General features: G+C 39.5%; 2 protein-coding genes across 3 annotated transcripts in view; one reads left to right on the forward strand and one right to left on the reverse strand.

Moving 5' to 3' along the window:
• Farsb (phenylalanyl-tRNA synthetase subunit beta) overlaps positions 1 to 1,844 on the reverse strand; it is a 71,871-nt gene extending 70,027 nt beyond the window's left edge. The window contains exon 1 of the mRNA XM_015481453.2: positions 1,758 to 1,844. Coding sequence (XP_015336939.1) covers positions 1,758 to 1,815 — 58 coding nt within the window. The 5' untranslated portion in view covers positions 1,816 to 1,844. The remainder of the gene's footprint in view (positions 1 to 1,757) is intronic.
• Positions 1,845 to 17,553: 15,709 nt separating this feature from the next.
• Positions 17,554 to 56,965, forward strand: Mogat1 (monoacylglycerol O-acyltransferase 1). Of its 2 annotated transcripts, none has more exons than XM_015481454.2 (6): positions 17,554 to 18,451; positions 35,539 to 35,717; positions 36,406 to 36,610; positions 40,417 to 40,591; positions 41,067 to 41,266; positions 56,739 to 56,965. In XM_015481454.2, exons 1-6 carry the CDS (start codon positions 18,358 to 18,360, stop codon positions 56,891 to 56,893), a joined length of 1,008 nt encoding a protein of 335 aa, XP_015336940.1. In that variant the 5' UTR covers positions 17,554 to 18,357; the 3' UTR covers positions 56,894 to 56,965. The 2 variants fall into 2 exon arrangements, with proteins under 2 accessions (XP_015336940.1, XP_048664562.1); XM_048808605.1 differs by having other exon boundaries at positions 17,557 to 18,451; positions 35,641 to 35,717.
• The last annotated feature ends 8,349 nt before the right edge of the window (positions 56,966 to 65,314 follow it).

The raw sequence follows: 65,314 nt of genomic DNA on the forward strand, positions 1-65,314 counted from the left end.
AAAAAAAAAAAAAAAAAAAAAAATCAAGCTTACCTGATCATTCACAATATGAGAAAAGAGTGGGGAGGGGTAGAGAATATGGCAAAAAAACTGGATGGTAGTAAATAGGTTATAAAAAAAAAACTTACTTTCCCAAGATGGAGATCTGGCTGGGAACTGATTATAGATGTTTAAAACAAATATTTGCCACCTACCATCTTGTGCCATTCATTCAGATATATCACACACTACTAGTGAAACTGTGGATTAGAAATATACAATATATAAAAAAGAATTTTATATTATAAAAAGTGGTTAAAGAATTAAGAGTCGAGTTCAAAGTGTGAGGGTATTACCTCTACTTTCCAGGACTTGGAACAGAACCTATGGAAAATAACACTTCCAGAGTAGGTAATATCTAAAGGTACTCCTTCAGCCTAGCAAGATGGCACAGGGCTGTAATTTCAGCAATTCAGGAGGCTGAGGCAGGATCACAAGGCTAGCCTTGGCACTTTAAAGAGACCCAGTCTCAAAATTAAATAAATAAATAAGGCTGGAGATGTAGTTCAGTGGTGGAGCAGCCCTGAGTTCAATTCCCGGTATCACACACACACACACACACACACACAAAACAACACCAACAATAATAAAAGTACCCCTTCAGAAAGTTTTTGTTTGTTTTGTTAAAGATAGGGTGTTGCTACATTGCTTAGGGCCTCACTAAATTGCAATGTTTATCAAACTTGCAATCCTCCTGTGTCAGCCTCCAGACTCACTGAGATTGCAGGCATGTACCACACCTGGCTTATTCAGAAGTTTTTTTTAAAAGCTAACTCTATTTTCACAGTAATGGTAATCTCTTATTCTAAGAAACTGCACCTGACTGGAGCTTTGTTATCATCTTGACATTTAATACCAAACAAACAAAAAACAGGTCTCACAAATTGCTTGCTGTGGCCTCTACACACACTGATAACTACGGGGTGAGGAAAATATCATTTTGACTCATACAGCTGTGTGGCAACTGATAACTTACTTAACATTTCCCCTCTGTGTGTTTAATGGTGGTGTTTTGGGAACTGAGGAAAGGATGAAGTACAGCGTGAAGAATAAATCCATCCCACATATTCATCATCCAGGCCCCAACTCAGTGCCACCAATCTTTTCAAATGCTGTTCCCAGCACATCACCTACTTTTCTTTCCCTGATAGCACTTAACATTATCCAGAACCATTTTATTAGAGTGCTGGTTAGTTGCTGTCCGCCCTGTTCATCAGAGCAAGAACGTGGACCTTCAGTGCCATGGGCACAACTGTACTCCCCAAATGTTAGAACACTGCCTGACACTAAGAGCCATTCTGGAAGCATCTAACAAAACGGAGCCCGATGGCCATGCCGTCCCCTCTCTTCTGCTCAAACTCCTCCCGCCCCTTCACAAGCCGAGTCAAACAGCGCACTGCCGTGCCCACGCTCGGGGCGAATCCAGGGGATCCTCTTATTCTGTACCGGGGCACCAAAGTCGGGGCTAGGCACGCAGAAGGCACTTGATGCCGATAGTGACCGAATGACACTGAGAGCTGGGCACGTGCGGGTGACACACGCGCGGTGAAGCCGCTCGCGACAAGCTCCCTCCGAGCAGCCGACCCGCTTGCTATGCAGCCTTCCCTGTGGACCCTGACCGTCCTCAAGGCCAAAAGGTGAAGGGCACCTTCAGTGCTGCCACAACGCCCTTTTGGAGGGCGTCCCAGCCCCCGAGGAAAGGCGCGGAGCCCACTCACTGTAGGTCCGTCCCAAAGCTTTGAAGAGCAGATCGCGCTTCACGCTGACAGTCGGCATGGCGAGTCGGGCCCACTGCGCCTGCGCGCGGAGCGGACCAGGCCTGGGAGTCCCAGGAGCGTAGGACCCGGGACTTCTCATGCAGGCTGTCATAAATATAGCCAGTCTACAGACGACAATTTTTTCTCCGTTTTTTTGTACATGAGTAAATAAGATTGCCACCATTAGGATGATTAACTCTGTCTATTTTTTTTCAATGACTTAAACGCTTGGTAAGGAGACATAATTGAATAGAATTGGCTAGGATTTGATAGGCAATAGAATGGACAGACCTCAAGGTCCCGGATCTAACGTGCTAGAAAGAGGGTCGCCAAATTCAGTGGGCGGGGCGAGAGAGGGGCGGTTGCCTAGAAAGGCTGGGCTAGAAGGGGCGGATGTCGAGACGAGCAGGCTCTGCGGTTGCAGAAACTTCTCCTGAGGGTTGGAAAAGAAGGAGCGCAGGGTCTGACTTCCTGGATGGAAGGATGTGTAAATACAAGGTTTTGTTTTATTATTTACTTTTTTTTTTTTTGCGGAAGGGGGGTTGTAAACACGCCTTAATTTTATTTTTCAAGCCCTTATAAATGCAGTACCTTATAAGGGCTTAATATTTGGCAGCGGCCACTTCTGGTGGAAAAGTATTGTCAGAGACCTCTTTTTAGAAGAGGAAATATGCTATTTATTAATGCTGTCTGCTGTCGGGTGCTGTGCTCATCCCTCGGCCAGCAATAGAAGATTTCCTCTTTAAAACAACCCCGAGTGTAATTGAAAGATTACAAAAATATCGGGCCCTAATCCCTGGAGCCTGTAAATGTTACTTTATATGGAATCGGGCCTTGGTAGATTAAGAATTTTGAGATGGAGAGATTATCCTAGATTATCAAGATGGGCTATCAGTGTAATCACATGTGTTCTTATAAGTGGGAGGCAGAGGTCGGAGTGTGGCAGCCCCAAACCGAGGATGCCAGCAGCCGCCAGAAATAGGAAGAGGCAAGAAGAGAGTCTCCCTAGCCCTTGGAGCAGCCCTATGCACACTTGGATTGTGAGCCAGTGAAACTGCTTTTGGGTTTGGAGCCTCCAGGACAATGAATGAATAAATTTTTGTCTTAGATCCACAAGTTAGTGGTAATTTGTTTCAGAAGCCCTGAGAAACTAACACACTCAGGCAGATTCCATTATTGTCCCCATTTTATAGATGCTGACAATAAGACAAACTGTCCCACTCACCCAACTTGCAAGGCTCCCAGTTCCTCAGGGGAGCCCTGCCCTTATCCTCTGGGTGAAGTACAATGAAGGCACTTCACTTGAGATAGAAGCTGGGCAGGACTCAGGCCACCCTGTTAATCAAGCAGTCATTGACTATGTTAGTTTTTCTTCATGGCCACAGGAAGTCCCCAGGGAACAACATAATAGACATGCAAGCATCACGTGAATGGCAAAACCCTAATGCCATATACAACTTTCTATCCCAAATTGGTGCTTAGAACTCAATTAAGGAATAAAAGACTTCCAGAATTAGTGTGTCCTCTGGGTACTCCAGAGTGTTCTGTGGCATCTGAACTTCAGTTTCCTCATCTATAAAATAGAGATAATCACACTTTTATAAGGTTTAGAAATAATTCTCATAAATAACTTGTCTGGGGTCTGGGGTGTAGCCCAGTGGTAGAATGTCTGGCTGGCATGCTTGAGGCCCTGGGTTCCATCCCCAGTATCACAAATAACAAAAAGCAGACTAGTATAGTTCTTATCAAGTCATTGGTCCTGGAAATAGGCCTGCTGTCCTGTCCTTGTAGTCAGTTTCCTACTAGTCTCAGACCATCTGGGGACACTATGTTCCCATCTCCCGCATCCCCCAATGCATCTATTCTGGTTTTTATCATTGCATACATTGCAGGTACTCTGCACCTTCTCTATGTCTAGCTGAACTGTTAGAAGATTCTAATAGAAAAGATAAAAGTAGGCCATGAGTGCTCATCACACGTGACATTAGCTGACTAATAGACAAATCATTGTAGCATTATAATATATTTTTATCTGGAATAGTTTATTTATCTTTGATACTTTCTCTTTCAAAAGTTTTGTGACTACTGGCTCGTGTTATTTTTTTAAGATGGAATTCTGAATTTTTTCAAGTTCTAAAAAACATTCTTTTCATTTATTAGGAATCAAACATAATTCATGGATTATGGAATCTTTAATCCATAAGTCATGGATTATGGATTAGGAATCTTTCTATCCAAGAACCATAACTCCATGCAAGTTCTTTCATTGTTATTTCTTTTTCTCATGCAAGGTGTTGAACATCTTAGGTCTTTGAACCAGCAGTTTCCTCCACTTAAAATCTACTGCATCCAGACTCCATAGAGCTACATTCCTCAGCTCCTTCAAGTATTCTCAAGAGTCTTATCCTTGCCCCTGCAATTTGTTATGGTTATTATGTATAAACATCTCTCCCTACTAAAACATACATTCTGTAAGAACAAAGGTTCTTACTTGGCACACAGCAATCCCTTCCTTCAATATTTGAAGTTTTCTTTTAATGATAGGAATACTAGTAGAGGAGACTGCTATCCAGGCTGCTCTGGGACATGAAACCAAGAAAGCAGGTAGGCAGCTTCTCAGTAAGGTGGCTGGAAAAAAAATAGGAGTTTGGGGAATTAATACTGAACATTCAACATCCTTCTGAGTCCCTGAGCTGCTTTGAATGTTCAATATTAATATACTTGTAAATATATATTTCAATAGAAAAAAATAGGTAAAGGAAGTGAAAAGCAATTTGTTAACTACAAACAAAATGGGAGCGGGGAATGCAACTTAAAACCACAATGAAAGCAGAGATATTTTCTCCAAAGGAGATTATCAAAAATTAAATAAACCATCACACCCCATGCTGGCAAATATTTAGTAAGTCAGCACTCTTAGACACTCCGGTGAGGAATACAAAAGCAGTTTGATAATGTGAATTAACACTTAAGCTTATTCTCCTTGATCCTGAAATACCACTCTTGGAATTATTCTAAGTAAATAGGCAGGTAAATATCCTTTTCAATACAGAAAATTTTGAAATAATCTAAACATTGAACAATTTGTTTTGAATAAAGTATGATACCTCTATGCAATGGAATGTTATGCAAACATTAAACATAATGTAGGATTAGAGGTGTAGTATGTGCAAGGTTCTGGGCTCCATCCCCATGCAGCAGAAATAACAATGACAACAACAATAATAATAATATTGATTGTTTTGTGTACATATACATTTCTTCTTTTATGTACTTTATTTTTTGTTTATTTATTTACTTTTGTGGTTCTGGGGATCAAACTAGAAACTTTTTCTATTTCTAATGAGGAATGTCATTGGGATTTTAATTGGAATTGCCTTAAATCTGTATAACACTTGGTAGTGTGGCCATTTTGACAATATTAATTCTGCCTATCCAAGAACATTGGGAGATCTCTCCATCTTATGGTCATCTTTAATTTCTTTCTTTAGTCTTCTATAGTTTTCATTATAGAGGTCTTTCACCTCTTTTGTTAGATTGATTCCCAAGTATTTTTTTTTTCGAGGCTATTGTAAATGGAGTAGTTTTCCTAATTTCTCTTTCAGAGGATTCATCACTGATGTACAGAAATGCATTTGATTTATGTGTGTTTATTTATTTTATATCCTGCTACTGTGCTGAATTAACTTATTAGTTCTAGAAGTTAGAAAATCTTTACCATGTGCACATCAGATAGAGCACTAATCTCCAGGATATATAAAGAACTAAAAAAGCTACCAAAAAAACAAATGACCCAATCAATAAAAGGGCTAAGGAACTAAGCAGACACTTCACAGAGAAAGATATACACTCAATCAACAAATATATGAAAAAATGTTCAACATTTCTAGCACTTAGAGAAACGCAAATCAAAACTGCTCTAAGATTTCATCTCACTCCAGTCAGAATGGCAATTATTAAGAATATAAGCAGGCACATTGGCCTACATCTATAATTCCAGCAGCTCAGGAGGCTGAGGCAGGAAGATCTGGAGTTTAAACACAGCCTCAGCAATGGCAAGACATTAAGCAACTCAGTGAGACTCTGGTCTCTAAATGAAATACAAAATAGAGCTGGGAATACAGCTTAGTGGTCTTTTAATGCCCCTGAGTTCAATACCCGCCGCCAAAAAAAATACAAGAAACCATAAGTGTTGGTGAGGATGTGGGGGGAAAAGTACACTCATACATTGCTGGTAGGACTGCAAGTTGGTGCAATCACTCTGGAAAGCAGTATGGAGATTCCTTAGAAAACTTGCAATGGAACCAGCATTTGACCCAGCTATCCCACTCCTCAGTCTATACCCAAAGGACTTAAAATCAGAATACTACAGTGCCGCAACCACATCAATATTTACAGCAGCTCAATTCACAATAACTAAACTGTGGAACCAACCTAGATGCCCTTCAATATCTGAATGGATAAAGAAACTGTGATATATATATACACAATGGAATATTACTCAGTCTTAAAGAAGAATGAAATTATGGCATTTGCAGGTAAATGGATGGAGTTGGAGAATATCATGCTAAGCAAAGAAAACCAATACCCAGAACCCAAAGGCCAAATGTTTTCTCTGATAAGTGGATGCTGATCCATAATGGAAATGAAGGGTAGGGGGAGGGCACAAGCAAGAGAAGAACAGAGGAACTTAGGACTGGGCAAAGGGGAGAAAGGGGAGGGGAAGGGGTATGTGGGTGGGAAGCATGGAAGAATGAGACAAACATTATTACCCTGTGTACATGTGTGATTGCACAAATGGTGTGACTGCGCGTGAAGTACAACCAGAGAAATGAGGAGTTGTGCTCTATTTGTGTACAATTAGTTGAAATGCATTCTGCTGTCATGTATAACTAATTAAACATAAGACAACTGCCGCAGTCCAGCTGCAGTAAAATAACCGGGGGGGGGGGGCATGAGCAACTTGTATACATTGATACAGCAGGAGTGGGAGCCTTTTATTGTAGGACAACAGAGGTGTTTATACATTCCACACAGCTTATCTAATTAACATAAACTAGATACAGCAGTCAACCAATAAGGAATCTCCACACTTAATGGCTCACTGGCATTACTTCACAAACCACTCCCTCTGGCAAAATGCCAGGAGCCATCCAGACTTGTTTATAGACTCTAACATTTGCCAGGCGCCATCCTGACTTGTTTACAGACTCTAACAGACAACTTAGACTGTGACTCAAAAAATAAAAAGAGTTGGGGATGTGGCTCAATGGTAAAACTTCAGTGGATTAAATCCACAGTACCATAACAAATAAATAAATAGGCTTAAATGAGTGTAACTGTAAACAAAAATAAAACAGCTGGGGCTGAGGATGTAGCTCAGTGGTAGACCATTTGCCCAGCATGTGCAAAGCTCTTGGTTCAATCTCTACTACTATAAAAAGAAAAAAGAAAAACTAGCTGGCATGATATATATCAAAATATTATTAATGGCTATCTTTGGGTCCTGAAACTATTTTTGTCTTTGTGTCTTTTATAGTCTACAGCATTGCAATTAATAGTTATTGCTTTTATTATAAGGAAAAAGTAAGGTTATAAAACACAATCACATTCACATCTTTCCCATACCTGATCAGGCATCAATAGTTGATCTAGTTCTCTCATTACCACATAGGAACCACATAGGATCAGAGCCTGGATAAGCTGATTAGTTTTTGCCTATAAAATATATTGATGTTTACAAAGAAAGTTGTTGGGATGGTTGTGTCACTTTACTGCTTGTGGTTTGGGCAGTAATTGGGAAAGAGATGCTGTCAGGTATAAAATTCTTTCTACATAGGACTTAAAATGCAGCACAGTTTTAAGTGATATTTTATTTATTTTTGATACTGGGGATTAAACTCAGGGGCACTGTACAACTGAACTACATCCCTAGTCCTTTTTATTTGTATTTTGAGACAGCATTTCTCTAAATTGCTGGGGGTCTCCCTAAATTGCTGAGGTTAGCCTCTAATTTGGGATTCTTCTATCTCAGCCTCCAGTGTGGCTTGGATGTGCCTGTGGATGACATTTTAAGGTAAAGAAGCAGGTTCTTTAAAGTGACCCACTGCTACTGTTCAGTGCTTTCCTTTCCAAAAACATTGTCTACTCCCAGCCTCAGACTCCTCATCTATAAAATGGAGATAGTACTTCCTTAGATAGTTATGAGGATAAAGTATGTAGAAACAATCTAAAACACACAAAAGTGTATTTGAGTATTAAATATTTACACTGAAGTTAATAACCCAAGTGATCCAAGACTACAAACTCTCCAGTATTAATCTTAGTAAAACTGGTTATCTCCCAGAGGCAGGTCGATCAATTCAAGTGAGAGATCATAAAATTTACTTTAATGGACGTTGTTTTTACTTACTGTGTATCCCAAACTGGTTCTGTTCTAACCAAAGCCTTACGTGCTTTTCCTATAAATTTTCAGGGACACTCTAATCTCTGTAGATTATCATGAGACTTTTAGAACAGGACCAACATCTGTCTTCTTGAGTTTCCATTGATAGACCCATCTGAAGCGAAGACGTTCTGCCAGAGCTACCAGGAATCAGGTGGATCAGTACTACTTCCTAGTTGTCAAAACAATGGTGGATTTCAAATTGTATTTTAAAAGTAAGCTCATTCAGCCTTATCTATTGTTGGTCATTCTCTCATTCTTGAGATTCTCCTTAGTTTTCCTGACTCCAGACTCCTTGGATTATCCTACTATCGTTACCTGAAAGGCAAGTCAATATAGTGTTGAGTTCAATAAGTTTGTCAGCAATTAGAATCCTGGTTCTACTATATCTAACTGAGACTTTGGATCCATTCCTAACTACTGACCAGCCTTAGATCCTTGTGTGTAAGATGATGATAAAAATACCTTCCTCATAGATATACTATAGGATGATTGTATGAAGTTTAAGAGAAATGAATTGTGCTAGGGTTTGGCACATCATGAACACTTGATAAACACTAACTTTCTCACTGCCTCTTCTCCCTCCTCCACTATACTTTCCACTATCCTTTCCTCAGTGCGAGGTGCTCTCCAGAGCTATATGCTTAGTGATATTCTCCTTGAATGTTATTCTCAGCTTCTATTACCACTTAAACATGGACATGTCCCATTATAATTTTCAGCCTATTCTTCTCTTTTGTCACTATTCCTTACCAGCTTCTGACCATCTACACTTGAATGTCAAAAACAGAACTTTCCCCCCCCATCCCTGAGACTTGTTCCTCCCCATGTATTCTTAGCCTGTTCAATGTCACTTTCATTCACTGAGTTACGTAAGTTAGAAGTACTGAAGCTATTAACCTAACTCCTCTTCCCTCATTTTTCTCTTCTAATTTTTTTTTAAAATTTCTGGTTATAAATGGACATAATGCCTTTATTTTATTGATTTATTTTTATGTGCTGAGGATTGAACCCAGTGCATCACCTGTGCTAGGCGAGTGCTCTACCACTGAGCCACAACCCCAGTCCCTCTAGTTAGTTTTTTATCACAGAAACTTGACAAAATCTACTTAGCATTTTTCTCTCAGCCACAGGGTAAACTTAGAGCAGTGGAATCTTCTATCTCACTCCAGTGATGTGGGGCAGGAGTGAAAAACTAATCCAAACTGGATTTTGGACTTGGAAACTAAGTCCATTGTATTTAACATAATGGTAGAAGCTGTGAGATGCAGGTGAAGAGTCATTGGCAGCCATGGGGGCCAAGCCACGAAGCAAACTAACTTTTGAGCTGGGGAGTAGCTCAATACTCGATCTCATGTTTAGCCTATGCAAGGCCCTGGGTCCTGTTATAAAGCTTTGTCCCAGGGTTTCATAAACTGACTTCCAGACCACTCACTTATAATCGAATCAAGCCTTTATTGAAGCACACCGGTGGCAGCTGACCAGAACATAAAGCTGTTCCCCTGATCATCCCTGAACAATTGCAAGGGCACTCCTTATAAGCCTGAAAACCACAAAAGGGATGTTCGGGAGGTCTAGCCAATGCAAACAAGCCAGGTTACATAAGCAGGACAGTGCAATCAAGCGGAGGGAAGCCTAACCAATCACAGTTAGCCCAGTCACCCCAGTTACAGAAACAATACCCCTTTAGGTAGTTCCATGTTCTTAAAGTTTTCTATAGCAAAAGGAAAAGAACATCTTGCCCCAGTCATGACTCTTCTACTTGGCATGGTTGTTTTACAGGATGAAATCATAAAACAAAATGGAGTCACATTTGTTCCTACTATCACAGTCCAAACTTTATTGCAGCCAAAAATAAAACACACCCAAAGCAACAACAGCAACAAAAACAACAACTAATTTGCAGCTGGAGGAAATGACTCGTAGAGCAAGGGCGAAAATCATGGAAAAACCTGAAAGTATTTAAATTCCTGGTTGTTTTTGAGAACAAGATATCTTTCTCCTCTTCCTGAAACTTGTTTTTTCAACAGAAAAAAAAAAAAAGCTCTATATATGACTATAATGTGGGGTCCAAACCATATTTAAAAGTTCATATTTATCTTGAGAGCAATGGGAAGAAATTCAAGGATTTCAATAAATGACATAATTAATTTGGTATTTTGAAAAGAATGGTGTTGAGTGTTGTATTAGCTTTCTGACACTCTAAAGAAATACTTGACATCGGTTACTTATGAAATAAAGACTGCTTTATGTTGGCTAATGGTTCTGGAGGTTCAAGTCCAGGTTTGAGCAGTCCCATTTATTTGGTTCTCTGGTGAGGGTGGGAAAAGTGTATGTCAAGGTGACAGGTCACATATTGAGCCAGGAAGCAGAGGAAAAAAAGGGGGGGATGGGCAGAGTCCCCTAATCCCCTTGGAGGACATGCCCCCAGTACTTAAGGAACTCCCACTAGATAGCACCTTTTAAATGTCTATGGACACCTTTCAATAACATAACCCTGGCCACCAAGCCTTTAATACAGGGGTCTTTGCTCATCCAAACCACAGCAGGTATATTGTGGAAAAGGAATTAAAGGTGTTTAGAGGGCAAAATTCATGGCAGGAAGATCAGTTAGAAAGTTGCAATAATATAGGGGAGAAATAACAGGAAAATGGCATGTGTCAAAACTATGACAACAACAACTAATAATAATAATGGGCCAAGGGACTCCACAAGTCATATACCAAGTAGATAAACAACCAGAAATATACACACATGATTTCAAGTTCATCCACCATATTGGACTGTCTTAGTCCATTTGAATAGCTATAACAATATGCCATAGGCTGAGTAGCTTATAAACAGCAAAAGTTTCTCACAATTTTAGAAGGGGAGAAGCAGAAGATCAGTGTACCGGCATTGTTGGGTTCTTGTGAGGGCCCTCTTCTCTACTGCATATGGTCAACATGGCAGAAGGGGCAAATGAGCTCCCTTGGGTCTCTCTCTCTCTCTCTCTCTTAATTTTGAAACAGGTTCTCTCTAGGTTGCTTAGGTCCTCACTAAGTAACCGACGCTGGCCTCAAACTTGTCATCTTCCTAACCTCAATCTCCTAAGTCACCTTGAGTCTCTTTATAAGGGCACTAATCCCATTCATAAGGACTCTGCCCCTGTGATCTAGTCACCTCCCAAGCATCTCACCCTTTAACACTGTGACATGGTGGCTTGAATTTCTATATGTGAATTTTGAGGGGTCACAAATGTTCAGGCAATAGTGTAGATCTTCTTAGACGCTAGAATATATGCTGGAAGCTGCTTTGCTACCTGGCCAGGGACACTGCTGATTGAGTTGCTGACTGCCTCTTAAAAGCCTGCCCTGGACTAAGGTGAGTTGCACCAAACCACATCTCTCTTCTTGTTTCTGCTTTGATTGAGGTGCTGGTGCCCCAAGTAGGTTCCCAGGCCAAATGAAAATGAAGGTGGGTGGGGTCATGAGAAAAGAATGATTACCATTATAACTTTTAAGAGTAATCATCATAGTGTCATAATATACAATTTAAAAGAGCAGTTTGAGAAGCGCATATTTGTACAGCAAACATCATATGTTAACATTAATATATTAATGGAAACATAACTGTAAGCAAAAATAACCAAAATGGTTTTCGGCACCATAAAGAAAACACAAATAACGAGGATGGGAGCAGAGTTCGTGGATCAGCTATGCCTTTATTCAGCAGCAGGGTCAGATGTTGGACGGGCTCACTTTCTGGGTGGAAGATGACCCCTGGTTACAGAAGGGGTCTAGGTTTTTATATGTTACACTGAGATATGACTTAATCTCTTTAACAGAATGTGTCAGTTTGATAATTCAGGACACAGGTTGTGAGAATTTGAAACTTGTTTTTACTGGGCAAGGATGGAGGGTCCAGCGTTCAGTGTTCCTCTCTCTCCCTCCAGGGCCTATTATACTGTCACTGGGAAAGGATTTTTTTGGGAAAGGATCAATGCTTGTCCTCTTCCCAGGGACTGCCATTTTAGAATTGATGGATATCTCATTCCCAGGGATTGTCTTGTCACTGGGAAAGGATTTATTGGGAAAGGATCAATGTTTCGCCTTCTTCCTGGAGATTGTCGTTTCCCTTTCTTGGGATTTCATTTCCCATATCCTTCAATAACAACTGAAGCTAGATTTATGGAGTGTGCAAAGGAGAATGAGAGGAAGGAGGGTCAGATAGTGCATAGGATGTGAGACCTTGTGAGTATCCAAAGACAAGAAGAAAGTATGGAGGGGAGGGCAGCTTGAACCATGATCATGGAGACTACAAAGCCTATCTCAAGACTCCTGCAAATCTACCCAGAACAAACATGCCTGAGCCCTGTCAGGTTGATGAATACTTTTAAAGAAAAACAATAAGAAAACAGAGGGGTCAGAACAAATTTCTTGAGCCTTGTCTAAATTTCCTGAAAACAGAACTTCTTGTAGGACATTCTGCTGAAACTGCCGAGGTAAGGTCTTTCTAGCTGACTTGAACAAGAGCTGGTCATTCTCAATAAGTTATGGTTGGTGTCTCTCTCTCTCTGAGAAAAAGAATATTACTTTCATGATTAATGCATTTTGTGAAACTCAGAACAGTGACTTATGTCTTAAACTATTCCTCCTAAAACCTCTCAGTCTAGAAAGATACAGTTTCCTTTTTTACATAACAGTAGGAACATCTTAACTTACAGTGGAATGTCATGGTTTAGAAAAACACATCAACACCTTCTTGGTACAATGCACAGGAAAAAAAAATAAACAAGGAGTAACCTTCATGTATTTGCAAGAGAAGGCTTTCATAATCTGTGACACAATTTGAACTGTCCCCTTCTTATTTCTTAAGTCAAGAGTGGGCAAGTAGAAAGAGGAAACCATATTTAGTCAGTGAAATATCAGAATCTTTTTCTTTCTTCCTTTTTTCAGTACTGGCAATTGACCTCAGGGACACTCTACCATTTAGCTACATCTCCAGCCCATAGCAACAAGTTCTGGCTAAATTGCTGAGAGCCTCACTAAGTTGCTGAGGCTGGCGAGGAACTTGCAATCCTTCTGTCTCAGTCTCCTAGGTCACTGGAAAAAATATTACTTTCACAATTAATGCATTTCATGAAACTCAGAACAGTGACTTATGTCTTAAACTATCCCTCCTAAAACCTTTCAGTCTAGAAAGAATACTGTTTCCTTTTTAACATAGCAGTAGGAACATCTTAACTCACAGTGGAATATCATGTTTTAGAAACATGTTCTGGGTACATTTGCAGGATTCTTGAGATAGGCTTTGTACCTCCATGATCATGGTCCAAGCTGCCCTCCCCTCCATACTTTCTTATTGCTTTTGGTTACTCACAAGGTCTCAGGCATGCATGTAATCAGGCATGCACCACTGTACCCTGCAATCTCGGAATCTTTAAACAGGATGGTGTTGGTTTTCAGTACCCTCTTTCCCTCTCCAGGATTCATCAGAGCATTGTGGCTTGATACTTTGTTTTTTTTGTTTGTTTGTTTGTTTTTGTACTAGAAATTGGACCAAGAAGGCACTTTCCACTGAGCTATATCCACAGCCCTTTGTGTTTTTAGTTTTGGAACAGGGCCTTGCTAAATTGTTCAGGGCCTCACAAGTGGCTGAGGCTGGCGTTAAATGTGTGATCCTCTTGCTTCTGCCTCCTCAGTGCCTGGGATTCCAGGTGTGCACCACCACATCAAGTTTGATACTCTTTTATTGAATTATTGTAAATGTATGTACATATTCTTCATGCATACCTAGTCAGTGCCAAGCACATGGGAACAAAGCTAACCTTTGTGCCATGTGTAATTTTCTTTGATCATTTGCTAAAATGATCTGATTGAATGAATCACTAGTCCCAAGCCAAACTCACAAGTTTAGTCTTTGGCATTCTTCTACCCAGAGTCATTAAACAATGATTCTGTTTAACAACACCCACTTTCTTCCTTGTATTATTTGAGAAAAACCTTAGTATTACAGCTACCTGCTTTGGTTTTAGGAACAGACAAACTGATTAAAAGAAAAGAAAGAAACTCAATTCTACTACTACTTACTATGTGAATAATTTGACTCAATTTCTTCAATGATGAAAGGAATAATAGTACCTACCCTGCAGAGTTCTTGTGGGGTTTGAATCACCATAGCACACAAGGCATATAACAGAACCTGGGAGTGGTAAATTCTCAATAATATTGGTATATGTAACTTCTACCTGAAACCCTGCTTTGGACTTTGTATTTCTCCAAATATTAGACTGCCCCCCCAAAAAACAAGACCAAAAGCAAAATAAACAGTGTTTTTCTAAGCTGGGTTTTGCTGCGCCTCAGAGGTGCTAGATATGTCTTTGACTATTTGATGTCAATTTCATTTTGTTAAAGAAACAGTCAACTTGGGAAGGAGGAAGATGTGGAGTTAGGCTGGAGAAGTCAGGGTCCCTGTCACTTTTCAAGTAGAGCTGCTTTGGTTTGGTTTGCTGTTTCATACACTGGAGGTTTTTGAAGATTAAAAAAAGAATTCCTCTGAAAAAAAATTAAAACCATATCTTAAACCACATTGCTTTTTCTTATCTGTTTTGTTTCTTAATGTGAAAAGTTGGTTGTTTGTCTACAAAGAGATCAATATTTACTCCTTAACAATAATTGGCTTGGTTGTTTTGGGAAAAATCACCCAACTCTGTGCTCTCAGTTTCCTAGTCCATGAAATGTGTAGTTTGGAGAGATAGTGTCTAAGATTCCTGCTTTCCTATTATTTTTACTTCTACAGGTAAGTGACATTCGTATAGAAGAGTTGTTTTGAATAGCTTAAAGTGTTGAAGGCTTCTCATTATGTCAATCCAATAACATGGTACATGATGTGTGCACAAATAAATACATGTTGAATGACAAAAGAATGTGTAAATGATTTAATTGTTCATGTAAATAATGATGGGTTTTTTGCACAGACTGGACCCTTGTGGGTCCATGTTTTGCTTTCATGGGTTGTGGAGATATGATGGTTCTTTTCTACCAGCTGAGTGTTCTGGGAAAGTGACAAAAGCATTATTAAGTACACCCTAGGAGATTAAGATAAAGAGTTCTGGGTGTTTTGCTCTTCTTATTTGCCAATATATTATGCATCTAGTTGATCAATCAGTTCTACCATTTATCTCTCTAATGCACATCCTGGATCCATGTCTGTTCTCCTAGCTTTCACAGGAGGTCAGGCCACTATCCTCTACACTCATCCTACAGTACATCCCTAGGACTCATTCTGCTTCATTCTAGTTACCTCCAGTCTGTTCTAACTAGCTGCCCATGTTCTCTACAATGGAGCCCACACGTTTCTTTTAAAACAATATTTTACACACACACACACACACACACACACACACATACACACACACACTTACTTTCTTTTCCTCCCACTATACCCTGAGCCCAGGAGGATAGAGACGTCTCTTATTTTCCATTCCCACTCCCTACTCAGAGCCTAATACATATGAGTAGTCAATAAGTGCATGTAAATTCTCAAAAACACAGAGACCACATCTTGGTTTACCTTTATGTCATCAGCACTAGGGACCATGCCCAATGCAAGCAGGTACCCAAACCCATGTTTGCTCCATGTTTGATTCCATTGATGAAGAGATGACTCATCTTTCCAGGTTTTAGAGAAAACTGCATTTGAAACTTCTCTACTCTGCCTCTTGTCAGCTGTGTGACTTTTGAATCTAGCTTTCTTTCGATGAAAAATTGAAGCTAATTCTCATTTTGTAGAGTTGCTACAGAATGAGGACATGCTTAGGAAGGAGGGATCCACACAGTGTCTGACGTAGTACCCCAACCTAACACTGGTGGAAGATTCAGAGAGGAAATCTGAGCAGAAAGTGACTCTTAAAAGAAAAAAAAATCCCCAAACAAACTTAAAATTTGTATACAAAAAGTTATAAACAACACCCCCATCCCGGCTTTTAGAGGACCTTTACACAAGTGCTTCCCTTTGCCTTTGACCGCCTCAGTGTGTTAGGTAGTAGTCAGTAACGAGCAGTGAAATGTGAACCAATAACATAGCGGGGTCACGGAGTTGCTTTGAATTGCTTTTAATGAACAATGAAGTAACTTGTAGGACAACAGCAAGTGCACCAACCTGAGAATAAACAGGTGGAAACAAAGGGCATCAATCAAGAAAGAGAAACCGATGGGGCCAACTCCTGGCAGGGTTTACTGAAGTGATTGTGAAGTTAGGACTCATGGCCAAAGATTTCTCAATGTATTCCGGAAGGGAAATTTCATCAACAGTGTAGGTACACTCAGCTGAAATCCCCATGGTCATTGATCTCAGCACCCACATCCATATAGAATGGATTTGTAGATGAAGCCCCCTCTCCCCAATAGGAGGATGCCATGACAGTTCTGGAGAGGAACAATTTTTGGAGTTAAAAATTCCCCTCACCAGATGTGAAGGAGGAGATAGACATCTGATTGGTGGAGATGGCAGAAGGTGGACCCCAGTTTTCTTGGTGAACATCAAACAACATTAACTTTGGAAGCAGCATTGTTTCCTTTTTCGTTCTCTGCTTGAGAGTGCTTTTGCTTGAAACTTACCTTACTTTCACTTACAGTAGAGTTCTCTTGCTTGGTTTTTCATGTCTAACTTTAAATTTTCTTTCATTGGAACACAAGAACTGAGATTTGGAGCTTCAGTTCTCCACTTTCCCATGACAAATTAACACAATCTGTTGTTAAACCTCAGGTTAAGGGAGCTTCCTCAGATACATCTCTAACCCTCTAATCTAGGCTCCTACAATCTTCTAGTTATCCACAGTAGGGTCATGCTTACAATTATACATCCAGTTGTACAGTTACTTTACTTATATCTGTCTTTGCTCCATGAGACATACTCTGAGAAAAAGACAATGAATGACATGTGAGAACTGAAGTTCTTTGTTAAAAACAGTACTGTTTGACCTGGCTGACCCTGTACATGGGAATTGTAGAGAGATGGAAGGTTTTAGGTCCAAAGCCAAAATTATCTTGGGCTATTTTAGACCCTTTAGTGCCCATTTACCTTAACCTCTGTATCTGACCTAATATTCCTGTAACTAATTGATCAGCTTCCAGATAAACTTCTCAGAACATATCAGGAAGTTTAGCAGACCTCTAGCCCACCAACCCTAAAGCCAAGAATTTTAGAAGGTGACATTTGGAACCTACAGGAAAGCCTTCTCTGCTTTGCCGAAGCCTGCTGTCTCTTTGATTATGGTCAATGTATTGACTTAAGACTTTCTTTGGTTCTATGACTCTAGAAGTTCATGTAACCCCTTCCACTATGGGACAGGTCACTCGGGTAACTTGAATCCTTGTGTTCCAAGGCCATGATCATTCATATTTGGCCCAGGAAAAAAAAAAAACTATTTTATTTCCCTAAAGCAGAGTTGTTATTTTACACCGACACTTGGTTATCCAGTGTATCCCCAACACCCGGAGTGGCTCCTGGCAAGTGGTAGGTTCACACTAAATGCGTATTGAGTGAATGAACAAATGAAAGGAGTCCAGGATTTTTGCAGGGATCTGAGGACACAAAACTGAGAAAGCAGCTCCTATTCTTCCCCACAGAGTTTGGGAATACTGTGGGGGCACAAATCAACAGACTTAAGACCCACGACTTTCCCCAGCTGAACTGAGATTCCTTGAACTATACCATTCATTCATTCCAGAGAAAGGAGAGGGGTGAGTTTAAGGGCGGCTGATGAAGCAATTGCTGGTGGTCCATCAGCTTAACAACGGTCAGATCCGGGTGGAGCCGCTAGGTCCTAGACAAGTCAGCGAGAGCCCGCGCTGCTGAGTTCGGGCCGCCAGCATCTGTCCCTTGTGCGCGCCAGCCCGTGCGCGGGGTGGGCGGCTGCTGCTCTGGGCCAGCGCCAGAGCCGGGCGCCAGTGATTGGCAGCCCCCAGCCTCAGCCCTGGTGCGTCCCCCAACCCTAGGCGAAATTCTGTCCCCGCCTGCTCCTCCCCGCCCAGTGGGTGCCTGGCTTGAGACGGGATCCCGTCCCACACTTCCCGCCGGCGCCGAGGAAGGTACAAGTGGCTGCGACAGGCGCGGTTCTCGCTGAGAGCGATCATGAAGATCGAGTTTGCGCCGCTCAACATCCCGCTGGCGCGGCGGCTGCAGACGGCGGCAGTGCTGCAGTGGGTGGTGACCTTCTTACTGCTGGGTAAGAACGACCCGGCGCTCTGCACCGCGGAAGACCAGGCAAACGCCGCGGTGCCCGGGCGCGCCACCTCGCCCCGACAGTCCCTATCCGACCGCTGGCTTTGAACCTTCCAACTCTGCAGGCCTGTCCTCTCAGAGCAAGCGGGTCAAAGGAGGGCGTTGGGAGCTATTGTGGGACTCTCCTTTGGCTTCTTTCTCCCAGGAGAACCTCATAGCAAATAACTTATTTACCAACTGTATTTTCTTTTATGCTTTTTTTTTTTTTGAGGTAAGGCATATCTTACCCACAATAAAGTCATAGACTATAAATATAAATATATAGTCATAGGCTATAAATATACATATTGGTGAATTTTTGCTAAATGTAACCATGACCAATCAAGCAATAGAACTTTGCACTTCAGTCCCTCAAAAGTTGGTAAACTCGTTTCTGGAGCTGTTGATTCAAATGCCTAGACTTTTGAAACTGTTCTCCACACTTTTAGGGCAGATAGCCTCCTTAACTTTTCCGTGTTTATTATTTTCTGGGGGTAGAAAGGCACCTACAAAGAACTCAACAGACATTGGGTTGAGTTGAGTGTTATATCTGAAAATCATCTGGCCCAGGAGTGTGTTCCAGGTGTGTCCAAGTTAAGCCCACAAATGCTGTTAAAGTGCACAAGCCAAATCCCCAGGTGGCCCAGGAAGGCTTACCTGAGGCTCCTTAATGTTTATTGTGCTCTTGGAATAAAAGGAGGTGGGGGAAGGCAAAAGGAATTATTATTTTTTTTAAACTAGTACATACTGTTCACATTTATATTTCAAGTTTGGAAGTGCATATTTGCAAGCAGCAATACAAAAGCCAAAGGAATTAGTGGGAAGCCCTTCTATGGGAACTTAAACTCTTCTGAAAGCAGAAAATCATCTGTGTGGTCTAAGATCATGACTTGTACACTGTTGGGACTGAATAATAAGCTCATTTCATTATAAAGAGTTTTACACTTTTGAAATGGTATTTACATGTTGAATGTCTGGATCAGTTTTTTCAACCCTGGCTGCATGTGAGAATCACCAAAGGAGCTTCTGAAAAATAGGGACACTCAAGCTCCATTCCTAGCATTTCTAATTCGTTCACTTCAGAACAGAGCTTTTGCATCAGGGCTTTATAAAGGAATTCTCTAAGTGGTTGTAGTGTGGGCCTAAGAAAAAGGTAGTTTAAAATATTAACTCATTAGGCCCTTAAAGGCCAAACTATGAGGCCGGGCTGGTAGCATTATACTCCATTTAGCTCTGTATCAAAGGACCAATAATAAGATAATAAGAGATAATAAGACAACCTCATTTAAGACAACCTTATTTGGTGCATGGTGTATGCTAGTTGCTGTTCTAAGCACCTTCCACTATTATCCCTGTCATCCTCATCAACAACCCTATGAGGTAAGGACTATTCTTGCACTATTGTACTGATGAGGGAATTAAGAGGTCAAGTAAATTGTTCGAGGTTACATAGCTGGAAGAGCTGGATGTAAGTCCAAGTATTCTTCCCAAAGTCTCTATTTCAACCACTGTGTGCCTGCTTCAATGCATTGACACTGGAGCCTGACTTCCTAACTGATCATGCAGCAAATCTCTCACAACTCACTGTCCTTTTCTTTCATAGTGCTTATCATTGATTGTGTTTTTATGTTATTGATTGTATTTGTATGCCATTGATTGTATTTGTCTATGCTTGTGGCTATTTGAGAAAGGCCTTTCTGGCTATTTGACAAGCTCAGTGAAGGAGTACCCAGCAGCAGAAGATATGCAAGATGTTCTTGTTATGACTGTTTCCACTCTATGGCCCAGAATATCAGCTAACTACCCATAATCCTCGTCGTGACCTTGTGAGGTAGGGACTATCTTTTCCTCATATTACAAGGAAGAATCTGGAAGGTGAAGTAGATTGCACAAAGTCACATGGCTCAGTAGTAGGTGGTTCAGCCACATGTGCCGCATGTTACTGGCTTAGTGACTGGAATGTGACAGGAGCTCAGGAAGCCAGGCCAAATTTGAATCAAACAACAGTGACTCTGCAGACAATTAGTTTAAACGTTTTTCTATCATACATTTGACATTTGTGGTACTAGAAACATGTTATTTTTGGCAATTGTATTATGGAATTCATCAGAAATGGAGAGACAGCGCATGAGTTCTCATAGACCCATTACCTTGTTTATAGTGATTTAATAATTTGCTGTATTGTTTTATCTGTTGTTTCACAAAAATATTTAAGAATGTATTAAATTATGATGTTCTTAAAGTCATAAATACTTTAGTATGTATTTTTTAAAAGTGTTTTATATATAGCCATTGGTACTGTTGTCACATATAGTGTAGTTAACAAATCCTGCTTAAAATCATCTAAGACAAGTTCATATTCAGATATCATATGTTGTGTAAGAAATTCATCTTTACTGGCAATTTGAACCTGGATCCAAACAAGACCCATGTGTTGCATTTGGTTTTATATCTTTCATGTAGAACCGCGCTAACAAATTTGCTTTCTTGTCAGCAATGCATTGAAGGATCACTTTGTGGACTTATCTGATTGCTTCTATGTAGTGTTAACTTGTTCCCTTATGCCCTGTATTTCTTTTAAAATGGAAGATAGAGCTAAAGGTTTGATTAGATTTAGATGAAACCTTTTTGGCAGGACTTCTTCCAAGATGCTGCTGTGTGTTTCACATTCCATCTCATCAGGATGCACGTGGCGTCTGGGTGACCCATGTTAGTGTCTGAGATTGATCAATGGGCCCAAGAAGGAATTAATTTGAGGGGTGACAGTGTTGTGAAGGAACACTCCCCCTGGCTGTTGGTTGGCCTTTCCCTTAGTGGTTTAAGCCATGATCCTTGCCTGAATTGTTTTGATACTACAAAATGGCAATTTGCTTATTCTATTATTCTTTCTTCATATATTAGCTAGAATTTCTGCAAGGATAATTTTTTTTCCTCATCTTATGGGGCTGTTTAACTACTCTACATTTCAGTACTTACAGGAAAGATAAATGTAACTCCTTTCCATTTAATTGTGAATTTCCAAGTAAGGAGTTGACATGTAGTTACTTCCAGTCACAAGAAGAAGTTTTTTATTAACTATATATTTTAAGATGTCTAATTCAAATGCTGGAATGTGCTTTTCTTGCCACCACCAGAAAAAAAAATAGTTTAAACTTGGGATATATTTTAAAAGAGCAAAATGTTTCATTTAATTATGAAATCAGATACTGTTGCATTGAGTTAAATGTTAAATACCTGTTATCCAATCTTAATATCCAAGAAATTGAAACATGCTTATTAGCTGGTATACCACTAAACTGTAAATTACAAAGTGGAAAACTGAAATATTTATTGACCATCTTCTACCCACAACCCCATGGCAAGTATTATTATATTTTTTATTTTAATTTTTTTTTTTTTAGGAAAAACTAAAGCTCAAGAAGTTTAAGCCCACGTATAAGTAAGTGGTGAAACCAAGATCTTTTACTGAATGGGTTTGCTTGCTTATTTAAGCAGCTTTCTTGAGATATCATTAAAATACACATTGCACATATTTAAAGCATACAATTTGGTAGGTAATCATTACCACAATTAAGATGTCAATATCACCATCATTCCCCCAAAGATTTTTCATACCCTTCCTTCCTGGGCCCCCATCCCAGGCAACCACTGATCTGCTTTCTTTCACTATGGGTTAGTTTGCATTTATGGAGTTTTATGTAAATGGAATCTCATGTGTTCCTTTTTTATTGGACTTCTTTCAACTCAGCATGATGATTTTGACACTCATTTTCATTGTTGTGTATTTCAATAGCTTATTGCTTTTTGTTTCTAAATAGTATTATGTTGAAGGGATATATTGGGAATTGTCTCTTCATCTATTGAATATTTAAATTGTAGCTTTCACAAATGATACTGCTGTGAATTGAACTACCATTGCCCAGCCCCTGGATCTTTAGTCTGCACCAAAGATTTGTTTATCTGGATGCCAGTAGCATGCTATTGTGTTTATTATAGCTTTGTAATTTCTGAAGTCAGGTAGTGTTAGTCCTCAAACTTCTATGCTTTTTTCCAGAGTTGATTTGATTAGTCTAGATCCTTACAATTTTCATATGCATTTTAATATCATCTCAATTTTCACATACATACACACAGACACAAAGCCTGCTGGGACTTTGATTGAAATTACATTTTTGTTTGAGATCAGTCTATAGATTAATTTGGAAAGAACTGACATCTAACAATGTGACTTTTCTACTGTATGGGTTTATCATGTTTTCAAATTTCAGAGCCCATTTCAGTATCACCTAGGGATTTTTGTCAAAGTGCACATTCCCAGAGGTTTTGATTCCGTGGATCTCCAGGAGAGCCATTAATTTTTTTCAACCCTTTAGTTTGAAATAATTTTGGAAACAATAACTACAGAAAATAAAAATTATATAAGTTACAAAAATTCCCATATTCCTTAATCCAGATTCCCTAAACGTTCACAGGTTGCCATGTTCCCCCTCCTCTGCTCTTGCCCTCTGTTCCTGTCTCTTACTTCTTCTTTCTTCCACTCCCCACATTCTTATTTTCTGAATGCTTTTGGAATAAGTTGCAGACCTGGTTTCCCTTTGTCCCTAAATACTTCAGAATGTATTTCCTAAAACCAAGGACTTCCCTTACATGGCCACAATACAAATAGCCAGATCAGGAAGATGACCCAGGTGCAGCATTGGGGGGGGGGGGCATGTTAACATTCCCTTGATTTATTCGAGAGTCCTAGACTTTGATGCACACTCATGCGCCCCCTGTATTATGGACTGTCTCCATGGCTTTCAGGTGGTGGCTATACTTATTCTGCCTTTAAGCTTGGAAACTTTCTGAAATATTCAGACCATGGGACAGTTTTAACGTATCCTTGTTAGGATTTGTGTGCCTTTTTTTTTTTTTTTGGAGGAACCAGGGATCAAACTCAGGGGCACTCAACCATTGAGCCACATCCCCAGCCCTATTTTTTGTATTTTATTTAGAGACAGGGTCTCATTAGTTGCTCTTCATCTTGCTTTTGCTGAGGCTGGTTTTGACCTAGCAATCCTCCTGCCTCAGCCTCCTAAGCCGCTGGGATTACAGGCATGAGCCACCACAGCGCACAGCGATGCGCACAACTGTAATCCTGGCTATGCAGGAGGCTGAAGCAGGAGGCTTATAAATTTGAGTCCAGTCTGGGCAACTTAGTGAGAACTATCTCAAAAAGGGGTTGTGATGGTGCTGGATATAGTTCAGTGGTGAAGAGCCCCTGAGTTCAATCCCCCATACCACTTCCTCATACACACATACAAACAAAAAAAAAAAAAAAAAAGAAAGAAAGAAAGAAAAGAAAAGAAAAAAGAAAGAAGGAAGGAAAAAACAAAAAAACAACTCCAGAAGATAAATTCTCTTAAAAATAAGAATTTTTAAAATCAGAAGGATGTTACATTTTTATATTCAACAGATGGCATTAATTAGTGTTTAGAAGTATAATGCCTCTAGGAATAAGAATTACTTGCTTCTGCATTCCATTTACTTTCTATGTTTTATAGTAAATGGTTAAAGTAACTGTAGAAACAATCATAATGGGAAAAAAACAAAAACTTCTTGGATGAAAATGGGAAAGGTACATATATGAATTAAATATTTTATTATTATTATTGTTGTTGTTGGTACTGGGGCTTGAATCTAGGGTTGCTTTGCTACTGAGCTACATCCCTAGTTCTTTTAATTTTTTATTGAGACAAGGTCTTGCTAAATTGCTGAGGTTGACTTCTAACTTGAGATTCGCCTACCTTAGCCTTCTGAGTCTCTGGGATGAAAGGTGTGAGCCACTATGCCCAGCACCAAATAAATATTTTAAATTATTTCTTAATGTTGGTCATTATTTAATGAAAGTAAATTAACTTTCAGTGTTTTTCGTAATGTTTTTCTGATGCAGCATTGTGACCTAATCCAACGACCTTATTCGTATTCCAGAAATTGCCCCACTAATAGGCTGCTCAAGGGAATTTAATGGAATCATTTTAAAGATGTGAATATTCTTACATAAGTAGACTTGTTCTGTAAGCTTGGTTTTATCTTTTACTCTCTTCAGTAGAATCATTTTATTTCTTTAAAAATAATTTTATATGATAATTCACGCTATCTATTAAAAAATTTTGGAAAATGTGTAAGTTTTTAAAAGAAACTATTACAGGGCTGGGGCCTTCCAGGAAACTGAGGCAGCGTGAAGGCCCACCTTCAAGCCCTAATTCTTGAGATCAAGTCAGAAAGATTTCAGACATGACGCTCAAAGTAACAGGCATGAGTTTATTGAAGGGCTAGGGAAAGGGAAAGGGGACACTCTCAAGGGAGAAAGTGGGGCCTCTCAGAGAGGAGAGAGACCGTGTGCCTCTCCTGCACTCCAGTTTTATTAGGGATTCCAGAGAAGTTTCCAGAGAGTTGTACCCAGGTCCTCCTCTTGACTTCCGACTGACAGCAGGATGACATCAGACTTTCAAGTCCCTACCGTCATGACCACTCTAGGTCACTTTGGTCCATGCTGAGTGGTTCTGATTGGATTCTTAGCCACAAATTCTTACAGATTTTATGATTAGGAGGAATTATCATTATCTCCATGAGTTTCAGGATCTGGATTGTGGAAAAGGTCACAAAAGTTCCCCCTTCAGGCTAGCTTGGGTTCTCTTATTAACATTATTTGGGCCTGATTTTCTCTTGCGGATAACAGGTATTTTGCTGAGGAATGCGAAATATCCTGTCACTTTCGCCAGTCAGGGCTGCAGGTAAATTGCTTCTTGGGAAAGAAAGCATGTGGGGGACAGAACTGTGGGCCTAGTTTATAGAATTATTCCCTGGACCTCTTGTTCCCACCACTCACATCTGTCTGTCTCCTATCAAGACTAGAAAAATTCCATACTGCTGTCTAGAGATAACCATTGTTAAAATTGTGGTATAATCCTTTTCTCCTGTTTGCCTATTTTAAAAATTTTATTTTTATCCATATAATGTATGTACCTGAGAAGAAATCAGGTAGCACATTGGGTTGAACTCTAAGAAGCTGGTGTTTTAAAAAGTCTCAAGTAGTCATTGGCAGCTAACTAATAACTAACACTTATTGAGTCCTTTCAACAAGTCATAATTATTCTAAAGGCTTTCTGGGTATTTCTTTTGTGCTCCACTAACCAACTATTTTTCCACATTATAAATACCATTGGCTAAAAATGCTTTTAAGACTTAACCTTTTTAGAGCAGTTTGAAGTGCTCAGGGAAAAAAAAAAAAAAAAACGGTACGGAGATTCCCACCCGTCCCCCACATGGCTGACTTCCCTCATTGTCACCATCTTCAGTTAGAGAGGTACATTTGTTACAGTTGCTAAACCCACGATGACCCGCCATTATCACCCGAGCTCCATACTTTACATTAGAGTTTGTCACCAGCGGAGCTTCTGGAGGGGGGGACCTGAGTCAGGACCAATGGTACATTTGATGAAAATGAGTTTCAGCAGGGATCAGTTACAGGCACAGATTTACTTAGGAAAGCAGATGCACATCCAAGGGACAATGTGGACTCTTTCAAGGGAGGGATGTTTTTTGGGATAAAGTAGGAAATTACACATTGGGGCGGGGTGGAGAATGCCTACCATTTTGAGAATGTGAAGGAGCATGTTGGCGACCTGCAGATTAAGAAGCCTTTGGGATTAAAGCAAGAAATATACATTCAAGGGGGGATTGCTAGCCATCTGCAGAGGGAGAGCTGATAACCTCTTGGTGTGGGGTGTATTTAAGGAAGGACCATTGCCAGAGGCTGGATAGAGGTGTAATAAGGCGGAGTTACACAATTTCCTGCCAGTTTTCCCTGTACTTGTTTGTTCTTGTTACCTTTTGCAGGAAGAACAGGGGTCAAGGGCTTGGGTCAAGAGCAGGGGCTAAGGGTTTGGGCTGGGTTGCTCACTGATGCTTGTCTTGCATTTCAAAAGTTCAGGGCCATCTCCTGCATTCCATGGCTCATGGGTGCCTCTCTCTCTCTCTCTCTCTCTCTCTCTTTTAAAATTAAATTATTTATTTATTCTAATTTCTTACACATGATGGCAGGATGCAATTCGTTTCATATTACACATATAGACCACAATTTTTAAAGTCACTGATTGTACACAAAGTATTTTCACACCATTTGTGTCTTCATATATGTACTTAGGGTAATGATGTCTAACTCATTCCACCATCTTTTTTACCTTTTTCCCCCTTCCTTCCCCTACCTCCTTTTTTTAAAAGTTCCTCCATTCCTCCCATGCTTCCCCCATCGCCTTTATGAGTCAGTATCCTCATATCAAAGAAAACATTTGGCCTTTGGTTTTGGGGATTGGCTTACTTCACTTAGCGTTACATTCTCCAACTACATCCATTTACCTGCAAATGCCATGATTTATGGGTGCTTTTCTCTTGAGACCCAGTCTGTCTTTCTTTTTCTGTTCCCCTAGGTTTCTATCTCAGGATCACTCTTGGTTTTTTACATTCTATGAGTCTGAATAACTTAGAATGACAAATACCCTCCCTGTAGCACAATTCACTGTAGTTCCACTGCTCTAAAAATCCTCTGTGCTTCACCTATTTATCCCTCCCTCTTCCCTAACCTCTGGCAACCACTTACCTTTCTAATGCCTCCATAGTTTCACCTTTCCAGAATGTCATGGAATTGGAGTCCTACGGTATGTAGGCTCTTCAGCTTGGCTTCTTTTACTTTGTAATATGCCCTTAAGTTTCCTTTAGGTCCTTTCATGGTTTGATAGCTCATTTGTTTTCATGGTGAAAAATATTCCAATGTCTGATCTACCAATTTATTTATCTACTCACCTACTTTTGCAGAGCAATTATTTTCAATTTTTGATCAAATCCAGCTTCTTATTAGTTCTTTCATTCATGGATTATGCCTTTGGTGTCATATCTAAATACTCATTGCCAAAATCAAGGTCACCTAGATTTTTTGTCCTATGTTATCTTCTAGGAGTTTGATAGTATTGCATTTTATATTAGATTTGTCTTCCATTTTGAGCTAATTTTGAGAGCGGTGCAAGGCTGTCTCTCCCACCCCACCTTTCTTCAGTTCTCCACATGCCGACATCTGGACATCTACAGTTCAACTCAGGCACTTTCTCCCTGGAGTTTGTGATAGATCCTACAAGCTGAGAGCTCAGTCCACTAGGTTGCACTTGCTTCCTTTGTCAGTCTCAAGTTCAGGTTGTGACCCCTGCTTCTGATTGGCTACAGATTGGGGCTTCCCACAACCCTCTCCCTGAACTCAGTCATCTGGTGAGCAGAAGGAAGGGAAACATTCAGCTTTTGCCAGTTTATTACAGTGGATGTGGAGCTGGGCTGTGCCATCATCTCAGCCTGTGTGTTGGATGTGTTCACCAACCTGGAGGCTCTCTAAACCCAGTATTTGGGGAATTTTCTGGAGACTTTGTCATGTAGGCATGATTGGTTATTAACTCCATTTTCAATCCCTCTCCCCTTACTTGAGGGTAGGAGTAGTGCTGAAGGTCCTAAGCTTTTAACCATGGCTGACCAACCCGAACCAGCAATCCACCAACTGTTGCCTCCTTAGAATAAAGACATTGCAGTCACTCAGAAATTCCAGGGCATTAGGAGCTCTGTGTCAGGAACCCAGGTCAAAGTCCAAATATTAGAAGAAAAGATACACTTCACACCCCTCTTAATCAGGAAATTGCAATAGTTTAAGGAGTTCTATGGTAGGAGCTGGACACAAGACCAAATATGTATATATTTTTTATTATGTCACAAACATCGTACCTATTGTTACCAATAGAGAATTGTACACTTAGAAATTTGTCAAAAGGTAGATCTTATGTTGAGTCCTCTTACAACAATAAAATAAAAAATTAAAAAACATTCTTGTTGCCGGGCACCGTGGCTCACACTTGTAATCCCAGTGGCTTGGCAAGCTGAGAAGGAGGATTGCGAATTCAAAGCTAACCTCAGCAATTTAGCAAGGCCCTAAGCAATTTAGCAAGACCCTGTCTCTAAATAAAAATTAAAAGGGCTGGGGATATAGCTCAGTGGTTAAGTGCCCTTGGGTTCAATCCCCGGTACCAAAAAAAAAACAAAAACAAAAACAAGAAAACATTCTTGTTGAACATCTTAGCATTTCATCATTTGCTTTCCTTGTCTCTCTCCTCTCTCCTTCTCCCTCTCTCCCTCCTTTCTCTTTCTCTCCACACATACAAGACATCCAGACCAGACATGCAATGCTGACAAAACATTTGAAAGTAAGAAATTAAATTGTTAATTGCCGGACACAGTGGCGCACACCTGTAATCCCAGAGGCTTGGAAGACTGAGGCAGGAGGATGGTGGTTCAAAGCCAGCCTCAGCAATTTAGAGAGGCCCTAAGCAACTCGGCGAGGCCCGATCACTAAATAAAAATAGAAAAAGGGCTGTGGATGTGGCTCAGTGCTCCGTAGTTAAGTGCCCCTGGGTTCAATCCCTGGTACCAAAAAAAAAAAAAAAATAGAAATTAAGTTGTAATCATCATGGCATTTCATCTCTAAATTCTGTAATATGTCCTTGAACACAAGAATTTTTCTATATAAATCAAAATCATTTGGGCTGGGGATGTAGCTTGGTGGTAGAGCATGTACTTAGTATGTGCAAAGCCCTCAGTTTGATCCCCAGCAACACAACACACACCCCTATTATCATGCCCAGGAAATATATCAGTGATACAATTGTCTCATTCAACCTTTACTTTATAACTAGATCAGGCTCTACACACTATATTTTTTGTTTTTAATTTTTTACAAAGCTGCTTTCCTTTTTTTTTTTTTTTGGTAGTGGGAATTGAACCCAGGGACACTTAATCACTGAGCTACATCCCAGCCCTTTTTATTTTCTATTTTGAGACAAGCTCTTGCTACGTTGCTGAGGGCCTCACTAATTTGCAGAGGTTGGTGTTAAACAGAAATTCTGATCCTCCCGCCTCAGACTCTGGAGCCACTAGGATTACAGGCCTATACCGCCATGCTTGGCAAGGTTGCTTTCTTTAAACAGCATCAGCCAATTATCTTGTAGAAAGACCCATAATCTGAGTCAGGCAGTAAACCCAGCTCTCAGGAGGCTGAAGAAGGAGAATGGAAGATTCAAAGCCAGACTAGGCAACTTGGCAAGATCCTGTCTCAAAATAAAAAATAAAAAGGACTGGGGAAGTAGCTCAGTGGCAGAGTGTTGCCTAGCATGTGGAAAGCCCCAGATATGATCCCTAGTATGACCAAAAAAAAAAAAAAAACCCATTCTTGTTTAGATGATTGGGTATATTTCAGCATTACAGCAAATCAAGAGGCATATATAATTTTGTCTCTTCATTGGTGATACTAAATTTAATGATGACACATAGACTTTGGCTGAGCCTTATTTGTTTGGGACTTTTTGCACTGTTAAAGTGATTGGGACATTGTGGCACTATTCACAATAGCCCAAAGGTAGGAACAACCCAAATGTCCAACAACAACAGATGAATGAATAAGCAAACTGTTAACGTTCACACACAGGAACATTGTTCAGCCATATAAGGGAAAAAGGTGCTGATACTCACTACCACCTGGATGAGCTTCAAAAATTTATGTAAAGTGAAAATTTTAAAAGCTCACCTTATAATACTGTTCCATTTATATGAAATATCTGAAATAGGTGAATCCATTGGATTGTTTTTCTTTAAAGTGGTTAATTTCATGCTATGTGAGTTACACCTCAAGAGAAATTAAGTGAAGCAGAATCTATGGGAGTTAAGTAGCATGTAAGTGATTAAGAGGCTGCTTTATGATTTTTCATCCAGAATATATCACGTCAATCCAGCTAAAATACAAGGGTTCATTTCTACTTGGTTTGTGAATTTGGATGATTTAGAATGGTATCAACTGGAGGGTTCATAAGTGAAATAAACCAGACTCAGAAAATCAAGGGTTGAATGTTTTGCTCTGTGGAAGCTAAACATAAAGATCAGGGAAGATCAGTGGAGTAAAAGAAGGAGGTAGAGAGGAAGAGAAGAGGGAAGGGAAAGTGGGGGCACCTGGGGCTGAAATGGAGACGATCAAATTCCATGCATGTATGATTGTGTCGAAATAAACCCAACTATTACATATAACTATGATACACTAATCAAAAAATGGTATCAACCTATGTTTTTAAATTTTGTTATTGATGTATTATACTAATAGTAGGATTCCTTGTTACATATTTATACATGCACATAACCTAATTTGGTCTATTTTATTCTCCAGTGCCTACCCTTTCCCACCCGCTTCCCTTACCAGACCTCCTCCTCTACCCTATCGCTCTCTCTTCTGGTTTCATGAGTTCACTCCTCATTTTTTTCTTTTTCTTTTTTTCTTTATAGCTTCCATATATGAGATAAAATATATGACTCTTGACTTTCTAAGTCTGGTTTTCGTCTTACTTAACATATTGCTCTCAAGTCCAATTCATATTCCTTCAAATGACAATTTTGTTCTTTATGGATGAATAAAATTCCATTATACATTATAAATTTGTCTACATTATAGATGTATACCACGTTTAAAAATCCATTCATCCATTAATGGACACCTCAGCTGGTTCCATAACTTGGCTATTGTAAATTGTGCTGCTATAGACAAAGGCATGCATGTGTCTCTGTAGTGTGATGACTGTAACTCTTTTTTTTTTTAATTTTTAAGTTGTTAATGGATCTTTATTTATTTATATGTGGTGCTGAGAATCGAACCCTGTGCCTCACATATTCTAGGCAAGTGCTCCACCACTGAGCTGCAACCCCAGCCCAAGTGTAACTCTTTAGGATAAATCCAGAGGAGTCGATAGCTGGGTCAGATGGTGTTTCCATGCCTAGTCTTTTGAGGAACCTCCATACTGACTTCTACAATGTATTGGAGTTGACCTCTTCACCTTCTCTTTGACTTCCAATTTAGAAGAATCTTTTTACCTTGGATTGCTTAATGAGATAAAAATAGGAAATAGAGGTTACCAAATCATCTAGTTTTTATAGCATTTTCTTCTTTCAATCCAGTTTAGAATCAAGGAATTTCAAAACCTATGTTGGTTCTGTTTCTGATATGAACTATAAAGGAATGAAGCAATATGTGGAACAGGAATTTATTAGGACAATTCTAGATACCAGAGTGTCAAAGCATATCAAGTGACAACGAATTTTCTGCTTACCGACCCAGTATTTACTTTTTATCTCATAAAGTATATTAAACTGTGAGGAAACTTTATTTGGGATGACATTTATAGAGATAATTTGTTAGAAGCTCAGATGTTCAAAACTAAGAGAATGTTGATTAGTCATTAAAATAACATTTAAGGGCTGGGACTAGGGCTCAGTGCTAGAGCACTTGCTTAGCATGTGTGAGACACTGGGTTCTATTCTTAGCACCAATATAAATAAATAAATAAATAAAATCAAGGTCTATCAACAACTAAAAATTTGTTTAAAAATTTAAGAAGAGATTATAATACCAAATTTATAATACCAAACAGCTAATGCTACGAGATCACAATAATTGATAAAATGCAGAATGAAAAATAATGTTTGATCTGCTGTGTTAAAAAAACATAATTCGTTCATATGGGGAAAAAAAGACAAAAAGGGAAAAATTTAACAGGAATATAGCTGTTAGTCTGTCTGCTTCTAATTTTGTGCATTTTTCAAATGTGCAATAGTAAACAAGATTTTTGTAACAATGGCTCCAATCTGCAGAGTACTAGCTGTGTGCTAGGCACTGTGCCTTGTCATTTATTCTCTCAGCAACTTTGGAGACAGATGCTGTCATTAGGTAAAGGAATTAAAGTGGAGAGCTAAGAAAAGTTGCTCCAGCCAAATTCTATCAAAGGCGGTTATTATGGTCTCCGTGTGAGGTGTTCCCCCAGAGCCCATATGTGGACAATGCAGGAAAGCTTATAGGTGAAAGGACTGGGTTATAAGGACTTTAATCTCATTAGTGTTATTAATTCATGTATAGGGGTTAACTGGGTGGTAACTGTGGGTAGGTAGGATGTGGCTGGAGGAGATGGGTCACTGAGGTAAGATTCCCCAGGTAAAATGGCAGGAGATGGTCCTCACTCAATGGCTGACCTTTCCCTCCTCGGCTCCACCTTGGCTCACCTGATCTAGCTTTAAGTACAGAAGACTGTATATGTTTCTTGTAAATTCTTGGCACACCTTCCTAAAGTAAACAGAAGATGAACCAACACTGGTGAATCATCTGCACTCAGACCTGGGCAGAGAGAAGCCAATGGAATGATCCTCCTAGGAATGGGGCCAAGGGCACTCTTTTGGCCTTGATTCTGGACTCATGGAAACTTTCTTGGAAGTCCCAAAATGCAATAAAACACCCCACAGAGGTATGGAGGACACATACTTCCTCGATCTTCTACTCACTCTCTTTAAGACATGGTGGAAAGAGTAGCAGAGGGTAGCAAGTCAGTCTCCTGAGATTCACTTACATATGTTGTTAAATCCATACTGGAAAATGTACCGACTTCTATGTATTGAGACATATAAATACATGTCCTGCTTTGGACCCATATATATATATATATATATATATATATATATATATATACCCATATGTATATACATATATATATACACACACATATATATATATATATAACTTATTATAAAAATTACTTATATATAGAATCTCAATATGTGTTTATATCCAGTAGTTCCTTCTTATCCACAGTTTTTGCTTTCCTTGGTTTCAATTACTTCTGGTCAACTGCAGTTCAAAAATATTAAATGGAAAATTCCAGAAAGAAACAATATGTTTTAAAGAACTATTACAATATTTGATCTAATTGTTCTATTTTATTATAATCTTTGATAATCTCTTACTGTGCCTAATGTATATATTAAACCTTATCGTGCATGTGTATATATAGGAAAAAGCATTTATATCTAGGGTCAGTATTAGCTGCGGTTTCGAGATGCTGTTACTCAGCTACTCGATGGATCATTTGACGACAGAAGGGACAGGGAGTGGGTAGGAGTTGGGGACAGAAACAGCATTAGATTGGAGACTGTAGCTCCTAATAGAAGAAACAATCAAAATGGCACTCTTTAAAGTTGCAGTTGTTTAATGAGCACTTGCAGTATACCTAGCTTTGTGTCTCCATGTATTCTCTCTCACACTGTTGTATTTCCTTTTATAAATATTTTCAATTGCAATACATAACACAGACATTTTAAGAAGGTGTAACTTAAGCCTAGTGGATTACTTTAAGTGAACATTCTTGTCACTACTACCCAGGTCAAGTTTTGTCAGTTTTTGCCCCATTTATTTTTATTGTCATTGCTGTTGTGCTGGAGATCATACCCGGGGGCACTTTACCACTGAGCTGCATCACCAGCCCTTTTTTCATTTTTTTTTTTTTTTTTTGAGACAGAGTCTCCCTAAGTTGCTTAGAGCCTTGGTAAGAGGCTAAGGCTACCCTGGAGCTTGTGATCCTCAGCATTGCGAGTTGCTGGGATTACAGGTCTGCGCCATGATGCTGGGTGCCCATGTATTTTGAAGCTGTAATATTAAGTGGGAAATAAAATTCGAATTGCTCTTTCATTATAAAAGTGGCAAGAAGTCACATGCACTGATATATAAAGAGTTCCTCATATGCTATTTTTGTCTGTGAGAATAAAATTCCTGAAAATGAAGTTTGTTACTAAAATGTGCCCTCTTTGAGGACATATGAATGAAGGTGGCTCAATCAAAGTAGTATGACAGGATTTTTTTTTTTTTTTTTTTGAGACAGAGTCTCCCTAAGTTGCTTAGAGCCTTGGTAAGAGGCTAAGGCTACCCTGGAGCTTGTGATCCTCAGCATTGCGAGTTGCTGGGATTACAGGTCTGCGCCATGATGCTGGGTGCCCATGTATTTTGAAGCTGTAATATTAAGTGGNTTTTTTTTTTTTTGGTACCAGGGATTGAACCCAGAGGTGCTCAACCACTGAGCCAATCCCCAGCCCTCTTTTTCTAAAAATTTTTTAGTTGTAGATGAACACAATATACCTTTTATTTATTTATTTATTTTCATGAGGTGCTGAATATTGAACCCAGTGCCTCACATGAGCTAGGCAAGCGCTCTACCACTGATCCACATCCCTAGCACCCCCTTTTTTGTTGTTGTTGTTATTGTCAATGGACCTTTATTTTATTTATTTATATGTGGTGCTGAGAATCGAACCCAGTGCCTCACACATGCCAGGCAGTGCTGTACCACTGAGCCATAACCACAGCCCAACCCAGTCCTGTTCATATTCTATTTTGAGACAGATTCTCGCTAAATTGCTCAGGGCCTTGCTAAGCTGCTGAGGCTGGCTTTGAACTTGAGATTCTCCTGCCTCAGCCTCCCAAGCCACTGGGATTACAGGTGTGTACCACCGTGCCGAGCTAAGCAGCAGGACTTCTTATGTAGGAAATCTCTGCACCCCTCCAGTTTTCATGTTGGAGAGGTGGTGACACAGGGCCATGGCTGGGGGTGTGGACCTTGAATTCAAACAGATCAACCTGGTGTACACTGTGTGACCTGGGAAACCTTCACCTCTATTAGCCTTGATTTCCCTTTCTGTAGAAAGACCAGCAAGAGTATAATGACCAGGGTCAGTGATACACACCTGTAATCCCAGCAACTTGGAAGCTGTGGCAGGAGGATTCCAAGTTCGAGGCCAGCCTCAGTAACATAGGAAGACCCTGTCTCAATAAAAAAGAAATGGGGTGTGGCTCAGTGGTAAAGCATCCTTGGGTTTGATCCCCAGGACCAAAAATATTAAAAAAGTACTATGATCACCGTGTTGGTGTCGTGACTTCATAAGGATTAAATGAAAATACCCAGGCAGAGTTCCTGTTTGGTGTATAGTAAACATTAAACAACACTGTATTATTTCTGTCTTGTTGTATTAGCTCACCTGAACTAAGGCTCAGTGTGAGGTACCTGATTGCAGTACAGGGAACAGGCACTAACTGATCCTGATTCTATGAGCCTTTTCTCTTTCTCACAGTTCAGGTGTGTGTTGGCATCTTTGTGATACTGATTATATACAACTATTGGTTCCTTTACATCCCTTATTTGACATGGCTTTACTTTGACTGGCGGACCCCAGAGCAAGGAGGCAGGAGATCCAACTGGATCAGAAACTGGCCTGTTTGGAAGTACTTTAAGGACTATTTTCCAATTCATGTGAGTAGAATTGTTTTTATAAACTATTATATTGAGTTTGGAAGGTGGACATTTGTTTTCATCACCTGTATCAGGCTCTTTCCTTTTCAGCGGGAGTGCCTTAATTCACTTTGTGCTCCTATCATGGAATACCAGAGACTGGGAATTTTATAGAAGAAATGTATTTCTCACAGCTCTGGGTGCTGGGATATCCATATCAAGGGGTCAGCATCTGGTGAGGGCCTTCTTGCTACATCATTCTGTGGCAGATGCCGAAGGTCAAGAGGGAAAAAAAGAGCAAGAGGGGGTCACACTTATTCTTTCAGAAGGAGCCCACTGCAGCAATGATAGTGTGAATCTCCTCACCCAACCCCTTGGCCCTGCCTCCCAGTGCTGTTGCCCTGAGGACTAAGTTTCCCACACACGTGCTTTTGTGGAGGACACATTCAAACCTAAGCAGGGAGAAAGTCTGCTGTTGGGCTCAAGTTGCTAAATGAACTTTAAGATGAATTGACACAAACTTGAAGGCTGTATATGAAGGGACCTAGGCTCAGAGGATATTTTAGAAAATTCGAAACAATTCCAAGCCAGGGAACAAAAATGAACCATGTTCTCTATTTTTCTCTTGACACAAAAACTTATCATGTGGTCTTTTCTCAATTATTGCTTTATTGTTTTATTGCTTTATCTCTGTGTGAATGTGCTATAGCTCATGAAAACTTGGGATTTGGATCCCAGTCACAACTACCTCTTTGGGTTTCACCCCCATGGAATATTTGCGGCTGGAGCCTTTGGAAATTTTTGTTCCGCCTACTCGGACTTCAAGGACCTGTTTCCCGGCTTCACTGTGTATCTTCATGTGCTCCAATGTTGGTTCTGCTGTCCTCTCTTCCGAGAATATTTTATGAGTAATGGTAAGTGGTGCCAGGTCACCATTTCTCCAGCGCACTAGGGTGGCAGGAACACACAGGACATTCACTTGGGTTTTACTTGTTCTTAGAGTGAAATCCTGTGTCCTTGTCCCCATCTGGCACCTCACAGGCTGCCTGCACATCCCTCACCTCTGCTGGACTGCAGGGTCACAAAGCCTATTATCTGTTCTGTCGCAAGTGTCTATCATGGTGACAGAAACATAGGAATGTTTGATATATTTTAATCCAAGGAAAGAATAAATTGAAGAATGCATTTTGTATATCCAGATGTGGGGGAGGGAACCATAGGGCAGATAAGCGGTAAATCATACCCTTGGAGAGGTACTTGGCATACTTTAATGAATATTAGAAATGGAAATCATCCTCCACCATGTCTTGAAGTAATGGCAGTGATACAGATCAACATACTCAACTTGCTTCTTTGTCTTCCCAGATTAACTGTTACTTGGTTCAGAAATAGCAGCCCTTGGGCTGGGGGTACAGCTCAGTGGTGGAGCATTTGCCCAGCATACTCAGGGTCCAGGGTTATATCTCCAGCACTGTGGGAAAAGAAAGAAAGGAAGGAAGGAAGCGAGAGAGAAAGGAAACGAGTCCATTCTACTCTGCTACTTTGAACCAGTAGAAGGTTCAATTCTGAGAATAAAATTAATCTGAAGTATCATAAAGATACTATATATGTCTATGTAAAAGTCAAAGCTTGTGTCACTAAATCTCATTTCAACTTAAGAGGTTCAACTTCTTTGTTTTTCCAACTTTATAAATCTTGAACTACAGCCATGAACTACAGTAACTAACAAAATGTTTTATATTTGTGGACATGGTATAGGATAATTATTCTTGTCTTGGTAGTTCCTGGATCCAAAGAAAAATGGATAATTTTTTTGAGAAATTATTTCAGGATCAAGAAGGGACATATTTAAGGATATAATTTTCCATGACTTTCCAGAATTTTACTACTTTCTATTATTTTTTGAGGTTACTGTTGTCATTATATATCTTGTAGCAAATTAGTTCAAGTTGTTTCTCTTTATGAGTCCCTAAGAAGAAAGGTGTCCATTGTGGGCTACTGAGCACACTAGAGGGCACACTAAACTCCCAAATTACCGGGTGATCTGACCTTTGGTCTCTAGGGGGCGCACTAACCCCTTCCAAACACCAAAGGAGTGGGGTGGCCTTCTCTGCTTGTTTGGCAAACATTTCCCTAGAGTTTTATAACAGGAAGAAAATTAAAAAGGAATTTTTAAACTAAAAAAAAAGCACAGAAACGTATTTACAGTACACTGTTAGCTGATTAAAAGTATAACCACAGGTGAATTTGAGTAGTGTAGTTAAGAGCAGGTTTGGCAAATTCTTGGCACTGGAGAGGCAGGCGCACCCTCACCCCACCCCATTATGGCAGTGTCAGACACAAATAATCAATCTCAGAGTCTCTCCATGAAGTGACCCACAGCCTGGCTGTTTCTATAGTTGATGGATGAAGGGAAATCTTTCTGCTGTACTGGTTTATATCATGACATCTTCATTTTTGCTATAACCTTCAATCTCTTAAGCCAGTGGAGGTTTAGGCTTGTCTCTGAGTAGATAGTCCCCAGTACATCCTCCCAGAACCTGCTTCTTAGGTCAGCACAGGGCTAAGAAGAGTTCCCTTCTCTCAACCTGCTTGGTGACTGCCCTGTAAGGTTGTGAAAGACAGCCAGACATGTACCCCAGATCTCGTGTTATAAGGAACCAATGGGGCTTCAAAGGTCCTTTGCTACAGGTATCTTACTCAAGAGGTCTCTGTGGCTACAAGTCCTTTTCAGTTCCACCTCTAACCCTTTCCTCTTGGCCCATCTTGGTGTGTCTATACTCACTTCTGCATTTCAAAGCTCATGTCCTTTTGGGCTAACCATTAAGTCTGGGCAGGTAGCTAAGATCTGATCACAACAGCCACATATGTCATGGAGAGGACTTTAGATTTTACCTTGTAGGTAAGCCACCAGGAACTTGTCAGGGATTTTGAGCAAAAGAGGGACCTGATTGAATTTTGTGTTACAAAATTCACCTGATCATTCAGGTGGTAGCTGGGAGATAGGTTGGAGGGTATGAGGCTGCAGACTGTAATGAGGAGAGAGGCCTACTGCAGTGACAGAGCGGAACTGATAAGGGCTAAGCAGGGACTGTGACAGAGGAAATGCAGGAGAGGAAGTCAATGTGAAAAATAGTTGATAGTTGACAAGGATAGATGATCAACTTACCCTGACGAAGGCAACTCTATTTTGCTGTTATTATCAGCATCTGGCACAGCACCTGGCCTGAAGCACCTGTTTGATAAATGCTTTTGAATGAATGAATGAGCCACCACTTAAAGTGGTGGCAAACAGAGGGGAACACATCTGGGAGGAGTTGCATTTCTGGCCTGGGCTCTGGATAGACAAGTCCCATTCACCTTGATTGATGATGTTGGAATTGGAACCACATGGGAGGTTTAATTTAATGGCTTTTGTGTGAAGACTTGAAGTTGGAGGAGTCTTGCAGCTGATAAGGTAGAGATATCCATTGGAGATGCGGGCCTAGAGGCTAAGCAGGAAGATCTCCCAAAAGATAGATTTGGGAGAACTCAGCACATACAGTAATAGTTGAGTCCATGGGTGCAAATGAGGTTAGAAGACAAGAGAGACAATGAGAGAGCTGTCATAAAGCAACCTTGAAGGATGCAAGGTAGGAGCCACATGTCTGGGACTCTAGAGGCCCTCTTTGCAGTGGAAGAGATACCTCTGTTGTCACTCAGGCCACCCCGAGCAGATGGGGACACCTTGAACTCACTGAGAATTCACTCCATCAAGGCGGGTTGGCTTGTTTCCTCCAACTCAACATCCTCTGCCTCTGACATCATTTTACATGGACCAAAAGGAACCCTAGTAAAATTAGCATATCATTTTCTTTAAGAGATGAAGTGTACTATGTCTTAATAAAGCTTGTCTGACACATTTTGTTTTGTCTAAATGGATAAAACCTGCAAAGAGAGGAATCTTAAAGCATTAAAAAACAATTATCTCTGCAATGTGAGTCATGACTGGTTTGTGTTTTCATCTCTATTCCTTTCTGTGTTTTCCTCCAAGAGCCCATAGGACATTTAAAATCTGAAAAGAAATCTTTAGTTTTTAAAAATTACTCGATATGTAGACTGAACAGCTATCTGTCTTAAATGAACTATGTATATTTGAAGACTGACTTTACATTTAGAGTCAAATCTATATATTTTAAAATTATTTCGAGATCTGGCAAGTAATCTAGGTTACTAATCTAATGTCTGAATTTTTAAAGTGATTTGCTATGAATTCAGGTTTGGAAAATAAGAATCCATACAGAATATCTGAAAACAGCCCATTGTGTGTTCTGAAGGTCCAGTCAACCTCTTGGAAGAGTTCTGTGCAAGGACCTGCTAGGGCAATGATCAAGGCCACCACATGTAGCTCTGCAGCTTGTACATTGAACAACACCCCCGGCAAGGAGAACTGTAGAGTTTAGAAGTTAGTGCACAATCAATTCAAACAAGTGGTAGCCTTCCTAACGATCGGTGACATTTTGAAGAACAAACCCATCACCTGCCTAAAGGTAGATCTCATTAATGGAATGAATACATTATCAAGGATTTGGCTATGAAAAAACTTACAAACTTTCAAAGTGCCCCCGAAATAAACAGCATAGGAAATGTTGTTAAATGTTCAGTTACCCTACAATATCATAGAAATTTTTTAATTTTTAAGAAGAGACAACTAATTACATATTTCCTTTTATTCATTAAGGGGCTGTTTCGGTGTCGAAGGAAAGTCTGTCTTATGTGTTGAGTCAGGAGGGAGGTGGAAACATTTCAGTCATTGTCCTTGGGGGTGCCAAAGAAGCACTGGATGCCCATCCAGGAAAATTGACTCTGGTCATCCGCCCAAGGAAAGGATTTATTAAAATTGCTTTGACTCATGGGTAAGTGGCTTTTTGTTGAAGGTAACTGGGTCAAGAAGGTTAAGACTTTATGAACACAAAGAAGGAAAGTCATTTTTCTAGCCCTTAAGGACTTCCTCCAAGTTGATCTTAGAATAAAAGCAGGTGTGGATGTTCTTGGGGACCATAACACAACCTTTCTATGGAGGTTGCTTGGTGCCATGGCGTCCAGGAACTAACAAAAAAACAAAATGTGCACACAGCGTAAATTTCCCACCAAAGGAACAAAATCCAATGAAAAGGAAGCTTCCCGAAACCCTGAGTAGCTTGCCGAATCACTCTCCTTCAAGTGTAATGCAGTTTCAGTCCTTTGAATAGGAAGTTACCTATATAGTACAAGGAGGCCTGGGCACATTCAAGAATTTCTAGGTTTTTTCATTGCAAATGTCAGCTGGACCAAAGAAATTATCTAAATCTTTCATCTCAAATTCTTATCCTTCCCCTTTGTTATTTGCAGTGCCCATTTGGTCCCAGTGTTTTCTTTTGGTGAAAATGATCTGTTTAAACAAATTAACAACCCTGAGGGCTCATGGCTTCGGACTGTTCAAGAAAAGCTGCAGAAGATCATGGGGTTTTCTTTGCCACTGTTTCATGCCAGAGGAATTTTTCAGTACAGTTTTGGCTTCATTCCCTATCGGAAACCTATCCACACTGTTGGTATGTACAGAAAATGAAACAAATTGTTATCTCGCTTTTAAGCAATATTAATGTTATTAAGGTGCCCATGTAAGACAAGTGGATTTGGATAAAATTTCCTAACATAATAATTTGTAGGTGTTATTTGAGCTTTAATTATCATATGCATTTTATTTATGAAATGGCTGTTTTCCAGTTGAATGGGGATTGCTTTCAAGAACACCATTATTGAACTACAGGTAGAACCCAGTTTTACGCCACTGAGTCACACAGAAATAAAGTTGCTAATACTCTGTAATGAATCATTTTCTCTGTACCAGCTGATGGCATGACAGTTCTTGAACAAGTTCCATCAGCATCTATTAAACAGAAGAAAATTTCTATGTAAAAGATATTTTCATCACATTTCACTTAAGCATCAATTTCTATAGCAAAAGCATTTTTTTGTGTATGTGCAATTGGCTAAATTTATATGTATTCTGGTATTGACTGATTTTATTTTTAAAAGTTACACATTTTGGAGAATTGAGTTGTTAAGAGGAGGGTAAAGATCTAAAAGGACAGAAGCAGAGCCAGGTCCTTGTATCTGGAAGGCTGAGGCAGGAGGATGGCTTAAGCATAGGGATTTGAGACCAGCCTGGGCAACACAGCATGACCCTGCTTTAAATAAATAAGTAAATAAATAAGAGCATAATGAGTGAGCTCCTCGAGTTGGGGGGAGACTGGTGAGTAAAAGGGAAAATGAGCCATAGCAGAATTAACCAAAACTAGATATTTTATATGAAACTGGAATAATATTTGCACCATGGATTAAATGAAATTGAAATATAGTGACTTTTTTTTTTTTTAAAGATCTATTCCACTAGAATAAGATTTTCCAGTAACTGTTTACATAGCTTTGGGGTTTCCATGTTGTCACATAATGCCATCTTTAACTCAGATGTAACATTTACAGCCTGTTGGATAGTTGGTGTTTTAGGAGCACTGAAATAAGTTTAAGGTTACAACCGTATCCTTCAAGATCAGATGGCTACATTTCTTTGGTATAATATTAATTGATCATTTTTGATCCCTATGTACAAAGTCCTATTACTGGTTTTGGGGTGGGGGACTATAAAGGAAATTTTAAGGCATGCCCATATGTTCACATGAAGTTGTAATTGCTGGAAGCAAAGGGTATTCTGTTGAATTAAGTGATCATGATTGGGTTAAGCTTTTTTTAAGTAAAGTGGTTTATTTTTTGATTTAAGCAGATTACGCCTTTATTGACAAATAAAGGATTGATCAATTGGTCAAACGGAATTACTGAATCAGAGCTAATTGTCAAGACTGGAAAGCTATAGCTCTTGCATTCATTCATGTTTTTCCAGTGTACATCTTTTAAAGCTTCAGAATAAGGAACAATTCCTTTGATATGTCTCTCTACTTACCCTAAAACAATTACTAGGCTGTAGCATCCCCAGTATCCTATTATAATTTGGAGCCTTTTGAAAATCAAGTTAAGAATATGGGGGCTGGGAATGTGGCTCAAGAGGTAGCGCGCTCGCCTGGCATGCGTGCGGCCCGGGTTCGATCCTCAGCACCACATACAAACAAAGATGTTGTGTCTGCCGAAAACTGAAAAAAAATAAATATTAAAAAAAAGATTCTCTCTCTCTCTCTCTTAAAAAAAAAAAGAATATGAACATTTCATGAAAACTCAGCTGCCATGGTCTTAGAGTCTGAGAGTGAGATGATTGACAGCAGCCAGCTGATGAGAAGCCAACCCTCCCCACCATGTGCACCTAAAGGATTTTGTTTACTCAAAAAATAGCAGAAGTTGAGGATAGGCTATTTAGAATCACAAGCTATATACCAAATGCCACCGAGAATAAAACACAATATGAAAACAATGTTTTGAATTGTGTGCATTTCCGTTTTATATCAATGCATTTAACTCAGAGGTCTTTTTGTGCTGACTCCATGAAAGAGCTCTCTCTGTCCCACCCCTTGGGGATTCAGGCAGCAGCCAGAATGCCAAGTTATTTTGTGGTCCCTTCTCCTTCCAGTGGGTTAAGAGTTCATTAACTTAGATAATCTCTGCCACACATCGTAAGAAATATTATTTGGATTTCATGTTTCCAGGAGTGTGCTGATGTTAATTGCTTTTAAATTTTATGCTAAAACTAGAAAGGTTTCATGAGTAGTGAAATCCCTGCCTGTGTTCCTTTCTCCTGAACTTCACCAGTTGTTAACATTTTACTACGTTTTGATTTCTCTCTCATGGTGTAATAAATAGCTTTTTTACTGTTACCACTATTTGAGCAAATGCAGACCTCACGCCCATTTGCTCCTAATTACTTTCATGTGTATCTCTTAAGAACAAGAGTATGTTCTTCCATGACATCAGGACAGCTCAGGAAACCTAGCATTGCTGAAGTGCTACTAAATAGTCTACAGTCCATGTTCAGATTCCACCAAATGGCCCAATAATTTTCTTGCAAACAATGGCTTTTTTTTTTTGATTGGTGAGGTACAATATTTTTTTTCCCTGAGAAGATTAAGCATGCCACTTAATTTTCATCTCTTTAAGCTTTTAAACTAGACTTAAATTTTTTTTTTTTTATCCTTATCACATGAACAGTTTGGATAATTCCAGCCATTTGTGCTATAGAATCCTCCACTGGGGAATGTGCTTTCATTTTGTCTCATTCTTGATTGTATTTTCTTTGTATCAAGGTTGAAACCCAGAGCCACATCCCCACCCCACCCCCTTAATATATATATATAATTAGAGACAGAGTCTTGTTGAGTTGTCTAGGGTCTTGCTAATTTGCTGAGGCTGGGCTTGAACTCACGATCCTCCTGCCTCAGCCTCCCACATTACTGAGATTACAGGCATGCGCCACCATGCCTGGCTTCAGTTGAATTTGTTTTGATCACTAGGCAAAGTGTTTCTCTGATTTCTTTAATGGAAAGAGAATATTCTTTTTTACTTTATTATTAACAAATACCCCAAGAGGGGTGTTCCTCAGAGATATGTAGTTATCCTGCCCCTCACCCAGTTTAACTTGGTGGCTTTAATATCCATTGATAATTCGTGCTTGGGTCAGTCATTATAGCCACGGCTACAGACTGATGATTTTCAAACTTGAGTCTTCCTTCTGTATTTATTTGTTGGCATTTTACCACAGAGAAGAGCTTGCCCTCCTCGCAGGGCCCCCCTCCCCTCAGCCAGGCTTCTCTGCTGTGTTAGCGTGTGCCACAGAAAGGGTTCCGGACCCTTCCCCAGCCTCCACGTCCTGGCTTCTAAGAGCTCCTGGCCTGTCTTCTGAGTATGGATGTGATAGAAGTGTTTATTTTATTTTTATTCTGATAGCAACGTTGGAAAAATATAAACGGTGCCATTAAGAAATTGGTTCTTTCCATCGGAGGGCATGCCCTGACTGTTTGCGTTGAACACAGACCCCTGCTGCTCACAGATTGACAGTGACTTTAGGAAGGCATTTATTATGCACCACCGAGACATACAGAGGAAGTGGTGTGGACTTGAGGCCTAACTCCAAGTGACTTTGAATGTTTCCTTTATCTTCTCTGAGCCTTGGATTTTTCAAATACAAAAGAGGAGATAAGTATAATTGCCCTGTCTTCTTTCAGGGCTCTTCTAGGGATTATATGTCATGATGCGTGGGAAAGTGCTGCCTAACTCCAGTGCCCGCAGGTGTAGGTTGGTGCCCAGAGCAGGAAGCTTCCTGACCAGCTTGTCTAGAGCTTTCAGATGTGTCTGGCTTTCCCTGTGGAAGTGTTCTTGCCAAAATGTTAATCCGAATCAAATCATGAGGAAATAATCAGACTAATCCAGATTGTGGGACATCGTATAAAACATCTGGCCTGAACTCTTTAAAAATATCAATGTAATGAAAGACAAAGAGGAGGGGATGCTCCAGACACACAACAGCTGTCGTGGATGGGGGGGGGGAACAACCAAAAAAGATGTTGAGACTGTTGAGAAAGTTTGAATGTGGACTAAGTGCATGATAATTTGCGAGGAGGTTCATATTCTTGGGCATAATAATGGTGCTGTTATCTAGGACACTGTTCTTTTAGGTAAGGCAGCCTGAAATATCTAGGGATGATTCACATGATTGAATCATTGATGGCCACAACTTACTTTCCAACACTTGGACAAAAATAAAAATAATCATATATATATATATATATATATATATATATATATATATATATATACATATACATATATGTATGTATATATATGTATATGTACATATATATATATTTTTAACATGTATATGTGCTCATATGCAGAAAATGCTAGAAATTGTTGGGTCTAGATGGAGTATGCAAGTGCTTATTATAGTGTTCTTTCCACAAGTATGAATTTTTTTAAAAATAAAAATGACAGGGATGTGTTATGGTTTGGATATGAGGTGTCCCCTACAAAGCTTCTATAGATGCAGGAATGTTCAGAGGTGAAATGGTTGGACTGTGAGAGCTGTAACCTCATCAGTCTGTCCTCATGTGATGGACTAACTGGGTGGTCATTGCAGGCAGGTGGCATGGCTGGAGGAGGTGGGTCACTGGGAGTGTGCATCTGTCCTGTGGCCTCTTCCCCTGTGTCCTGGCCCTGCCATGAGCCCTTCCCGCATGAAATGCTGCCTCATCTGGGGCCCCAATTTTGGGGTCTGCCATCTATGGACTGAGACCTCTGAAACTAAGAGACCCCCATTAACTTTTCCTCCCCTAAGTTCTTGTCAGGTGTTTTGGTCACTGTGATGCCAAAGCTGATTAAAACAGGATGGGAATGTACTTCGTTTATATAAAACTGACTTGGAACCACGTGAGGACAATCATCGCTCAAGTTCATTATCGCTCAAGTCATCATATTCTGATGGGAAAAAGTAGGGTAAGGGATTTTCTGAACCGGAAGGAAAAGAAGGGGAACTTAATTTAAGTTTAATGATAAAATGAAAGGGATAAAAGGAGATAATATATGTGAAAGGGACTTATTAGAGGAGGCAAGACTTTACCTCCACCTTCTTAGCATCTCCAGCTGGGCCTGAGAATTCCCTTGAGATGAGTCAGATAACAGAAAAACATTCAGATTTTCACATGTACCTGGGAGCGCCTGTGGAGGCCCACCGAGTGGCTAGGCCCGCATGCCTGTGTGCAGCTTGAACAAAGACAGGCGATTGTGGGAACTAGCTAAAACAGATGCAGAGACTAAAGGAAGGTAAGAGTTGTGTTCATAAGGCCTGAACAGATTTCTCCTGGCCCGACTCCCACTCTGGTGATAAGAATATTTCTTCTTGATATAAGGAGCGTATCCTTTACGTAGCAGTTTTATTTCCTGCTTTGGGGAAGGAAAGGAGAAGTTGGAATGCCCTTTTTATAACGCAAAAACACCTTCTGTAGTGTTTTTAAGTGTTTCTAGCACAAGATAATCCATATGCCACAGTGACATGTTCAGGATGCCCAGTACAATATAGAAGTGTTCAGGGAACGTACTGTGGATGTGTACCGTACTGACACACATTGGGCACACATTGGGCTGACTTCAGGCGTCTTTTGAGCCTCTACCATGAGCCAGAGGTTGGATTTGAACTCAGGTCTCATCTGGCTCCCAAACTTGTACACAAGCCCCCTGCCCATTCTGTCTGCAGCCACGCAGCATCTTAAGAAAGAGCAGTCCCTACGTAAGACAGAGTCAGAAACTCTACAGAATCTTTTAACTACAGAAAAGTCAGACAGGATTTTTTATTTTTTTTCTAATTGTGGAAGACTTACTCTTTGCCTCCATGGGAACAAACTCATCCCCATTGCCAAGCTCTTGGCCAGCTGTGGACACTGAGGCCCACCAAGTTTCTCATTCTCCATCTTAGGTAAATACAGAGCAGCACCGTGGACCCGGGAGCAAGACTGTTGGGTAAGGCTGCAAACTCAGACTAGTCTTGAGGTGTTGGATGGACTTGGAAATGGAGGAGGTGAGCATGCGAGCTGTACAGAGCAATGAAACAGCAACAGCTCTGCTTCCTGGCTCTCCCACAGTAGGCATTGGCTGGTTTTTCCAAGGCAAGGAGGTCCCACTTCCAGGAGCAGCCTGGTGCAGCTGTTTTTTTCCTTTGTGTTGCGAGGAGAGATTTTGCAGCAGTTTGCAAATAACTTAAGTCTGTGTTGAAAGGTTTTTTTTTTTTTCTCCCTTCTCCATAGTAGTAAACAGTCTACTTTTTGCAAAGAGAGAGAATTCTGGTCTTTTTTAAAAAATATTTTTAATTATAGTTGGATATAATAACTTTATTTTATTTATTTTCTTTTTTATGTGGCACGGAGGATCACACCCCATGCCTCACCCATGATAGGCAAGCACTCTACCACGGAGCCACAACTCCAGCCCAGGATTTTGGTCTTTCAAGGGCTTCAGGGACCTTTCTTGGAATATCCCAATATGTGATAATTCAGTTCAGAACAGTTTCAGATTAATCTTTTCATTTGACCTTCAGCACTAGAATTAGTAAGAACGGAACTACGATGAAACTTAGAACACACCAGCTTCTCAAGATGCTGAGGCCCCAAGACATTCGGTGTTGGTCCTAAAAGCTTAGGGCTAAGTCACAGAATAGTTGGATTTGAAGCACAATAGGGGCCTCAGAGCCAAAGCTTTGATCAGCTATTCCCTCCATCTGCCCTCCTTTCTGCAGAAGGCAGAGTGACTCCGCTGAGGCCTATGGCAGGAAGGGACACGAGTGTCCCAGCTCATTGCCTTTTGGCCATAGCCAATCTCTCAAGTTTTACATTTCTGACACTGCTATTTGGATTCATGATATTTTTCTTTGGACTCGATAACAGCTTCATTGTTCTCTTTTGTGCAACAGGGACAGAAGTGGCAGCTCATCAGTTGTTCATGGATTCAGTTTAATGATATCTAGTGGACCCACCATAAATAATAGCTCTATGTCCAGTAAAAGTGCAATTTAGCTTCAGAGCAGCAAGAGTGGTACTGAACTTAGAAAAGAAGTTATTCCCACTGCTCAGAGTTTGGTGGTTCCCAACCTCTTTTCTGCATGATAGGCTGCCTTGGGTTCGTCAGTCAACATGTGATCATGATGAGCAAATTTTTGTTTTGTTACCTCTGGTCTTATCCTTAAAAAGCAATTGGAATGCAAATAATAATAATAATAATAATAATAATAACAACAACAACAACAATAATAATAGAGCTTATGTATAATGGCATAATTTGGAGTGAACATACTTTATATACAGTTATGAAAAATGGTGTTGTGAATGGATAATTATGATTGTAATGCATTCCACTATTGTCATGTATGTAAGAAATAAGAAAGTTAAAAAAAATAAAATAAAGACATCATAATGAAAAAAAAAAGCAATTGAAAAAGAGTTCTTACTCTATAATCCCAGTTTAGGGTTAGTTTAGTAATAAGAGGCAGGAGTGCTAATGTTAATATTTTTTTATTATATTGATTTTTAAAATTTGTTCTACTTAGTTGTACATGATAGTGGAATGCACTTCAATTAATTGTACACAAATGGAGTGCAACATTTCAATTCTCTGGTTGTACAAAATATAGAGATGCACCATTTGTGCAATCATACATATACCTAGGGTAATGATGTCCATCTCATTTCACTATCTTACCTACCCTCATAACCCCTCCTTATCCTCCCTTTTGCCCAATAGAAAGACCCTCCATTCTTCCCATGACCCCCTCCCCCATCATAGATCAGCATCTATTAATCAGAGAAAACATTCAGCCTTTAGTTTTTTGGGATTGGCTTACTGTGCTTAGCATAATATCCTCCAACTTCATCCATTTACCTGCAGATGCCACAATTTTATTCTCTTTTAATGCTGAATAATATTTCATTGTGTATATATACCACAGTTTCTTTATCCATTCTTCTATTGATGGACATCTAAGTTGGTTCCACAATTTAGCTATTGTGAATTCAGCTGCTATAAACATTGTGTGACATAGTATACTATGTGATATGGTATACTGATTTTAAGTCATTTGGGTATAAATCGAGGAGTGGTACCTGGGTCAAATGGTGGTTCCTTTCCAAGTTTTCTGAGGAATCTCCACACTGCTTTCCAAAGTGGTTTCACCAATTTGCAATCTCACTAGCAATGTATGAGTGTACCTTTTTCCCCATATCCTCTCCAATACTTATTATTGCTTGTACTCTTGATAACTGCCATTCTGACTGGAATGAGATGAAATCTTAGTAGTTTTGATTTGCATTTCTCTAGTTACTAGAGATGTTAAATACTTTTTCATATATTTGTTGATCGCATGTATATCTTCTTCTGAGAAGTGTCTGTTCAGTTCCTTAGCCCATTTATTGATAGGGTTTTCTTTTTTTTTTTTTGCTCAAAGTTTGGCTCAAAGTGTGGCTAAGGGTTTATCAATGTTTTTAGAGTTCTTTATATATCCTGGAGATTAGTGCTCTGATGTGTTGTAAAAATTTGCTCTCTATACTGTAGGCTCTCTCTCAATGATTGTTTCTTTTGCTGAGGAGAAGCTTTTTAGTTTGAATCCATCCCATTTATTGATTCTTGATTTTATTTCTTGTGCTCTAGGAGTCTTGTTAAGGAAGTCGGGGCCTAATCTGACATGATGAAGATTTGGAACTACTGTTACTTCTGTTAGGTGCAGGGTCTCTGGTCTAATTCCTAGGTCCTTGATCCACTTTGAGTTGAGTTTTGTGCATGATGAGAGATAGAAATTTAATTTCATTTTGCTACATTAGGATTTCCAGTTTTCCCAGTACCATTTGTTGAAGAGGCTGTCCTTTCTCCAATGTATGTTTTTGGCACTTTTGTCTAGTATGAGATAACTGTATTTATGTGGGTTGGTCTTTGTGTCTTCTATTATGTACCATTGGTCTACATGTCTATTTTGGTGACAATACCATGCTGTTTTTGTTACTATTTCTCTGTAGTATAGTTTGGTATTGTGATGCCTCCTGCTTCACTTTCCTTGCTAAGGATTGCTTTAGCTATTCTGGGTCTCTTATTTTTCCAAATTAATTTCATGGTTGCTTTTTATAGTTCTATGAAGAATTTCATTGGGATTTTAATAGGAATTGCATTAAATCTGTATAACAGTTTTGGTAGTACGGGCATTTTGACAATATTAACTCTTCCTATCTCCAAGAGCATGGGAGACCTTTCCATCTTCTAAGGTCTTCTTCAATTTCCTTCTTTAGTGTTCCGTAGTTTTCATTGTAGAAGTCTTTCACCTCTTTTGTTAGATTGCTTCCCTAGTATTTTATATTTTTTGAGGCTATTTTGAATGGGATATTTTTCCTGATTTCTCTTTCACTGGATTCAACCCCTTATGCATAGAAATGCATTTGATTTATGGGTGTTTATTTTATATCCTGCTACCTTGCTGAATTCATTTATTAATTCTAGAAGTTTTCTGGTGGGATTTTTTTGATCTTCAAAATATAGAATCATATCATCAGTAAATAGTGATAGTTTGAATTCTTTTTTTCCCTATGTGTATCCCTTTAATTTCTTTTGTTTGTCTGATTGCACTGGCTAGAATTTCAAGGACATGCATTGAATAGAAGTGATGAAAGAGGGCATCCCTGTCTTGTTCCAGTTTTTACAGGGATTGCTTCCAATTATTCTCTGTTTAGAGTGATGTTGGCCTTGGACTTAGCATAGATAGTTTTTACAATATTGAGGTATGATCCTACTATTCCTAGTTTTTCCAGTGTTTTGGACATAAAGAGGAGATGTATTTTATTGAATGCCTTTTCAGTATCTATTGAGATAATCATAGGATTCTTGTCTTTTAAGTCTATTGATGTGCTGTATTACATTTATTAATTTCTGTATGTTGAGCCAACTTTGCATCCCTGGGATGAACACCACTTAATTGTGGAGCACTATTTTTTAATATGTTTTTGTATGCAATTGGACAAGATTTTATTGAGAATTTTTGCATCTATGTTCATCAGGGATATTGTTCTGAAGTTTTCTTTCCTTAATGTGACTTTATCTAGTTTGGGTATCAGGTGATGCTAGCCTCATAGAATGAGTTTGGAAGTGTTCCCTCCTTTTTCTATTTCATGGAAAATTTTGAGGAGTATTGGGATTAGTTCTTCTTTGAAGGTCTTATAGAACTTGGCTGAGAATCCATCTGGTCCTGGGCTTTTCTTGGTTGGTAGGCTTTTGATGGCTTCTTCTATTTCCTTGCTTGAAATTGATCCATTTAGATTGTGTATGTCCTCCTGATTCAGTTTGGGTAGATCATATGTTTCTAGAAATTTGTCAATGTCATCGAGATTTTCTATTTTATTGAAGTATACATTTTCAAAATAGTTTCTAATTATCTTCTGCATTTCAATAGTGTCCGTCATGATTTCATCACTAATTTTAGTAATTTGAGTTTTCTTTCTCCTTCTCTTTGTTAGTGTGGCTAAGGGTTTATCAATTTTATTTATTTTTTCAAAGAACTAACTTTTTGTTTTGTCAATTTTTAAAAATTATTTCTTTTGTTTCAATTTCATTGATTTCAGCTCTGATTTTAATTATTTCCTGTCTTCTACTACTTTTGATGTTGATTTGTTCTTCTTTCTTTAGGGCTTTGAGATGTAATGTTAGGTCATTTATTTGTTGACTTTTTATTCTTTTAATGAATGAGCTCAATGAAATGAACATTCCTCTTAGCACTGCCTTTATACTGTCCCAGAGATTTTGATATGTTGTATTGGTGTTCTCATTGACCTCTAAGAATTCTTTCATCTCCTATCCGATGTCTTCTGTTACCTACTGCTTATTCAACATCATATTACTTAGTCTCTAGGTGTTGGGGCAGCTACTATTTTTTATTGTATCATTGATTTCTAGTTTTATTCCATTATGATCTGATAGAATACAGGATAGTATCTCTATTTATTTATTTATTTATTTTGTATTTGCTGAGAGTTTCTTTGTGGCATAATATGGTCTATTTTAGAGAAGGATCCATGTGCTGCTGAGAAGAAGGTGTATTCACTCGATGATGGATGAGATACTCTATATATGTATGTTAAGTCTAAGTCATTAATTGTATTATTGAGTTCTGTAATTTGTTTAGTTTTTGTTTGGACTATCTATCCAGTGGTGAGAGAAGTGTGTTAAAGTCACTCAGTATTATTGTGTTGTGATCTATTTGCTTCTTGAAATTGTGAAGGGTTTGTTTGATATATGTAGAACCTCCATTGTTTGGGGCATAGATATTTATGATTGTTATGTCTTATTAATGTATGGTTTCCTTAAGCAGTATGAAATGTTCTTTTTTTTTTATCTCTTATGACTAACTTTGGTTTATCTGATATTAGGATGGAAACCCCTGCTTGTTTATGTGGCACATGTGATATGTTTTTTCCCATCCTTTCACCTTTCAGTCTATAGGTATCTTTTCCTATGAGATGAGTCTCTTAAAGGCAGCATATTGTTGGATTTTTTAATCCAATCTGCCAGTCTATGCCTTTAAATTGATAGATTTAGGCCATTACATTCAGGGTTATTATTGAGACATGGTTTGTAGTCCCAGTCATTTTGGTTTCTTTTTAGTTTTTAACTTGACTTGGTTTCTCCTTTGATTGGATTTCCTTTAGTGTAGTTCTTCCCTTTGTTGCTTTTCATTGTTGTTTTTTATTTCCTCCTCATTGAATATTTTGCTGAGAACATTCTGTAGTACAGGCTTTCTCATGGTTAATTCTTTTAATTTTTGTTTATCATAGAAGGTTTTTATTTTTCAATCAAATATGAAGCTTAATTTTGCTGGATATAAGATTCTTGGTTGGCATCCATTTTCTTTCAGAGCCTGGTATATGTTGTTCCAGGATGTCCTAGGTTTGATGGTCTGGGTTGAGAAATCTACTGAGATCTGAATTGGTTTCCTTCTGTATGTAATCTGAAACTTTTATCTTATGGCTTTTAAAATTCTATCCTTATTCTGCATGCGAGGCATTTTTATTATAATATTCGTTGGTGTGGATCTGTTGTAATTTTTGTACATTTGGTGTCCTATAAACCTCTTTTATTTGATTTTCCAATTCATTCTTCATGTTTGGGAAATTTTCTGATATTATTTTATTGACTAGATTGTCCATTCCTTTTGTTTGTATCTCTGTGCCTTATTCTATGCAATAATTCTTAGATTTGGTCTTTTCTTATCATCCCATAATTCTTGGAGGTTCTTTTCCATGGTTTCTCACCATCTTCACTGTGTGGTCAACTTTATTTTCATGATTACATATTTTGTCTTCATTGCCTGAAGTTCTGTCTTCCAATGATCTAGTCTGTGGTTGATGCTTTCTATTGAATTTTTATTTGGTTTATTTTTCCTACATTTCAAGGATTTCTGTCTATCTCTTTCTTGAAGTAATATTTTGCTACCTGTATTCCCTCTTGTATCTCTTTGTTGGAGTGGTCAATTGTTGCCTGTATTTGTTCTCTTACTTCATTCTTTGCTTTGCAGATCATTTTAACCATGTACATTCTGAACTTCTTCTCTGACACTGCATCTACTGTGCTGTCAGTGGAATCTATTATTGTATCAGTTTTGGGCACTCTCCTCCCTTGTTTCTTCATGTTGTCCCTGTGCCTTCCTCTCTAGCAGTGTGGATTTGAGGTATTATAGTTTCTATCTCATAATCTTGTAGTGTCCTGCAGGTTACCAATACCTTGCCTGCAGGAACCTAGAAGATGGTCCTGGCTGTTGCCACTAGGTGGAAGCCAGTGGGTAAAGCCACCCCACGTGTTGGTAGATGAAGCCACAGAGCAGTTCCCATCCTCCTACCCCACAGCTGGCCGGAGTCGCTCTCCTCCTACCATGTGGTGGGCTGGGGTCGCGGTCATCTGCTCCTCCTCTAGTTTTAATATTAATTTTTTTGTATGTAGTTAGTAACTTTTAGCACCTTGGTTTCTCTACAAATAAATAAGAGAAAGGCAAGCAGACTCTGTCCATCTTACAGTTATAGGGAAAAGCCTTATGTTAAAGTCACTATATATGGCACACCACTTGAGCTTTTTGAAAATATCATCTGAGACACAATAAAAGTATTAATAAGAAAAGAACAGAACTGGAATTAACTGCAGGAAAGCTCCTAGGAAAGATGACTCACTAATTCAGAATGCACAGCTCCTAATTAAAGTAATCTGGGAGCAACACATTTCATCCTCTTAGACCACCTGTCTCTCTGTTAATCCCCACCCACCCTGAAGCCTTGCAAAGACCTCTCACTGGGATAGTTTCACTAAGAATAAACCCGCTATTTCTATAAAACCACAAATTTGCTAGTAGATTTACATGGATATTTCTCAAAATCTTTTCCTCAAAGTTCAGAGCTAGAAGGACGCTTCCAAATTAAGTTCTACTCTTTTATCCCAGACATGTGAAGATTTAAGAACAGAGAGAAAGTTAGTTGCTCAGCGCACTTGCTGATGCACTAAGAATAAACCCAGACCCACCTGGTGCTTGTCGGACACCACCTCCCAATTCCACCCCCTCACCACACCAGCCTCTCCTACTCCATATTTCCAGTCACCATCAACAGCACGATGGTTGTTTCCGGTTCCTTATGCTGAGTTAACCATTGAGTTCCAAGTTTTCAATTCTCGACTATTTCAATGAAATTGACACGGTTGCATTTAAATACTTTGGAAATCATAATCTAGACTTTACATATTATTATTATAACATAATATATAATATATTATATATTATTATAACATAATTATTATATGATATATTATTATAATATATTATAATTATATAATCATCATTATAGAATTGTATTATCTTTTAAAATATATATGTTTTTAGTTGTCGATGGACCTTTATTTATTTATTTATAGGTGATGCTGAGAATCGAACCCAGTGCCTCATGCATGCTAGGCAAGCGCTCTACCACTGAGCCACGACTCCAGCCCCCTAGAATTATATTGTATACTCTAAGTTTTTGAAGGTGTTCCACCTCTGGGATGATGAGTTCTAAAGGACTGATGACTACTATTATAAGTTTGACTTACAAACTATGAAAAAAAAATTGTTTATAAGCTTCTGGCGGCTGTCTCTGGTGAAATCTTTAGCAGTTTGAGATTATCGATGCTGCCATTAGGGTGTGTATATCATTCCTTTCTCCATGTCCATGCTAATGTCATTAATCACTTTCCTTCTGCTCTGTTACCTTTGCTCAGTGTTTATTAACTACCCACCTTCTATTACCAGCATAGATCTGAGCCCTGTATGTAGCAAGGCATGACTCAGGGTAACACAAAAGAACCCTCTCCAGTGTGTGTTAACTTCTTTGCTTACAGCTTCATGTATTGACTTCTTGCCCAAGTTAACCAAAGGTCAGAAATAGCAGTTTGCTGCTGGCCCTGCGGTTGACTCTCTTGCCATCTTCGACCCTTCACATCAGTAGCAGCATCAGACCAGTAGGGGGTGGAGTAAGTGCAAGCACCAAAGTCTTGTGCATTTTTATATTCTCTACAAGTGAGGTGTAAGTCACTTATTATATAAAATTCTTTTAAAATATGTATAGAAGCTACAAGATTTATTTTGGATTCATTACTATGTTTTTAACTAAACAGGCAAAACACAAATATTTTGTTACTTGTAATAAATTCATAAAATACAGGTAAAATGGAAGTTCCCCCATCCCTACCTCCTCACCTACAAGGAACTGTTAGCATCTTTCCATACTTTTCCCCCTATGCACTAAAGTCATTAATGCACTTAGAAATATGAATTGTTTTTCATAAATAGGATCATACTTTATCTTACAGCTTATTTTTTCCACTTAACACATTTTATGCTTTTGTGTTTGTACACATATTTCATATTTATATTATTTTCCCTTTTAAGAAGTCAATGCCTAGGATTTCACTGAATGAATGTTGCATGGTTTACTTAAGAATTTTTATTTCTGTTGAAACTTTTAGTTGCTTTGTAGATTTCCACTATTACAAACAGCAGAGTCCTTATGACTCTGCGTTTCTCTAGCGCAGGACTTAACTGTGAGGTTAGGTACATTTTCATTATTTAGGAAGACATTAACAGGAGGCAGAATAGAGGGATGCTACATGACTTGAGGATTTCTTGCTCAGTAATAATGACAGCACTGTGGTCTGGCTGACAGCTGTGCCAGAGGGACAATGCTGGTGACGTGGACACACAGCTATGCACACTTACCTCACAGCTGCAGTCAGCACAGTAGCTCCTTTGACTCAAAGTCAAAACCACAAGGAGACTGACAACCCTGTGTCTGCTGGGAAGGAAAGTCCTGCATTTGTTAATGAGTGGGATGGTGTGACCGCTGTAGGCAGCCAGTAAAATGAAGGAAGGATTGGAGTGAGCCGTTGTGGGGCTTCTGATTGGCAGGTCTTCCCACAGCTGTCCATTAGAGGCAGGAGGCTGTGTGGAGTGCTTCTGGTTCCTCACGCATGATGTATTGTCTATTTTTGCAGTTGGCCGCCCCATTCCCGTTCAGCAGACTCTGCACCCAACGCCAGAGCAGATTGAAGAGCTGCATCAGACCTATATGGAGGAACTAAGGAAATTATTTGAGGAGCACAAGGGGAAGTATGGAATTCCAGAGCATGAAACTCTCATTTTTAAATGATTTTACTCTTGTAAGGCATTAAGGAGCACAAGAGAACAACCCTTGAAAGAATAAACACTTTAAATAAGTTTATTGGTTTGTTTTTTGTTTTTTTGTTTTTACCTTTGGACAATGGAATCAAATTTGCAACTGAAAAATATCATTTATGGTGACCCATGTTGATGTTTTATCTGGGGTAAATAAAAATGTGGTAGATGACTGTAGGAAAAGGTTAGAGATGACTAAAAGATGTAATAATCTTGCTCATTTAGGCAGTATAAATCATTTTACCGGTTATGAAAAGGTTTGGAATTATTCATGTATTCAAAAGAAAAAAAGTGACAGCTTCAAAATGTCATTAGCTCCTTTCACTAATGATTACAATTATCTAAGGTGGTGTTTTTACTAAGTCTAACAGCTGTGGTTTAGCACAGCTGGAGCATTTAGGATACAGTGCATAAAAAATTTGCCATATAAAGAGTTAGAGGAAATATTTTTTTTTTCTGTTTGAACAGATCATTTGTTAGTGAATAATGTCACTTTAAATGCTTAGATAATTTGATCCTTTAGATCATTTTTATATAATAGTCCAACACTTTTTTGCCATTTTAGAAATAGGATGAGTTTACCCCAAGGAAACCTATGTGGACATGAGCCTTATTTTCCCATTTCTATTCATGCTTAGAAACATGTTTACTTGCTATAAATAGGGACATTTGTTTGGGAGACATGATTTTATATATGTTTGAGGACACTGGAGATTCTAAGATGTTTTCATGGTAATAGAAATGCTTTTAATTTTCTTCCCAAATGGACTCTTCATTGTATACCAAGCTCTGGAAGAAGGCTCCCTCTCTGGTGAGAGGTATCCAGTTCATAGCAGATGGGGCCTTTATCTTCTCTGAATCAGATTGAGCAAGGACCTTGTCCTTCCTGCTTCCTGGTGTCTTCCTAGTGACACTTAGTAGACACAAAATAAATACTTGTTTAATGAAGGTATTTATAGTGGAACATGCAAACAAATTCTTTGCTATAATGTGAAGAAGCTCTAAAGCTATTCCATAGAATGAAACCTGCTATAAGAAGAAGATCATTTGCCCTCTGACTTTCCTGCACTAGTAATCGACGGTGCTATGGGCTGCTTAGAAGGGAGCAGGTCAGAGGAGGATTTTTGATAATTAGCCACTAAAGTGTTAAGGAACTGGGCAGCAAGGAGAATGCTTTATTTCCACATGATCTTCCTTCCTAGACCTTGCTTGTGTACCTTCTCTGTCCTGGGTGTTCGTAAGCAAGCTTGAGTTGCCTTCTGTCGGATTGGGAATGCATCTTCAGGTTCCTGATTGTTAAGACATTAAGCTCTGAGCTGGAACCTGAATGGGGCTGCCTTAAGCAGGAAAGCATTTCACATACAAGAAAGCAAACTTTTTCAGTTGTTCTGTTGGGACAACAACGGTATTTTGTCCTGAATTCCTTTGACTTCACACAAACTGAGCAAGCCAGGAATCCATTGACCCGTGGCCTTGAAACCAGTTCAGGTTTTTTGTTTTGTTTCGTTTTGTCAAAGCAGGACCTTTAAGTTAATTCAAACCCATGCATTTCATCCCTTTGAAGAAGTTTATTAAAAACCCATGACGCGTGATCACAGAGGTATGATTTTAATCTCACACTGAACATCGAGGAGGCACTGACCACCCTTCATAGATGGCTTATCTAGCAAGCAGTTGAAGCCCAGGCTTAGTCAGTCAAGAAGAGGCACTAAAAGTTCTCTCTTATGAATTTCTCTAGATTTTACCATTTAAAAAATCTAGATATGGGCAACTTTAATTTTGGCTTGCGTAAAATGTTCTTTTTTGGTAAGTACATATAGCAGGGGGTGGGGTTATCGCTTCACTTCTTAGGGTGTCCAGAAGTCCTAGTCCAGCCAATGCCAGGAGTCATTTCATATACTCAGGGGGTAGGTGTAAGTTCCAGAAAGTCCCACAGATTGCAAGTGAATTTTTAATAGGAATTTTTGCTATTATATGACGGTGGGCCGTGTTTTATATTTGCTGGTCTGCTTTGATAGAGATCACGTCTGCTAAAAAGGTTCCCATCCACTGTGTATTGGCACATAAATTTTAAACAGCAAAGCAAAACAAACACAACAACGAAAATAGCCCCGGAGTACTGTCAGAGAATCTGGGCCTATTGCCTTGGGAAAATATGCATGTGTACTGTTTGATTTGGAATTTTCTTTCCCCTCTGTTGTCCTTGCACACTGGGGGCAGGCTGAGTCATTTCCTTTGTCTTGCAGCTAGGAGTTTCTGAAAGTGTCTCTGGCCAGCTATGTCTGTTATGCTCACGAGGAAAGTTGCAGCTTCAGGGCTTCTGAAGGGCAGCCAGTTTTGCTCATGATAAAGGGGCACCCCTGCAGGGGTGCTAGATATTTTCATTGCACCTTTTGCCACCGCAGTGAAAACCAAGTGCTTATACATCAGGGACCAGGGTGAGCCTTTGTCACGTGTGGGGTTAACCACAACATCCCTCCTTTCAGCAGGAGGTTATGTCTCTGTCACTGAACCATGGAGGTGGAATCTAATTGCAATATCCACACTTCTGGAACTTTCCATGTTTTCCAAAGGTTGTGATGACTATGAAAATGGTTTAGGGTGCATTTGCTCTACATTCCTTCCCTCTGACAAGATGTGCTATTGACGGGTTTTGTTAATTAGTGCTTTGTTTTGGTTTGTTTCCACTAGCCCCAAATGGCATATTGGGCTATTGGAATAGCCTGTATTCTCATATTTGCATTTTTAACTTAAGGCATGTAACATGTGCTTGTGGGCCTGGAGGAGTCGTTTCAAGTACAGTGGGAATATCATTATAAGGGAAAAAGCAGGGCAACTTCTAAAATAACCAACCAGCTGCTCTATCTTCCCTAGGATGGCAAATTCAGAAGCAGGTATTTAAAACAAAGAGGTATATTTAAAACAAAGAGGTATATTTAAAAAAAAGAGGTTTCTTTAGTATCTTGTATTACGATTCTTGAAGTTAATCCTTCCCAAACACTTCCTGCTTAATGCCTTAATGTCTTACACTCAAAGAAGAAAGTCGATCTCAATCCATAGGTAAGTTACAGGACTATGAGTTTCTCAGTAGCCAAATTTGTGTCTGGTTTGCATTGTGATCCTGTCCCCAGCAGTGCAGGCCTTTAGCAGTCTCCTGGTGAACACTTGTGGCACCAACCCAGACACTGGGTGGGTTGTGCCAGTGCAGCCCAGTTTTAGAGCTAGAAGGCACTTCCTGGTCTAATTACTCTGTCTGCAGATGCAGCAGTTGAACCCCTGTGAGGTTTAATGCAGATTCACACTGACTCCGGGTTCCTATTATGGTATCCTGGATTAAACAGGAGGAACTGCTATGTTGTGGCCACTGCTTAATAAACCCAAGAATCCTCCTATTAAACCCAAGTGTCATCTAAAAGCAAGGGATTAAATGACTATAAAGAAAGCTCTGTCTTCTTGGTACTGAAAACATTTTTCACTTTTGAGGCCAGTATACCACACTGTTGACTTTTTGCTTTTGCAAGAGCTATTTTGGTGATGTGAACTGGGCAAAATCCCAAGTTTTCAGCTGCGTCTGTGGCCACTAGAGCCTGATGTATTGGAGCAGTGGGTAAGGCAAGGTGCCGCATGCCCGGGACCACTGAAGGACCCAGGAAAGGGTCCTCCCGTGTGGCGCTGTCATGGTTAGTGGGGGCCACAGCCATCCCATTATTCAGAGAGGAAGTAGAGCTTCTGTCATCTCATTGACAGCCCCAAGCCCCCGGGTGAGTCTGGCTCCAGCCCTTATCCAGCTGGAAATCACAGCCGCCTTTGTATAGCTCTTAGATCCTGGTTGAGAATTATCTTGGGCTTTCTTGAGAATAGAGATAAACCTGACATTCCTAGTATTCTCTCCTATTCCAGTTCCAGACCAACTTGGAGCTGTTTCTCTTTCTGTTTGGATTACAAATCTTGCTGTGTGGGTGTTGGTGATGTGTGGGTGTTGGCAATATGTGGTGTTGGCAATATGTGGGTGTTGGTGATATTGGGGTGCCCAGAGACTGTTTTCTACTCTCCAGGCATTAGTTGCAGGTGGTCCTTTAAACTCTGGTCTCTTACTACCTGGCTAGGGACCTGGGCTCTGTCCTTCCTATGTAAATAGGAGTGAATGATCTCAAGGTCTGTGCTGCCTCCGGCTCTGCGGTCTCTGCACGGCATTTTACTGACATGGTAATAACATCTGGTGGGGGATGCAGGCTTATCTGACCACTCTGCCTTTTCCATACCATTCCTGTTCTAGGGAAGCCAGTTCTTGGTGTTGCCATTGAAATTTCTCCAGGATCACAGGAACCTTAAGTCATGTGTTTCTAAGAAATAATTTAATCCTCTAAATAAAAATAACAGAAATTTATCTAAGAGGATTCCTCATTTATATTACTTAAGACTACAGAATAACGGTTTATCGCTTGCTACATTTTTTTAATAGGAGATGGTGAACTTTAATACTTTCTATATGGTGTGTTTCTTTGTGCCATTATTAGCTCTCAGTTTCTAAGAGTTTTGACCCAAGCTATACATGTATGGATATGGTTTTTAGCCTGGATAGAATGGTTTTCATTTCCCACACCTTGGTAAGGCTGAATGAATTTAGGCTTGAGTATGAGTGTCAGGTTGCAAGAAAAAATATGAGCAATGCAAATTCTCACACTGAAGAGTCAATGCTTTCAAGTCTTTGGATGGAATAAAAGAAAACAGAAATGGGGGTGTAGAGCAACTGAAAACAGCAGGTGCACAGGAATGAAACAAGAACAGAGACGGCAAGAGGAAATATAGTCAGGAAATGCGGGTCTCGACTGTTGGCCATAAGAACAAAGCTTCTCTGATTCAGAATGTTCAAAAGCTTGTAGAACAAGTGATCAGTTACAAATCAAGTCAATCACTGCTAATAAGTACGGCTTGCTTTCTTTTTCTTTTCTTTTGTACTGGGGATTGAACCCAGGGATGTTTAACCAATGAGCCGCACTCCCAGCCCCTTTTACATATTTTATTTAGAGACAGGATCTCGCTGAGTGGTTAAGTGCCTTGCTAAGTTGCTGAAGCTGGCTTTGAACTCTCTTGATCCTCCTGCCTCAGCCTCCCAAGCTGTTGGGATTACAGGCGTGCACCATGGCACCCAGCTAGTGTGGGCTTTCTTTATGAGCAATGAAAAATATTCTAAAATTAGGCTGTGGTCATGGTTACATAATGCTGTTCAATACGTTGACTGTCTATAATATGCCAGATACAAGGCTACATGCTTTACATATGTTATAGTATTTAGCTCATAAGATAGTCCTTGAGGCCCTTGCTATTTTTTTCCTATAGGCAACTGGGGCTCAGAGGGGTTGAGAACTTTGCTTGAGGCAAGCCTGATGGTGGCTGGTGGAGCTCAGACACAAAGCCTGCTCCTGTAACCAGGTACTGCACTCCAGGTGCAGGACTCAGGTGGGTCTTACTAACTTGGTAATCACACAGTAACTTGGCAGTCGCACCCTAAGATGGCAATTGCACACTAACTTGGTAATCACACACACTAATTGTGTGGTCCTGGGTAGGAAACCTCATACCTTTCACCTATAATGACAAGGTGAGACATGAATGTCAAGGTTCTTGATGGGTTCATCTCTCTGGCTGTGACACTCTCCTAAAGCCATTTCTTTTCTTTATATTTTTTTAAAATTTCTGCATGATAGTTTCATAGCCAGTTTCAGAACAAGAAATAGAAATTAGTAATGATACATGTTGTTTCATGTTTCTAAATGATAGAAACGTCATTAATATTTCTCAAAAACAGTTCAACTTTGGAGATCAGCAGGCTTCTTGATTTTTCCTTCTCTCATAAAACAAGGAAACAAGAATATAATTTTAACCAGAAGAAAATGCTGTTGTTTTAGATTTATAAGTGTGTGGAATTCAGAGGTTGTTTCAAAACAGGAGGGTATCAAATGCCTTTGAAATTAAGCATATTATTCCCCAATGCCTGATTTTAATTTCCAATTATCTATTCCAAATATTTAGGAAAAAATGTATTGTTATGTAATAACATAGTGGTTGGCAGAGCTACACATGGGTGCCGATTATTTTTCTAATGCCAAAAATGCTAGCTGTTGAGAAGTTCCCGCAACATAGGAATTCAATCCCAATATTTTAAATATTGTAAAAAGTAGTACCTGTTTTTTTATAACTATCAGTGTGTTAGTAGAATACATTATAATGCAAAGTTTGATCTATGGAGGAAAAAATATGCAAAATTTCTCCTTTTTCAGGAAGAGCTATTTTTAAAAAAATAAATTTATTTTTAAGTTCTACATAAAAACATAAAAATTATACATATCAATGGGGGTGATGAGGTGCTTGGATACATGTATACATTGTGTAAACTTTAAATCAAGTTAAATATATATTTATCTCCTCAAACATTTAGCATTTTGTGTGTGGGGGGGCGGGTGGTAAGAACATTCAAACTCCTTACTTCCAGCTTCGTGAGATATACAGCACAAAATCGTTACCTACAGTCAGCCTGCTGTGCAATAATAGGACACCAACTCAGTACCCATGGATCAGCTGTTCCTCATCTCCTCTCCTGCTCTTTTCGCCACCATTTGACCCTCAACTTCTATGGGATCGACTTTTTAATATTCTGCCTAGGAGTGAGGTCACGGGTCCTTGTCTTTCTGTGCCTGGCTTGCTTCAATTAGCATCCTGATATCTGGTTCCATCCAGCCCATTGCAAATGACAGAATTTCATTCTTTTTTTTTTAAAGCTGTTTCTGAAAAACTCCCTGACCCCAAACCCAGTGGACACGGAGGCGATTTTCAGCACCAGGAACACTTGCTGTCTCTTTATTCAGTGGCAAAGTGTTTAAAGAACACAGCAAAAAATGTTTCATAATTGGACTAATTAGTTCATTGTCAAAATTAAGCATTTAAAAAGGGCACCAGTTAGATGAAAGTCTTGATTTTTCTGTTACTATAAACAGCATTAGCGGGGTTTAAAAAAAATCTTAAAAACAACATATTATTATTGTCTTTTTTTTTTTTTTTAAATTTTATTGCTGTGCTGGGAGTCGAACCCAGAGCCTCATGCATGCCAGGCAAGCATCTTACACCGAGCCACATTCCCAGCCCCCAAACAGTATTTTAAAATTCATTTTATTTCTCATGTGTGTATTATATGTTTGCATTTCCGTGTTAGTCAACCTTTTGTCCCTGTGACCAAAATACCTGACAAGAACAAGTTAGAGGAGGAAAGATGTATTTCTGCTCACGGTTGAGAGGCTCAGTCCATGATCAGCAGACTCCACTGCTCTGAGCCTGAAGTGCAGCAGAGCATCGTGGCAGAAGGGTGTGGAGGGAGAAGGCTGCCAGCTCACGGCAGCTGGGAAGCAGAGAGGCACAGAGCAAAAAGCCGGGAAAATATAACCACAGTGTGCACGCCTCCTGCGACCATGCCCTGCCTGCCTGCGGTCACCACCCAGAGGGCCACTCAATCATCAGTCCATCCATGGATTCACCCACAGAAGTAATGCACCTCTCTAACCTAGTCAGCCCACCTCTGCACATTCCTGCATCAGCGGGCAGGAGGGACACCTCTTATCAGAACAGTAACACTTTCCAAGTATCTCTTAACATTTTTCTGCATAAGTCAAATGCCACATGTTCTAAATTAAACAACAAAAACAAAAACAAACAAACAAAAAAACTCCCCGTTTGACATCTTTCCGCCTTCAGCTTTCCAACAGCTGCTGTAAAAATTCTGAATGGAAGGAAATTCAGTTGACCTGGCATGGACACGTTTTTGTGATGCTGAAGATCAAGAATGCTGTACTTTATCTTAGATGGGTGGATATGAGGATTATAGAATTGCTATAAGTTGAAATTGCTATAACTTTGAAATAATAATAATGAATCCACAGATGTAGAAGTTGTAGTCAATCAGGATTTAAGCAAGATTTGCATAAAGAGTTTTTACATTAAATATTTGTTTATACATTATATAAACATATTACATATTTATACATTATGCATACTGTTATGTACTAGTATATACTATAATGTATACAAAATGATAAGGATACAGATGGAGATAGGTATGGATATAGGTAGATAAGAAATATATATGGAAAAATATATACATTTTGTATGCATTTTTGTTACTGTTTTCAAGATAATACCAAAGAGCCGGGTACAGTGGCACATGCCTGTAATCCCAGCGGCTCGGGAGGCTGAGGCAGGAGGATAGTGGGTTCAAAGCCAGCCTCAGCAAAAGCAAGGTGCTAAGCAACTCAGTGAGACTCTGTCTCTAAATAAAATACAATATAGGGCTGGGGATGTGGCTCAGTGGTCAAGTGGCCCTGAGTTCAATTCCTGGTACCAAAAA

This window comes from Marmota marmota, unplaced genomic scaffold (assembly GCF_001458135.2).
Source record: "Marmota marmota marmota unplaced genomic scaffold, marMar, whole genome shotgun sequence".
NCBI lineage: Eukaryota > Metazoa > Chordata > Mammalia > Rodentia > Sciuridae > Marmota > Marmota marmota.

Excerpts from the sequence above, each read along its gene's own strand:
- Mogat1 (XM_015481454.2), top strand. The coding sequence starts at position 18,358 with ATGAAGATCGAGTTTGCGCCGCTCAACATCCCGCTGGCGCGGCGGCTG. Across the intron at positions 36,611-40,416 it reads AGAATATTTTATGAGTAATG|GGGCTGTTTCGGTGTCGAAG; the intron begins GTAAGTGGTGCC and ends TTATTCATTAAG. Across the intron at positions 41,267-56,738 it reads GAAACCTATCCACACTGTTG|TTGGCCGCCCCATTCCCGTT; the intron begins GTATGTACAGAA and ends CTATTTTTGCAG.